General features: G+C 47.3%; 2 protein-coding genes across 2 annotated transcripts; one reads left to right on the forward strand and one right to left on the reverse strand.

Moving 5' to 3' along the window:
* Positions 1-17,839: 17,839 nt before the first annotated feature.
* LOC109757786 (NADP-dependent D-sorbitol-6-phosphate dehydrogenase) lies at positions 17,840-21,616 on the reverse strand. The gene is made up of 6 exons (XM_020316622.3): positions 21,208-21,616; positions 20,826-20,920; positions 19,873-19,990; positions 19,643-19,775; positions 18,320-18,539; positions 17,840-18,194 (listed from the first exon to the last, which is right to left on the reverse strand). The coding sequence occupies exons 1-6, from the start codon at positions 21,353-21,355 to the stop codon at positions 17,964-17,966; spliced, it is 945 nt and encodes a 314-aa protein (XP_020172211.1). The 5' UTR covers positions 21,356-21,616; the 3' UTR covers positions 17,840-17,963.
* Positions 21,617-56,085: 34,469 nt separating this feature from the next.
* On the forward strand, positions 56,086-57,948 carry LOC141025803 (uncharacterized). Its single transcript, XM_073501727.1, has 4 exons — positions 56,086-56,301; positions 56,418-56,659; positions 56,806-57,362; positions 57,560-57,948. Exons 1-4 carry the CDS (start codon positions 56,086-56,088, stop codon positions 57,946-57,948), a joined length of 1,404 nt encoding a protein of 467 aa, XP_073357828.1.
* Positions 57,949-72,089: the final 14,141 nt, after the last annotated feature.

Genomic DNA, 72,089 nt, shown 5'->3' on the forward strand with positions numbered 1-72,089 from the left:
AAAGAATTCTGGATTTTTTCTATGCACAATAAAACACTTGTACAATCCTATAGGATTCAAGACGACATTCCACTATAATCCCACGTTTTTCCTATTCCCGCGTTCTTAGCTTTTTTATAAAAACTAATTGATTTTGAATGAGATGAACTATAAGAATTAAACGAAGGGCTACATCAGGCATATATGACTCAGAGCTTACATGCTATAGTGTGGTATTTATTCATAATTTGGTTGCAAAATCTGAAGCGTGCAATGCACGTGTACCTTACTAATACTTCGAGTATGTGCAAAACACGTAAATTAGAATACCAATGGCACGCTACACAGTGCCTCTCTTACAGTTCATGAAGCCACGTGGCACATGAGGAGGCGTTGTCGCGACCTCCTTGCGTGGATTGATCACAGTGATGTGCTGCTGGTTCCAGAAGAATGTACTCGTCCTCCCTAAGCCATACTGGCGGTACATGCACGAAGCGAAGATGTGCACACACGCCACGCACGCACTCATTCCCTCGCACGCACACGCAGGTACACGGGCAGACGCAATTTTGTACCAAGATCCACCCCATGTGATAATTTGACGCGTGTAAATTCGTTCACTTCATTGATGGTCAATTAATACAGTGCATGCAAATTGAGTGGACGTGAGGGCGGAAGAAAGACATTATTACTCCACTGCGCGCATGCGAGTAGTTAAATCGTGGGTTGCTAGTAGTACTTCCATTGGTCTCCTTGGTATTTTGTGCCAATTTTTGACAGTAACATAATATTTACGCATTTGAGCAGTGTAGTACTTGAAATTTATGTTCCGCTAAACTCATCGGGAGCCGTTTCAGGCCTCGAAACCAAAACCATCAATTAATCTTTACCTTGTTACCATCACATTCGAAAGCCTGCTCACACCTACTAGTACGTACCAAACCTGAACGTGTTCCCACTATGCAGGTATTAGTACTAGTGCTAGTACTTAGGTTATAAAAAGGGGAACTACCTAACCGAAAATCACTCTACCTTTCATCCTCACAAGTGCTTCTTCTTCGTCCGTCGTTGCCATGGCCGGTGAGTAGAGCTCTAGGTCGAGAACTACTCGTAACAAGGGAGCGACAACCAAGGCTGCTGAAAAAAAGAGAGGGCTCGCCGCCACGTAGAGACCTCGAAAGATCTGTCACGGGCAGGCGATGGCTCCCAGGAGCGCCCTAGCCGCGGAGGCGAACATGCCGAGCCGGCGGAGCTGAAGTCGTTATCCCTCGACGGCATGCCCGATCAGCTTAATAAGCAGAAGGAGTTCATCCAAGGCTTGATGGAGTTGCTGAAGGAGAGCCTCGACGACATGCCCGCTGAGCTCAATCAGCAGGGGGAGTTGACCGCCGGCTTGGTGATGCTGCTGAAGAAGAGCATTGCCTCGGAGAAGAAGGCGACCGGCGAAATCCTGCGACTTCAGGAGGACAAGGCGAAGCTCTGCCACGAGATCGACCTGTTGAAGGAGAAGAACGCCGGCTGGAAGAAGCTGCATGAGAATAGTAGCTCCTCGATGAAGATGTTGCAGGCCCTCGTCATGGAACAGAAGGAGGAGTTGGCGAAGCTCCGCATCAAGCACCCGGCTGCTGTCAAGGTACGTAATGCGGCCGTGGAACAGATGATGAAGGCTCGTGTCGAGAAATCCCGCGTCATGGATAGAATGAAGAAGATGGCGGAGGAGACGCGCAAGGAGATGGAGGTCGTGGAGGCGATGAAGAAGCAGTTACGACTCCGCGGCGAATTAGATCATTTGGGGTGATAATCTTCCTTCTTCTTTTGCTCCTGTGTTTCATCTTTTGCTTTGGCTGTTTCGCCGCACGTGTCACGTTCTCTGCGAGGCATGAATAGAACAATGGTTTTTTAGGGAATGAATAGAACAATGCTAACAATGAGATGACTAGCAAATTAGATCATTTTTTATCGCCATATGGCACTGGGCTGCCGTGTTTCGTGCTCCTCCGTCGCAGTACTACTCCAGTGGAAAACTTGAGTATACCGCACGGTTCTTTGCTCCTCCTCGATCAGGTCGTCGATTTATACGAGCAGTCAAATCACAAGGCCCCGCCTTCCAGCAGTAATGAGCCGTCAAATCACAAAGGCCCTTGCCTCTCGTGAAACCGACCAAGCTAGACTGCCCCGCCCTCTAGCCTTTTAACAAATGTATACTTTTGTACAGCAGTAGTATCGATGGATTGCACCATGGAGCAAAACTTGAAATTTATAAAAAAGGTGGTACATATAGAGAGCGCTCGTCGCCAAATTATGCATATAGTACTATTAAAAAGGCTAGTCACAATAATGGTGTCCAGCACAACCCACCCCTCAAATAAAACTAAGAGGGTGCTTGGATACGTTTTAGTCCCATGACTAAAAGTAGTGGGACTAAAACATGCTAGCCTCACCCATGCTTGGATCCAAATACTAAAAAGGCTAAAATCAAGTTAATGAGCATTTATTATCCTCCAAACCCTCCAATCCAGAACTCGCCTGTGTTAAAGGAGAGGAGTTAAATGCGTAGAGAGAGGACTAATCGTTCTTATATTATAGGACACAGGGAGTAATAGTATTTATTGCATTTGCCAAGGAGTGACCTCTTCCAATGAAATGGTGCTGCTAAGTTTGCTTCATTTAATTAGCTATAGACTCAAAATTGTCTTTTCACCTAGGTACACGCGCTTAGCACCGTTTCTTCCTTGGGTCACCAAACTAGTCTCTCTCTTCTTGATTAACTTGCCACATCAGACTTTATGCCTATGTGGAAAGCTTAAGCACCTGTAGGAGCAAGTAAAAGTAAGTACAATAGTGCGCTTTACATGGCATTTTTGCATATGTGGAGGAAAGAGAGGCAAGGAAAAAGTGGAGAAGTGAGCTCTCATGCAAGAGCCAGCCTCTACTACATGGTGGAGCATTGGGAGAGGCACCTGTATGGAGGTGGTCAGGAATCAGGAGACTCACGCCGGTCGTAGCGCCGCAGTTAAAATGATAATGGCAAGTCAAATCACGGGGCCCCACCTGTCCAGCAGTAACTCGCTGTCAAATCACACAGCCCTACGTTTGCAGCAGCCTACTCCCTTGTCTTCTCGCGTCTCTGTCAAACCGACTAGGCGGAACTGCCCCGCCGCCTACCGCGTAGGAAAAGCCCCGCCCTCGACTTTTAAATAGTATACAGTATACTAATTTTGTATCCATGGATTGCGCCCGCGCCATGGAGCAAAGCGTCTAGAAAATGGCGGTACACATGTATGGAGTATACAGCACGCCCGTCGCTTTCGCGTCGCACCCAGACGGTCGGTCGGTCTGGCATGCTGCTCTCCGAATGGAACGCGCGTCATATTGCGTTTGCACACACATGTGGGATGGCAATTGAGAACCGACCATAGGCACACTCCCCGGTCCCGCAAGTCGGGTGACTTAATAGAAGAGGGAGACGAGCGATAGTACTAGAGAAGTGTTGTACTACATTGGTGCCTGGACGATCCCTGCAAGACACGGAAGATCAGTTCGTCCATGCATGTGACCAGACTCCAGCAGACACGCTTGGATTGGCTATTGTGTACATATCGTGCAGGCTGTGTTGTACATGGCTGTAGTGGTGGTGAGAAATCTAAAAAAAGGTTTCTTGTCATCTCGCACAATTAGGTGTCATGTGCTTCGGATCACTGCGAGGGTTAAACAGTGACAACTGAGTTGGGCTAGTCATTGGGGGCACATGCACGAACAGTGACTACTCGGCTGCCATCTAGGTCAAGCCAGCTATGTTAATTAGGACATCTATCAATGGACCCCTTTTCTACGAGTTTATCTTTAATTTGAGCTTTGTTCCTCGTCTAGTTTGTCCGTCGGGATTCATGTTGTCTCCTTTGGGCAGTGAGGTTATGATTTCTTGTCATGTGGCATTTTTTCGTGTTATATGTTATAATCTGGCGCTTCAGATCAAAATGACGACAACTACGCCTCCGGGCCACGTGCATGAAGACTTCTCGACAGTCATTGACGAGGTCAAGCCGGCTCCGGTAGACAAAAGAAAACTAGTACTACTCCACTATATAGGCAGGAGCCTCCACACTTGCTTGCTAGTGTTGCTCTCTTCACACTATCTCGGCCTCTCCAGATCTAAACACGACAGCGGTGGCCACACTCTCTCTCTCTGCTCACCGCTGGTCATAGATCCAGCCGGATCCTCTCCGCCGGGGAAGGTGAGAAGGTGCAACGTTCACGCGGTCGTCCTTCGCGATGGCTCTTACCCACTTGGTTCAAACAAGGAAGAAAGTGGGTGGGGGGTGGGGGAGGATTTGTTACCTGAATCTAGGACTTGGTCGAAAGAGGAAATAATGGGGGCGAAAAGTAGCAGAGACTGGCTATCCAACTGGTCTCTAGGTCTAATAGGGAAATAAAGGGAAACGCAGTACAAACTCAATATAAACCCGTTCTATTGGTTGAAAAAGGAAAGAAAGTGGGGACTGGGGGACAAGTCAACAGAGTAAGTCCGGCACTAGATTTGCTAGCCTCACACAGTATAAGGTGGCTATACCGAACAAAAATGGGACCAACCCAGATATCCTGTTCTGATGTTTGTTGCCCCGAGCCACTCTTATGTAATGCCACTGGTAAAATGTAGTAGTCGCACTGTTAAAAGTAAGGACACGTTAAACCAATGTTGTTTTCAATGTAATGCCTCCAGTAATATGAATCAATGGCACTTCTTTACATGTCCTGCTAAAATTTGCCATTAAGATAAGTTGGTTCTTTTCGTTAGAAATGCAACTGTCCTGGTCCGCCTACTCTCCCGTGCCCAAAGTAATGTCGTATTTAACGGTTGTCATAGTTAATCCTAATGCCCACACTAATATCTAGCAATGCCAGTGCTTTAGAAATTGCTACTGTCCTTGTAGGATTGCCATTCAGATAAGGAACATGCTTCTTTTCATTTGATGCATGTTTCATCACTTGTTAGTCACCCTCCTTTCCACCTTTTTTGTGCAAACAGAGATATACATTTCACGCTCGATCTTAGTTGAACTGCACAAATGATATCCAAATTATAGTTGAGCATTCCAGGAGCTTCACAACCAACCTTGATGTTGCTCAATTTTATTGCAACTAATGAAGAAGAAGCTCTGTGGGTTTCGTTTTCTGATGGAAATGGAACCGGGGCTGGAGCCTTTTCTTAAAAAAATTGAAGAAGAAGCTGCTAGCTCACGGGACATTGCTTCATTTTAGGTGAACTGCACCAAAAGGTCCCATGAATTGAATCATCCATGTTGGTGACTGAAAGAGCCAGCTTCAGCATCCCAGTCTAAGCACCCCCGGCCTCCATCCTTGCGACGCACGGTACACCTCGTTTGCCACCTGCTCGACCCTAGGGTCACTGATAAAATGAAGTAATAATACAGTTAAAATAGAGCGAGTGTCATCTCTATCATTTCATTTCCAATGTAGATAAAGAAAGTGCTTCTCTTTGTTAATGTATGTTTCATCAACTAGTCCCATTGTTAATGTTTAAGCGTTTCTGCAAACTGGGGTGCTTAATTTTAGTTGATATGTACAAAAATAGAGATTTGAATGTCTCAAGGTGCCTCCTTGTACTACCGCTGTACACTGATGTTCATCACTGGCAGAAGGTGTATCTGGGAGACTTGGGACGATGTCCAGTATGAGGCGTACCATATGAGGCGTCGCAGGGCCCATCTCGCCCTCGCAGCATGGCATACTATGATACTATCGCAATATTTTCTTCTATTTATTTTGTGTGTTTCATCAACTAGTGCCACTATAATGTAATCACGCTTTTTCATTATCTGTGCAAACAGGGTTATTCAGCTGCATTTTGGTGGAACTGCACAAATGTACGTATGGAACCGGCATATATGCAGAGTGCGAGGTGTGCCAAGTAAAAATTACCGACACAAACCATGCTGCATGCACGCATTGGCATCCACCACCACCAGTGGGATGTGTGGCGCTCTCTGTGGACGGATCTTTCTCGGCAGCAAATCATCTAACCAAATACTAGTAGCTTATATTGGCAGTTTTCTAGGGAGTACTCTTTTCTGAAAGAAGCACCAATCTATTTTTCTCTATTTGTACACTGTGTCACAACTTTGACCCAAAGGCCCAGAGCTATTTTAGGGTGATTAGCGTAGTACTCAGAGACTGATTGTAAGCATGATTTTCATTAGCTGTCACACTAATTGTAAGCATGAGCAGGTGGAAGATTAGGTTAGTGCGGAGCTTACCTTAAACCCTACCGCCGCCGTTGAAACGAGGCGAGCGTCGAGGGAACCGTGGAGAACGGCGGGGAAGCGACGTCGCGCCATCCGGCCTCCTCTTGCGGTGGGAGAACGAATACTCCTGTGGCTCCGGCTGGCTCTGCACCCTCACGAACGGCACACCATACTCGATCGATTCGTTATCCTCTGGGTGCTCGACCTTCGACCTGTACGCCCACCACCTCCGCCTGACTGTCGCCTCAGGCGAATCTGTCTGCTCCATCGCCCAGAGAAGATACTCGATGAACTCGGAGGACTACGGCGTGACTGCCGCCGAGGAGTACATGTACATCGCCGCCCTCATCGCCGCCGTCTCGCTCTTTCTCATACATTGCCACATGGCCCACACCGTCCTCGAAATCTCCCACTCATTGTCAAACCAACTAAGGATCTCCTTCAACCTGGCTAACTTTGCCTGGTCGCCGCCGGCGATCTGCCTGATTCGCTGCTGCATCCTCTCCATAGATGTCCTTCTGAGTGGTCTGGTGCTAGCGTTGGAAGATGGGAGGAGAGACGGTAGTTTCATAGGAGTATAAAAGTGCAGACAATGTAATTCTCAGAGAAGAAACTACAAGTTTCAGTTTCAGATAAGAAACTGCAAGTTCAGTTTCAGATAAGAAACTGCAACTTTCAGAGGCAGAGCATTTATATTAACACGGCCTTTTCAAACAGGGTTAACATCATGTTGGAAGTTTTATTCATGGTCGAAATGGAACTACCAGCCAGTTAACATCATGCTAATCAACATTCATGCATAGCACATCTTCATATGGTGCACAGTCAAAATGCCCACACAATGTCGAGTGTGCGAAACACAGAGAAAACGAGGGACAAAGTTTTGGCAAGTGTTGGACGTGGTTTTGGGCTGCCCCGTCTAGGCTTTCATTTTTAACATGCGCAGCCCACGACCTCGGATGGGAGGTCCATAGGCCTGTTTGTATTTTCTTAGGGCCGTCATGTATCGACTGGCCTATGGACCTCCCATCCGAGGTTTTATTTTTGGCAGCCCAATTTATGTATTTTTTTGAAGAAAACGCAGAGGTCTGTTCTATTTTTCTATATAAGAATAGGAACGCCAGGTCCAACTTATGTTTCCCTTCTAACTATATTATATATATTTAAATTATTTTATATGTTATTATATATTATTTTTATTGTCATCATATATTTAACAGATACTTACATATGTAAGAAAAAAACATTATCCCACATCTTATTAACTTATAAAAATAATTTCTTAACAAATAAAATCCTGGATTGTTTTGGCACGAAAATCCTAGTGATTGTGTACAAAAGCTTGGTAAGATTTAAGGACGAATGTAATAATATCACTTATTATTTAAATATATTTATAACAAAATGCTCAGCCCCTTTTTATTTTTTGATAACATTGCTGGCCCAACCCAACATTATAATTAGAATCAGCCCAGCAAAATCGTGTATTTCGAGAAAGTGCAAATGGCCTGTAATTTTTTAGGAAATAAAATAAATGGGCCGCATGGACGCTACATTATTTGTTCACCCAGCCCAGCTAATGGCTGTAATTCAAAAAAAGAAGATCAAATTGACTTTAAATTCTACCGCGCAAAAAAAAGGAATGTAAATTCTGAAAAAATGGGTTGAATACGTGCCACATTTTTGGAGGCTAAAATGTGGGCCAATAGGTCGAAGCCAATGCAAGTCGTTGTCAATTTAGCCAACAAATGATTCGGACATGTCAGCCGTTGGATTTACATCCAACGACCGGCATCCATCTTCAATCTCTCGTCTTCTTCCTCCAGCGCCGCCGGGACCACCTCCCGCCTCCTGCTGCTAGCAGCTCTGCTTAGCACGCTTCGCTATGAAGCGCTACTCCACCGTTGGCCAGGCCATCCCTCCACCCCTCCACACCTCCTGTTCTTCTCCACCGACTGTCGAACCACATCGCACTAGAACCAGTTAACCCTCGTACACCTCTCCGTCTGCGACTCTACTCCCGCGTCTTCCCATCTCCGGCTCGTTGCTGTCCGGGGCCTCGCCGTCGTCCACCACCTTGGATGCGCTCGGCGCGGCGTGGTCAACATGGTCAACGAACGACACCATCGGAAGTAGACTGTGCGTGGAGAGGCTGACAGCTGGGTCCACGGCCGCACACAAGGAAATGCCTCCTTATTACGCGCAAAATAATGATTCCTCCACCTGACATCTGGGACCCACCGGAAGGGCCTCTGTATTTCGCGAAAATAACGTGCCCCCCGCTAACATGTCGGACCCACCAGCTATCTTCGGACGCAAGGAAGTGCCTCCTTATTACACAAAAAAAATGAATACTCCCCCTGCCAGCTGGAACCCAGCATAGTGGGAGGCTGACTTGTGGGCCTACCAAGTTGACGGGGACGGAGGGCTTTGTCAACTTAGTCAATATGAACGATTCTAGCTCCTGTTACCGTACGATGTTCATCCAACGGCCATAGTGCTTCTTCAACCTCTGGTCTTCTTGCTCCAGCCGCCCAAACCAGCGCCGGTCGTGCCGCGTGCTCCTGCCTCCCGTGGCCGGCTGTGATGCCGCGGAGGCCTCACCGGCCCCTACTACTCCCACCGCTGGCCAGGCCATCCCTCTACTCACCCACACCCCCTGTTATTCTGCGGCGACAGCAGCCTCACACCGCAGCCGAACCAGTGAACCCTCGTACTCCTCTTCGCGTGGGCATCCACTGCCGCGTCTTCCCCGGCTCCGAGTCGTCCCCTTCCTAGTCCTCGCCGTCGTCCACCACCATGGTGCTCTCGGCGCGGCGTGGTCAACGTGGTCAAGGAACAACTTCCATCGGACGTGGACTGTACGTGGAGAGGCTGACAGCTGGGTCCACGGCCGCAGCAAGGAAGTGCCTCCTTATTACATGCAAAATAATGATTCCTCCACCTGACAGCGGGGACCCACCGGACGGGCCACTGCATTTCGTGAAAAAAATGTTTCCCCTTGACTGCTGGGACCCACCAGCTACATCTTCGCACGCAAGGAAGTGCGTCCGGGCAAAAAAAAACGATTCGCCCCCTGATTGCTGGGACCCACCAGCTACATCTTCGCACGCAAGGAAGTGCGTCCGGGCAAAAAAATGATTCGCCCCCTGACTGGTGGGACCCACCAGCTACATCTTCGCACGCAAGGAAGTCCCTAACAGTCGGGACCCACCTGGTCGAAGCGTACGTAGCGTTGTCATTCTGGTCGCGAACGTGTACGTACATATATACTGGTGGATGTAGAGGCGCGCACGTGTCGTAGTAGAGGCGCGTACGTGTCGTAGTAGAGGCGCGTACGTGTCGTAGTAGAGGCGCGCACGTAGCATGTACACGTACGTACAACGGCCAGGGTGCAAGAAAGAAAATAAGGCCACGTATGTGTACATACGGGCGGGGTCTCGAACGCCTACTCGCGCATACGTACGGCCAGGGCTCGTGTACATGGCTGGGTCGGAACGGAGAAACAACGTCGTCGTCGTGTTCATGGGGAGGCAACGGAATGCGTCATGTTCATGGGGAGGCAACGGAATGCGTCGTGTTCATCGGGAGGCAACGGAACGCGTAGGAGCCAACCGGCTGGGTCGGAATGGAATGCGTGGTCGTGTTCATTGGGAGGGCTTGGACGGAACAGGCGATGGAAGCGAGGCCTAGCGTACCGCAAAACGGAGGAAACGGACCTCCTACGTTCGGAACGGGGTCCTGTTGATCAGGAGGGTTGTGGCGTACCGCAAAACGGAGGAAACAGACCTCCTATGGTCGAAACGGGGGTCCTGTTGATCGGGAGGGGTGTGGCGTACCGCAAAACGGAGGAAACGGACCTCCTACGGTCGAAACGGGGGTCCTGTTGATCGGGAGGGGTGTGGCGTACCGCAAAACGGACAAAACGGACCTCCTACGGTCGAAACGGGGGTCCTGTTGATCGGGAGGGGTGTGGCGTACCGCAAAACGGACGAAACGGACCTCCTACGGTCGAAACGGGGGTCCTGTTGATCGGGAGGGGTGTGGCGTACCGCAAAACGGGACTCCACGAGATACTGTTCATCTCCACCGTCGACCTCCTCCAGCCTCCACGGGCTACCGTCGACCTCCTCCAGCCTCCACGGGCTCCTGTTCATCCAGCCTCCACCGCGCGCTACTCCACCGGCTACTGTTCAACCACCCCTCCACCGTCTACTGTTCATCCAGCCTTCCACACCACGGGGGGTCCTGTTCAACCACCCCTCCACGGGCACCCCTCCACCGTCTACTGTTCATCTAGCCCTCCACCACACCACAGGGTCCTGTTCATCCAGAGGCAACGCCACCGCTCAATGTTCATCCAACCCCCCCCCCCCCCCCCCCGCAACGCTCACTGTTCATCCAATCGATCGGCTTCAGTTAGCAGCAGTAGCGAAGGAATCGCTCGATCGGGTTCAGTTAACAGCCATCGATCGATCGCTCGGGTTTAGTAACGCGTAGCCTGCAGTGCAATCGCTCAGGTTCAGTTAGAGCCCAACGCCTCGCTCGGGTTCAGTTAGAGCCAACGCCTCGCACACACGCGCGTACGTGTACGAGAGAAACGCGCATCACTCGGCCCCGACCTCCCACCGTAACCGGGAACTCCCCGAAATTTTCCTCCCCCTCGCTTCTACCACGGTTTTTTCCATCATGGACGGCCCAAAGAATGTCATGCAGCTGCGTCTCCGGCCTGCCCAAGACGAAAAGCCCATTTTCTGTCATAATTTTTTTGTCATAGAAGTAGGAGCCCACCACATCTATGATGATACCGGGTTTTTTCACAATTATCGTCATAGAAGTGTCATATGTATGATAGAAAAAAAAATTGTTCGGCCCAAAATGTCACGGATGTGTCTTTTTTTTGTAGTGAAGAGACTTGCAGGTAACGAGATTGAGCTAGGTATTGAGATACCGACGATCGAATCTCGGGCAAGTAACATACCGATGACAAAGGGAACAACGTATGTTGTTATGCGGTTTGACCGATAAAGATCTTCGTAGAATATGTAGGAACCAATATGAGCATCCAGGTTCCGCTATTGGTTATTGATCGGAGACGTGTCTCGGTCATGTCTACATAGTTCTCGAACCCGTAGGGTCCGCACGCTTAAAGTTCTGTGACGACCGGTATTATGAGTTTATATGTTTTGATGTATCGAAGGTAGTTTGGAGTCTCGGATATGATCACAGACATGACGAGGAGTCTCGAAATGGTCGAGACATAAAGATCGATATATTGGACGGCTATGTTCGGACATCGGAAGTGTTTCGGGAGGTTTCAGACATATACCGGAGTACCGGGGGGTTACCGAAACCCCCCGGGGAGTGTAATGGGCCTATTGGGCCTTAGTGGAGAAGAGGAGGGGAGGCCAGGGCAGGCCGCGCGCCCCCTCCCCCTCTAGTCCGAATTGGACAAGGAGGGGGGCGGCGCCCGCCTTTCCTTCCTCCTCTCTCCTTCCCTCCCCCTTCTCCTACTCCTACTAGGAAAGAAGGAGTCCTACTCCCGGTGGGAGTAGGACCCCCCTTGGCCGGCCACCTCCCCCTAGCCCCTTTATATACGGGGGCAAGGGGGCACCCCAAGACACAACAATTGATCATTGATCTCTTAGCCGTGTGCGGTGCCCCCCTCCACCATAATCCACCTCAGTCATATCGTAGCGGTGCTTAGGCGAAGCCCTGCGTCGGTAACTTCATCAACATCGTCATCACGCCGTCGTGCTGACGAAACTCTCCCTCGAGCTCTACTGGATCGTGAGTTCGCGGGACGTCACCGAGCTGAACGTGTGCTGAACATGGAGGTGCCGTACATTCGGTACTGAGGATCGGTTGATCGTGAAGACGTACGACTACATCAACTGCGTTGTCATAACTCTTCCGCTTTCGGTCTACGAGGGTACGTGGACACACTCTCCCCTCTCGTTGCTATGCATCGCCATGATCTTGCGTGTGCGTAGGAAAATTTTGAAATTACTACGTTCCCCAACACTTTGCTACCTTACTGAAGCATAAGAGACATGAGTTTTCCGTCCCGGATCTCATTGGCACTCTTGATGTGGAAGAAAAGGCGGGAGCAAAGGACACACGTGCTCGAGGTATTGAGGGAGGATCTAGTACCAATCTGGTACAGAAGAACTTCCAGCCCCACAAGTTCAAGAACAAGGGCAAGTTTGATGGTAAAGCAAAGTTTGACGGGAAGAACAAGGTTGTGCAACACACGAACTTCAAGAAGAAGAATGACAAGAAGAAAGGTGTTTGTTATGTGTGTGGGGATCCTGATCATTGGGCTCCTAGTTCCCTAATCTCTATGACAAGCGTCATCCTGGGAAAGGCGGCAAGACCGCTAATATTGTCATTGGAGACACTGACATGAAGGATGCTGGGTATGGTATATTTCCCACTATTCTTTCAGTATGTCATTCTCCTGATTGGTTGATTGACACGGGTGCTAATGTGCATGTATGCGGTGATATTTCTATGTTTTCGTCTTATCAAACCGCAGGGACTTCAACCGTGCTCATGGGCAACGTTTCAAGTGCTTCTGTTTGTGGTGTTGGCACGGTCGATCAGAAGTTTACTTCGGGGAAGATCGTGCGGCTGAAGAACATGCAGTATGTCCCCTCCGTCAATAAAATCTTGTTAGCCGATCTCTTCTGTCTAGAGATGGCTACAAGCTTGTCTTTGAGTCGAATAAATTTGTAATATCGAAGTATGGAACCTTTGTTGGTAAAGGCTATGAGTCAGGAGGCCTGTTTCGTTTATCCTTATCAGACGTTTGTAATAAAGTTGTTAATCGTATTTGCAACAATAGTGAATCAAATGTGTGGCATTCACGTCTTTGTCATGTTAACTTTGGTTGCATGTCGCGACTAGCGAAGTTGAACTTAATCTCTAGTTTCACCACTGTCAAGGGATCCAAGTGTCAAGTGTGTGTGCAAGCTAAGCAACCTTGTAAGTCTCATGTGACCGCGGAAACGACAAATCTTGCACCACTAGAACTCATACATTTAGATCTATGTGAAATGAATGGTGTTTTGACAAAAGGTGGAAAGAAATATTTCATTACGTTAATTGACGACTCCACTAGATACTGCCGTGTGTATCTTCTGAATTCTAAGGATGAGGCTTTGAACTTTTTCAAGATCTATAGAGCTGAAGTGGAAAACCAACTTGATCGGAAAATCAAGAGGCTTAGGTCCGACCGTGGTGGAGAGTATTTTTCCAATGAATTTGATGCTTTTTGTGCGGAACATGGTATAATCCATGAGAGGACGCCTCCCTATTCACCTCAGTCAAATGGGGTGGCCGAAAGAAAGAATCGTACTCTAACAGATTTGATTAACGCCATGTTAGACACATCGGGTCTCTCCAAGGCATGGTGGGGGGAGGCGATATTGACTGCATGTCATGTCCTAAACCGAGTTCCCACAAAGAATAAAGAGATAGCTCCATTAGAGGAATGGGAGAAGAAAAGATTAAAACTCTCTTATCTACGAACCTGGGGTTGTTTGGCGAAAGTCAATGTGCCAATTCCAAAGAAGCGCAAGCTTGGACCAAAGACCATGGATTGTGTTTTCGTGGGATATGCTTTTCATAGCATTGGTTATAGATTCTTGGTTGTAAAATCTGAGGTACCTGACATGCATGTCGGTACGATCATGGAGTCGAATGATGCGACTTTCTTTGTAGATATCTTTCCAATGAAGGATATGGCTACCTCATCTAATCAGGAGATGCCTAGTTCATCGAATCAGGAACCAGTTACAAGTACCGAACCTGCCATTTCGATGGAACACTTTGAAAATCCTGTGGAGGAGAACAATAAAGTTCCTACTAGGAGCAAGAGACAGAGGACCACAAAGTCCTTTGGTGATGATTTTCTTGTGTATCTCATAGATGATACTCCCAGTTCTATTTCAGAGGCCTATGCATCTGAAGATGCTGACTACTGGAAGGAAGCGGTTCGTAGCGAGATGGATTCCATCTTGGCGAATGAAACTTGGAAGATAACAGATCGTCCTTATGGGTGCAAACCTATAGGATGCAAATGGGTATTCAAGAAGAAGCTTAGGCCTGATGGTACTATTGAAATGTACAAGGCTCGGCTCGTGGCTAAGGGTTATACCCAAAAGGAAGGTGAAGACTTCTTTGATACTTACTCACCTGTGGCTCGACTGACCACTATTCGAGTTCTACTTTCACTAGCTGCCTCACATGGTCTTCTCGTTCATCAAATGGATGTTAAGACTGCTTTCCTAAATGGAGAGTTGGACGAGGAAATTTATATGGAACAACCAGATGGGTTTGTACTAGATGGTCAGGAAGGAAAAGTGTGCAAGTTGCTGAAGTCTTTGTATGGACTCAAGCAAGCACCCAAACAGTGGCATGAGAAGTTTGAAAGAACTTTAACAGCTGCAGGCTTTGTTGTAAACGAAGCTGACAAATGTGTGTACTATCGCCATGGTGGGGGCGAGGGAGTTATCCTTTGCTTGTATGTTGATGACATACTGATTTTCGGAACAAATCTGAATGTTATTAAGGAGGTCAAGGATTTCCTATCTCGCTGTTTTGAGATGAAGGATTTAGGAGTGGCTGATGTCATTCTGAACATCAAGTTGTTGAGAGACGATGATGGTGGGATTACAATGCTTCAATCTCACTATGTGGAAAAGATCTTGAGTCGCTTTGGCTATAGTGACTGCAAGCCCTCTCCAACACCATATGATGCGAGTGTGTTACTTAGAAAGAATCGAAGAATTGCTAGAGATCAGTTGAAATATTCTCAGATTATTGGCTCACTTATGTACTTAGCCAGTGCTACAAGACCTGACATCTCTTTTGCTGTTAGCAAACTGAGTCGGTTTGTCTCAAAACCAGGAGATGTGCATTGGAAAGCTCTAGAGAGAGTTTTGCGTTATTTGAAAGGCACTGCGAATTATGGAATTCACTACACTGGGCACCCAAAGGTGCTTGAAGGGTATAGTGACTCAAACTGGATATTAGATGCTGATGAGATAAAGGCCACGAGCGGATATGTATTCACTCATGGAGGTGGCGCTGTTTCTTGGAAGTCTTGCAAGCAGACCATCTTAACGAGGTCAACAATGGAAGCAGAACTCACAACACTAGATACAGCTATGATCGAAGCAGATTGGCTTCTCCGGCTCTTGAATGACTTGCTGGTTGTTGAGAAACCTGTACTGGGTATCCTTATGAACTGCGACAATCAAACTGTGATCACGAAAGTGAGCAGTTCAAAGGATAACATGAAGTCATCAAGACACGTTCAGAGAAGGTTAAAATCTGTCAGGAAAATGAAAAACTCCAGAGTTATTGCATTGGATTATATCCAAACGTCTAAAAATCTGGCAGATCCTTTCACTAAGGGTCTATCACGTAATGTGATAGATAATGCATTGAGAGAGATGGGTATGAGACCCACAATATGAGTTGTTCACAGTGGTAACCTATTCTTTCTGATCGGAGATCCCATGAATTAGATGTGGAAGACAAGCTGTTGATCATTGTGTTCCTTACTATTAACAATACCACTCCATGAAGATGCAATACTCTCCTAAAACTGCATGGCAGGTTGATGTATATCTTAATGTGTTCTAAGTGGCTCATTTAAGCAGAGATGTTGTCCTGCAGAACATGTTTTTAAGAACACACCTATATGAGTCTGATTGTCAAACGTCGCAATCTATGAGAGTAGGGTTCTCTCTAGAAAACTCATGAAAGGTCTCGGAGTATGACGCATAAGCTCCACCCGCGGGGAAGACCCACGGTAGCCACGTATCGGTCAAGGCTTTATGTGAAGCTAGATTCGCAGAAAACTTGCAGTTCAAGGCCCAGTCCACTGCCCAAGTTGCTTACTAGTGTAGCATAGAGTTCTAGGTGGAAGTTCAACTTAACAGTCTCCACTGTAGTACCGGTATATAAAACAGTGTTTTGGAACCAAAGGCAAATTTTGTGTGCCTCTGGAATATGGTGGGGGATTGCTGGAATTTTGTCTATTTTGGGCCTAGCCCAATAGCAGTTTCAGAAATTCCTAATAAATCCTAGAGGCCCACGCAGCCCATTCGTGCAAGGCAAGAGGTGGAACTAAAGTTTAGTCCCACATTGCTAGTTTAGAGGGAGTTGGACCTCTTTATAAGGGAGGCTCTTTCTCCACATGTATGAGGATGAGAATAAGAGGAACATCAATGCGCGCTCCTCCTCCGCCGCTCGCCTTGTCACGACGCGCCGCGCCGCGGGTTGCGGGAACGAGCCGATGTCTAAATTTTTGCCACGCACGACGGCGCACCTCTTCGCCTGCTGCCTGTTCGTTTCGTTTCCCTCGTTCTCTTCAGCTCCCGGCGCAGCCTCTCGCCTCCTTCTCTTGCGTCTATAAAAGGGAGGTCGCTCCTCTCAGAGAGACGCACCAGAAACCACAAGTTCCTGAGCACTGCGCTGCTGCTACGTTCTTCCCCATCCCGGCTTGCAGCGTGCATCGCAGGTCGGGACAGTAGGCCTCCGAAACCGCACCTTTTGAGTCCTGTACGGGAGAAGGATGATAAGGTTTTTGGGGAGCGCTCAGCGCGACTACTGACTTCTTCGTCACGGACGCCCCGGACTCCAACGACTTCTTCCCCGACGTCGACAACCTCCTCGACGACATGGCTGGCGAGGACACCGACCCCAAGACCGGTGCATCTGCTCCCGTTCCGTACGTTCTCATACTCTTCCTGTTAGAAGTTTTGTCACAACTTCTTGCTCTAGTGTCTGTTCTAGATGTGTTCGGTTCTAGTTCATATATGCAGATGCTATTTACCTTCTCTCTGTCAAATTACATGACTTGTTTTATCTCTGCTATATTAGTCATGCTTTATCTAATATTTCTATTAATAAAATCATTCGCATATTTCCAACATTTAGTGCCACAGCTCACAAAACTTGGCTATCTTTGGATTAAATGGATTTATATTGGATTTTTGCGTCTATCGAACAGCCCCGGAGGCGGTCGATGTTTCTTCTATCCGCCGGCTGACACGTAGCGTCGCCCATGGTACAATGACTAATCTATGGAACTCGGGTGTTAGTTTTCACATCACCTCACTAGTCACTACTCATAGAGATTCTGAATATTTTGTTACAACTTACCACAAACTATCCTGTTAAAACCCCTGGACTTGTGGTTTTTTAATTACTCAACCATGGCCAACGCATTTTACCTTGCTCTGTTCATTTGATTCATAGAGATTCTATAGAGTAGTTTGATTTTTTGAGACAAGTGTTTATGGTTTGTTGCCAGATTTTTTCTTAGCCGTATAACTTATTTGTTGCATACTCAGGCGAAAACTTGCCCCCAAGATAGAACATTTGCCAGGACTAAATTGTTGAATGAAGCTCAACCAGATATGATGTGTTTTCACTTTTCAAGCAATGAAAGAGTTCAACCAAATACAGAGGATTAATTTGTGTGACCAATACTTTGGTAGGACTGATTTGTTGAATGGAGTTCAACCTTGTATGGTTTTCCTGAAGATACTGGGAGAATGAACCGGGCATGACTCAGCACGAATAGAATGGTGAACTGATAAATTGTGCTGCAAATACATCATCTACAACTCAAGTTCGTTTACACTAATGACAAGCTCCCATATTATTGGTTGCACTGTCCGGGAAGCAAAACATGCAGTGGAATCAAGCGTAGAGGTTGATGCCCCAGAACTTGGCCGGCTGGTTGGTGCGGTAGTTGCGATCGAGGGCCTTGATCTTCTCCATGTCCTCGGCGGAGATGTCGAAGTCGAAGACCGCAAAGTTCTCCTCCAGCCTCTCTACCTTGGAGGTCTTGGGGATGACCACCGTGTTCCTCTGGAGGCCCCACCGGAGGACCAGCTGGGCCGGCGTCTTGCCGTATTTCTCAGCCAGGGACTGCAAACACCGATACAGCAAACAGAGGTTGAGAAACCATCACAAAACCAGGCTTGCGGGGGTGTTCTTTTTCTAAATGCTGGAGTGGAATGTGATGCCACATTGTCACGATTTGTGATACTGACCTTGATGACAGGATCGTCGAGGCATGAGACCGAGCCGAACCATTCGGTGTTGGCAGTGGAGCCGCCCAGGGGTGTATGTGCAGTGACAGAGATTCCATGCTTCTGGCAGAACTTCACAAGAGAGTCGCGCTGGAAGTAAGGGTGTGTCTCGATTTGGTTCACCGCGGGCTTTATCTTAGCGTAGGCCAAGCAGTCTCTGGTGAGGAAGATGTCGTAGTTGCTGCATGAATAATTCAAGGGTTAGATTTGAGAAATAGAAATTCTCCTCCAGCATGAGAGGTAGCCATGAAAACTCGAATCGTGACGGAAGTGGACGCAACATAATGGAACTAAGGAGATGCGGTTCGATTCTGGTTAGTCTGAATATGCACAGCTCAAGGAGTCAAACTCAAAATTGGCACTTGGGAGTGCTACAACCAGAGTAGTCTAGAACTCTAAATCCTGACATTAGACCTGTAGTTGCAGCTAGTTAGAGATCACACAATGTCATAGAGAGCATGTAGAATTATCATTCTAACGGTAATGCACAAATTTACAGCTCCAATGGTCAGGAGATGCAGTTAGTATTTGTTACTAAGGGCGCTGAGTGCAAACACAACAAGATTTGCTTTGCAAAGAACAAACATTGAAGTGCATCCATCCTTGTTCTGTGCACCCTGTGGGTGCCATTCTGCTACTCATTTGGATAGTACAGTACAAACAAAAGGGTCTTTGCTTGGACAATATGCAAGGTAAAACTCACATGGAAGCTATTCAAATCTTTAAATATGTTAGGCTGCATAAATTTGAAAGTGACCTAGAGGCAATAGCATACTGTACAATTGTACAATGGAAACAAGAAGACAAGAACAACTAAACACAAATTGACATAGTATACAATCAACAATGTCAATTTATGACAATTCAGGTTCACCAGGACATCAAAGGATTACAGAATAAGATCTCACACTCTTTATTTAGAAAAGATGGAGATAAACTCTGGGCAACAAGACCAGCAACTATTTGCACAGCAACCAGTAAGCCAATAAATGGAAATATCCAGAAGGACTAAATCATTCTAAATACACAGCAGCCAAGAGATATAGATCAAACAAATTATGTACTAATAAATTAATGGAACAAGCTGAACAGTTGTAATTCTAAGTAAACTGAACTGTGGCCATGACTAGGATAAATGGGGACAACATCAACTAACTGACCCAAGTGACGCATCATAATATCTACACAGGTTAAATGAGCCAAGACCAAATGCCTCAATAATTCAAAATAGAGTTACAGACTAAGGAAAGACCAAAGAACCAATGGTAATATGATGTACTTTACCTAATTCCGATGCTACGAACAAGTCCCATGGAAACAAGATCTTCCATTGCATGCCAAGTTGTCTCCAATGTGATAGTGGTATCGATATCAAGCACACCATCATCACCAAGAGCACTGCCAGTTGTGCCAACTCCTGTACACAATTAAAATTAAGATACTCAATTATGTTAGATTGAATGGCATAAAGTGTTCTTTATCCATGTTAGGTAGGATAAAGACAAGGATCATACCAGTATGCTTAGTAGCTACAGGGAAGTGAATAAGGTAGAGATCTAGATAATCCAATCGCAGCTTCTTCAGGCTATCCTTGCAGGCTTCGACCACATGTCCGTGATCTGAGTTCCACAACTACAATCACAACAGACATGGAGCTTTGAGTAACACAATATATGTTGGAGAAAGAAGGTTGCAACATCATTTGAGTGTTTTTCTTATGTTGAGAGTGAAATGGGGTGTAAACAAAAAGACTTAGTAGCGCAACCCCATAACAACTGTAAATTAGGAAATGCAATAATTGATGAATTATCTGAAATTCAAGTGCTCACATTTGAATGTCAGTGTCGACAAACAACTGTTGATTCATTGGTGTGTGAAGCCATACAAGATAACCATGGTGTAAAAAAGATTGCTACAAGCCAGCCTTGCTGCTTTCTAAGTCTAGGAGATTAGTTTCACAATCTGCCAAGTTAGTCAAAACAATAGACGGTACTTAAGATTCCAGTACATTATACTCGCGTTCAGTGCATAACTACACAACCTTGCTCCATCTGAGTCACAGGAGCACCTTCAAGCGTTTTCAGCATTTTTTAACCAGTACTAAATAGGTCTGTCATCAGTAGGACCTGATATAGCAACAATGCAACGCCTAGCACTGACTGATGCAGAACCTTTTCTCCAATTGCTAGATCAACCGTATGATTTTGAATGCCACATCCAGCCATACCATCATAGGTGGGTTTAACCATAGATGTCTTAGAAATCCTATGTTATCGTATTCTTCTATATACAAAACGTCATCTAATCTCATAGGACACAATTGTTAATAGGCTAAGGTCCTAGGACAAAAGGGTAGTAGGCGTGTCGTATTGTATCCAACACAAAGAGAATATCGGTATATTCTTATTCCAATACCATTTTCTGCACTCAAGCTTCGAAAAAAAAAACTGTAATTATTAATAACAACCTTGGTAGTGATGAAAAGATCCTCCCTCTTGACAAGCCCAGTTTGGAATGCCTCAGCCAGTGCATCGCCAACCTCAGCCTCGTTTTTGTAGTCAGCTGCAGCACCAGACAGCAATCCCGGTTAGCACATCATCGCAGGCGACATCTCCCGAAAAACAACACTGTAAATTAAGATCTAGCACTGCTACTGAATAAAAGTAATGCAGAACTTCTTCGGTACTCGCAAATCTACTGCTTGAAGACATCAGGAACTCTGACATTTGGTTTTACGAATGTGGGATCCCCCAACGACACACGAAAGCATCTTAGATAAGACGGTCCGGGATTCATGGGGATCCAGGTGGGTGCAGACGGACGTGAAGAGGGGGGGAGGGAGGGCGTACCGGCGCAGTCGAAGTGGCGGTAGCCGGCGCGGAGGGCGGAGTGGATGAGGCCGCGGACGGCGGCGGAGTCCATCCGCCAGACGCCGAGCCCCACGGCCGGCATCTCGTGCCCGCTGCTCAGCTTCGTCGCCGTCGCCGTCGACGCCATCCCTCGCGGGGGCTCGTCGGAGTCGGGGATGAGATAAGAAGAAGAAGACCGACGAGGAGGAGGAACCGCAGCACACTAGTACAGTCGAGTCCCCTACTGCGGCATCTACTCGTAGTCTAGAGGGGGAAGAAAGATTCCGTTGGACTCTGGTGGGTGAACTGGTGGTGGAAAGGTGAACACGTGGGTTTTACGGAAATCGCGTGCTCGATGATACTCCGAATTCCTAATAAGAGCATCTCTCCCGCGGATCCGACTTCCACTAAAATAACAGCCCTTGTACGGCAAGATAATAGGAAAACGTTCAAAATCATCTTACGTTTCTCTCGCGCAAACCGCCTGGAGCGAACGACACGTGTCCCGCCCAACACACCGCTCGCAACCACCCTCCAGCCTTATCTCTTCGGCTCCGTACGTTCTCTCCCACTCGTTTCTTCTTTTTTCCCCTTCCTCTGTCGTCACAAGCGAGAAAAAGGCCTGAGGTTGGCGCTGAAGCATGAAGGAGGAGGCCGGAGGCTGGCGCCGCTCTTCGCCGGTGCCGTAGTGCAACACGGGGAGGCCGGAGGCGGGCGCCGCTCATCGCCGGAGGGAGCTGCGTCCCCGTGGATCTCTCAACGGCGGCGGAGGTGTTGTGCCGCACAAGCGGCGGCGCGGACCCCGTGGAGCTCACCGGCGTGGTGCTACAATGGAGCTCTCGCGCGGCGGCTCCTGGTGCTGCGTTGCAGCGCTCACCGGCAGGTTGTCGAGCTGCAGTGCAGCGCTCGGTGCCCGAGCTCGCCAACGCTCTAAGTGCAGCACAAGCGGTGATGCGACCCCGTGGGGCTCGCCGGGTGCGGTGCTGCAATGGAGCTCTCGCCGGCGGCTCCCGATGCTCCATTGCAACGCTCGTCGGTGGGGTCGAAGCTGCAGTGCAGCAGCTCGGTGCTCCAATGCAGTTCTTGCCGGCCGCTCCCCGTGCTCCGTTGCAGCCATCGTCGGTGGGGTCGAAGCTGCAGTGCAACACCGGAGCTCCAATGGAGCTCTCGCCGGCCGCTCCCGGAGCTCCAATGGAGCTCTCACCGGCGCTCATCGGAGCTGTGATGCAGCGGCCAGCGACTCCAGGTGCTCCAATGGAGCTCTCGCCGGCAGTTCTCGAAGCTGTGATGCAGCGGACGGCGGCGGCTCCGGTGTTGCAATGCAGTGCTTTGCCCCGGCGGCAACCATGATGCTTTTGCAGCGGCGGCCTAGACAGGGATCGGATAGGGATGGCTGATGCGGTGCGGGGAGGAGGGGACCGGGAGGAGGATGGCATGTCTACGTTGACTTTTTTTAATGGCTGAGATATAGTAGATCAGATGGCTGGCGACCCGGCTGATTTCTCTGGGAAATCAGCCGGTTGATTTGTAGCAGCCGCCGAAAATAACCCATGTTGTGCAGAATTACGCATGATTTCTGGTTTTGGCATTGCTTCATGGGATTGCCGGATTCTCTCACTGATACTTTTTCCATTTCACAATATAGTACGCCTGCGTTTTCCGAAATTCAAATTTGACCGTAAATTTAACCAATGAGACCGGTTGCGGCGGTAGCAAAAATTATATCACTAAATTCATATCAACGATACGAATTCATTGATATAATTTTTGCTCCCGCCACAGTCGATCTCGTTGGTTAAATTTACAGTCAAACTTGAATCTCGGAGAGCGCGGGCGCACTACATTGTGGAATTAATGGAGGGAGTATCGATGTATTGCAGAGATCACATCTTTTTGCTGGGCTTGCTAGTGGAGAAGCTCCAGCTTGCAACTACAACGTCAATGGACATGACTATACCACGGGATATTATCTTGTGGTTGGTACTTATCCTTCATGGTCAATATTTGTGAAGACCATCAGTGAGCCAAAAAGCTAGATGGACAATATTTTTTGCCCAAGCAAAAGAAGCATATCAAAAGGATTGAAAGGGCAATTGGTGTGTTGCAAGATCAGTTTGCCATTCGAGGTCCTGATAAAAAGTCTGTCTCAAACATCATGGCCGCATGTGTAATTCTGCACGACATGATTATCAAGGATGAGAGGAATTTAAACTTAGAGTTTTCCTATGACAATGTTGGTAGCCATGTCAAGCCTAACATGAACCAATATCAGATCAATGTATTTCTTTAGACTTACCGGCAGATTGAGGACAATGCCACACACGCCCAGCCTCGTGATGATCTCATTGAGCACCAGTGGCAGCTTTATGGGAGATAAGCTCTTATTTTATTCATTTGATCTTATTTGTATTCATGTGTGATTTGAACCATTCTATCTATTCCACCACTTGTATTGTTTTAATTATTCAAATTTAGGCATTTCTTGTAATTGAGATTATTATTGTATTATACGATGTTAAAACATTAATAAGTTTGATTTATATTGTTGTTGTGTTAAGATTATATTGTTCAAAAACATGAATTTGCCTAAAACCTCAAAACTGTTTTTGCGGTACCGCAAGGGCTCTAGCGGAACATATCCCCTAAACCCGATGCAGCAGCATCCGCCATACTACTTTGCCACCTTGTAGCTTGGTCCGTAGCAGCAGCCTGCCCTACCATTACCGCTAGCCATCAAGTGTCGTACAATGTCAACCTCAACACTGAGTTTGTCGCAGTCGTCGGTGCTTGTCCGTTCGCGGATGCTGGCCACCACACCTAGCAGTGCCTGCTCTCTGTTTGCCGGAATGTGTCAACCGGGCGCTAGTGAGGAGGACGTAATGATGAACATGATGCACGGCGGCGTTAGCCACCACAAAGACTGGCAAGTGGACTGTCCTTGAAGCATTATTCCTTGTATCGGTAGGGCTGTTAGCAAGTAGTTTGAAGCTTTAGTACTTTCAGCTTTCCTGTTTTAGCTAGGATGTAGCTGGTTCAGAGGTGTCAAGTAGAGAGGTTAGATCTTTTCTTCCTTCTCATACTGCGAGTAATATCGCTACTACACTTTCCACTTTATGTTGATCATTTGAGCATGAGCAGCTCGTTCAAGAGCAGCCGCCCGTGGAACTCTTGTTTTGAGGCAGTAGACTTTTCAACCCTTTTTGCTTGTGCTAGTGCTCCCAGAAATGAATGGATTTTTTGCAATATGAAATTGAATGCCATAACTCTGATTTGTATTTTACTTTTTATTGGCGCTGTTGGGAAATCTGCACAGATAGGGTTGCATACTTGGTTACCCGATGCAATGGAGGGTCCCACTCCAGTATCTTCTTTGATTCATGCAGCTACTATGGTCACTACTGGCATTTTCATGATAGCAAGGCCCCCCTTTATTTGAATACTCACCTATGGCTTTGATTGTTATTACTTTTGCAGGAGCTATGACGTCATTCCTTGTGGCAACCACTGGAATAGTACAGAACGATCTAAAGAGGGCCATAGTTTATTCAACTTGCAGTCAATTAGGCTATATGATCTTTGATTGCGGCATCTCTAACTATTCGGTTAACGCCTTTCACTTAATGAATCACGCGTTTTTCAAAGCATTACTCTTCCTAAGTGCGGGTTCAGTGATTCATGCCATGTCGGATGAGCAAGATATGCGGAAGATGGGGGGCTTGCCTCCTCCTTTCCTTTGACCTATGCCCTGATGTTCATGGAGTTGGAGCCGAAGGACACCCACTGGACACACACCCAGATGTCGGACACCCAACAGACACAATCCTAGACGACGCAGACCCAGCAGCCAAACAACGACCAGCTGGACGGTGATCTTGAGGACATGTGGGCGTCGGGTGTGGACTAAAAGAAGAAAAGGAGAGAACATTTCAACTTGAAAGGTGATGAACCGTTGGCTGATGCTTGGTTGGCCACAAGCACTGATCCGATTCATGGCACTGAGCAATGGGGCACTACCTTTTGAACAAATGTGCATGTTTGGTTTCATGGACACAAGCACTATGATCCGCACCGCAAGGAAGTGGCCCATGAGCGTAACCCAAAATCGCTCACTAGAACATTCGTAAGCAATAGATATAGTTTGTGTCGGGGGGATGAACCCCAGGCAGGCAACGGAACCCAGATCCTTTTCAAAACAACGGGGCCAGCAACGCCCCTCGAGCCGGCTCACGCTTGGCCGGGCCGCTCGAGCCGGCCAAACCCCCCGACCCGGCCAAATTCCTCAACCCGGCCCCGACGGCCGGCGCAAGGAAGCCGAGCCCGGCGCACCAAGACTTCCCCAACAAGCCAGTTTCCCCTTGGCGTGTTCCCCAACCCGGCCACGGGTCAGCTTCCGTCCCATCCAGGCCGTACGATGGGACGAGTCTTCATTCAGAGATGAGCAAGGCAACAGTGCCCCGCCCATGCCTCTGGTCAGCCGGGCGTGGCAATAGTGCCCCACCTACCCGCTGACCAGGGTTGGCATGGCTATAGTACATCCGTCGTCACTGCCGACGCCAGCAAGCGGCGACCTGACGGAGCGCCACTGTAGCGGACTCAACCCGGCCACTCCCTGACGATCGATAAGACAGCCAACAGTACCCCTACACCCGATGGGTCCCACGCTCGGAGAACCCGGCGAGCCCTGGCACTCGGCGGGTCCCAGCACCGGCTCCCAGGACGATGACAACCCGGCCCCACGGCCTTGTAACATTACCATTGTATCCCTGGGGGGTTGACCTATAAACCCCCCCAGGAGCCCTCATGCATACGGGCGATCACTTACCCACACACCCGTAGCAAGCAACACCCGAGGAGAGGGAGCAGCCTGAGCCTTGGCCTGCCTTCTTTCTTCCTCCATACAGCTCTAGGAGCAACTCTGTACTGTTACATATCAACCACACTCGGCAGGACTAGGGGTGTTATCTCCCCGGAGAGCCCCGAACCTGGGTATGTCTTACGTCTCGTGCTCGCTCATGCCGACCTCGCCTTTGGAGCCCACCAGTGCTCTCAAGCCTCCTCCTCTCTTCTGCCATCCCTTGGCATCTGCCGTGCGCCCACCACGACAGTTGGCGCCCACCATGGGGCAGCTCGAGGTCCTGGCCGGGAGCATGCTTCAGACGGGGCTCCTCTCCGACTCCGACGAGCCCGTCACGCTGGCGGACGACGTCATCGACGCACTCGCCGCCTCCTTCGCCGCGCTGCGCATCTCCGATGCGCCTACGGCCGACGAGTACGTACCCTAGTGAGGTACTTGACTTTTCCGACTCCCCCTTTGTTGGAAATATGCCCTAGAGGCAATAATAAATGGTTATTATTATATTTCTTTGTTCATGGTAATTGTCTATTGTTCATGCTATAATTGTGTTATCCGGAAATCGTAATACATGTGTGAACACATAGACCACAACGTGTCCCTAGTAAGCCTCTAGTTGAGTAGCTCGTTGATCAACAGATAGTCATGGTTTCCTGACTATGGACATTGGATGTCATTGATAACGGGATCACATCATTAGGAGAATGATGTGATGGACAAGACCCAATCCTAAGCATAGCTCAAAGATCGTGTAGTTCATTTGCTAGAGCTTTTCCAATGTCAAGTATCTTCTCCTTAGACCATGAGATCGTGCAACTCCCGGATACCGTAGGAGTACTTTGGGTGTGCCAAACGTCACAACGTAACTGGGTGACTATAAAGGTACACTACGGGTATCTCCGAAAGTGTCTGTTGAGTTGGCACGGATCGAGACTGGGATTTGTCACTCCGTATGACGGAGAGGTATCTCTGGGCCCACTCGATAATGCATCATCATAATGAGCTCAATGTGACTAAGGATTTAGTCGCGGGATCATGCATTGCGGTACGAGTAAAGAGACTTTCCGGTAACGAGATTGAAAAAGGTATTGGGGTACCGACGATCGAATCTCGGGCACGTAACATACCGTTTGACAAAGGGAATTGTATACGGGATTGATTGAATCCTCGACATCGTGGTTCATCCGATGAGATCATTGTGGAACATGTGGGAGCCAACATGGGTATCCAGATCCCGCTGTTGGTTATTGACCGGAGAGGCGTCTCGGTCATGTCTGCATGTCTCCCGAACCCGTAGGGTCTACACACTTAAGGTTCGGTGACGCTAGGGTTGTAGAGATATGAGTATGCGGAAACCCGAAAGTTGTTCGGAGTCCCGGATGAGATCCCGGACGTCACGAGGAGTTCCGGAATGGTCCGGAGGTGAAGAATTATATATAGGAAGTCCAGTTTCGGCCACCGGGAAAGTTTCGGGGGTTATCGGTATTGTACCGGGACCACCGGAAGGGTCCCGGGGGTCCACCGGGTGGGGCCACCTATCCCGGAGGGCCCCATGGGCTGAAAGGGTAGGGGAACCAGCCCTTAGTGGGCTGGGGCGCCCCCCTTGGGCCTCCCCCTGCGCCTAGGGTTGGAAACCTTGGGGGTGGGGGGCGCCCCACTTGACTTGGGGGGGAAGCCACCCCCCTTCCCCCTTGGCCGCCGCCCCCCCCTTGGAGATCCCATCTCCCAGGGCCGGCGCCCCCCAGGGGTCCTATAAATAGTGGGGGGGGGAGGGAGGGCAGCAGCACCACAGCCCCTGGCGCCTCCCTCTCCCCCTGCAACACCTCTCCCTCCCGCTAGTGCTTGGCGAAGCCCTGCCGGGATCCCGCTACATCCAGCACCACGCCGTCGTGCTGCTGGATCTCCATCAACCTCTCCTTCCCCCTTGCTGGATCAAGAAGGAGGAGACGTCGCTGCTCCGTACGTGTGTTGAACGCGGAGGTGCCGTCCGTTCGGCACTCGGTCATCGGTGATTTGGATCATGGCGAGTACGACTCCATCAACCCCGTTCATTGGAACGCTTCCGCTCGCGATCTACAAGGGTATGTAGATGCACTCCTTTCCCCTCGTTGCTAGTATACTACATAGATGGATCTTGGTGATGCGTAGGAAATTTTAAAATTCTGCTACGATCCCCAACAGTGGCATCATGAGCCAGGCCTATGCGTAGTTACTATGCACGAGTAGAACACAAAGCAGTTGTGGGCGTTGATGTTGCCAATTCTTCTTGCCGCTACTAGTCTTATCTTGTTTCGGCGGTATTGTGGGATGAAGCGGCCCGGACCGACCTTACACGTACGCTTACGTGAGACGGGTTCCACCGACTGACATGCACTAGTTGCATAAGGTGGCTAGCGGGTGTCTGTCTCTCCCACTTTAGTCGGAACGGATTCGATGAAAAGGGTCCTTATGAAGGGTAAATAGAAATTGGCATATCACGTTGTGGTTTTACGTAGGTAAGAAACGTTCTTGCTAGAAACCTATACAAGCCACGTTAAAACTTGCAACAACAATTAGAGGACGTCTAACTTGTTTTTGCTGCAAGTGCTATGTGATGTGATATGGCCAGAAGATGTGATGAATGATATATGTGATGTATGAGATTGATCATATTCTTGTAATAGGAATCACGACTTGCATGTCGATGAGTATGACAACCGGCAGGAGCCATAGGAGTTGTCTTTATTTTTTGTAAGACCTGCGTGTCATTGAATAACGCCATGTAAATTACTTTACTTTATTGCTAAACGCGTTAGCCATAGAAGTAGAAGTAATTGTTGGCGTGACAACTTCATGAAGACACAATGATGGAGATCATGATGATGGAGATCATGGTGTCATGCCGGTGACGAAGATGATCATGGTGCCCCGAAGATGGAGATCAAAGGAGCAAAATGATATTGGCCATATCATGTCACTATTTGATTGCATGTGATGTTTATCATGTTTTGCATCTTATTTGCTTAGAACGACGGTACTAAGTAAGATGATCCCTTATAATAATTTCAAGAAAGTGTTCCCCCTAATTGTGCACCGTTGTGAAGGTTCGTTGTTTCGAAGCACCACGTGATGATCGGGTGTGATAGATTCTAACGTTCGCATACAACGGGTGTTGACGAGCCTAGCATGTACAGACATGGCCTCGGAACACACGCAATACACTTAGGTTGACTTGACGAGCCTAGCATGTACAGACATGGCCTCGGAACACGGAGGACCGAAAGGTCGAGCATGAGTCGTATAGAAGATACGATCAACATGGAGATGTTCACCGATCTTGACTAGTCCGTCTCACGTGATGATCGGACACGGCCTAGTTAACTCGGATCATGTTTCACTTAGATGACTAGAGGGATGTCTATCTGAGTGGGAGTTCATTGAATAATTTGATTATATGAACTTAATTATCATGAACTTAGTCTAAAATCTTTACAATATGTCTTGTAGATCAAATGGCCCACGTTGTCCTCAACTTCAATGCGTTCCTAGAGAAAACCAAGCTGAAAGATGATGGCAGCAACTATACGGACTGGGTCCGGAACCTGAGGATCATCCTCATAGCTGCCAAGAAAGATTATGTCCTAGAAGCACCGCTAGGTGAAGCACCAATCCCAGAGAACCAAGACATTATGAACGCTTGGCAATCACGTGCTGATGATTACTCCCTCGTTCAGTGCGGCATGCTTTACAGCTTAGAACCGGGTCTCCAAAAGCGTTTTGAGAAACATGGAGCATATGAGATGTTCGAAGAGCTGAAAATGATTTTCCAAGCTCATGCCCGGGTCGAGAGATATGAAGTCTCCGACAAGTTCTTCAGCTGTAAAATGGAGGAAAATAGTTCTGTCAGTGAGCACATACTCAGAATGTCTGGGTTACACAACCGCTTGTCTCAGCTGGGAGTTAATCTCCCGGATGACGCGGTCATTGACAGAATCCTTCAGTCGCTTCCACCAAGCTACAAGAGCTTTGTGATGAACTTCAATATGCAAGGGATGGAAAAGACCATTCCTGAGGTATATTCAATGCTGAAATCAGCGGAGGTGGAGATCAGAAAGGAACATCAAGTGTTGATGGTGAATAAAACCACTAAGTTCAAGAAGGTAAAGGGTAAAAAGAACTTCAAGAAGGACGGCAAGGGAGTTGCCGCGCCCGGTAAGCCAGTTGCCGGGAAGAAGTCAAAGAATGGACCCAAGCCTGAGACTGAGTGCTTTTATTGCAAGGGAAGTGGTCACTAGAAGCGGAATTGCCCCAAATACTTAGCGGACAAGAAGGCCGGCAACACCAAAGGTATATGTGATATACATGTAATTGATGTGTACCTTACCAGTACTCGTAGTAGCTCCTGGGTATTTGATACCGGTGCGGTTGCTCATATTTGTAACTCAAAACAGGAACTGCGGAATAAACGGAGACTGGCCAAGGACGAGGTGACGATGCACGTCGGGAATGGTTCCAAGGTCGATGTGATCGCCGTCGGCACGCTACCTCTGCATCTACCTACGGGATTAGTTTTAAACCTCAATAATTGTTATTTAGTGCCAGCTTTGAGCATGAACATTGTATCTGGATCTCGTTTAATTCGAGATGGCTACTCATTTAAATCCGAGAATAATGGTTGTTCTATTTATTTGAGAGATATGTTTTATGGTCATGCACCGCTGGTCAATGGTTTATTCTTGATGAATCTCGAACGTGATGTTACACATATTCATAGTGTGAATACCAAAAGATGTAAAGTTGATAACGATAGTCCCACATACTTGTGGCACTGCCGCCTTGGTCACATTGGTGTCAAGCGCATGAAGAAACTCCATGCAGATGGACTTTTGGAGTCTCTTGATTACGAATCATTTGACACGTGCGAACCATGCCTCATGGGTAAGATGACCAAGACTCCGTTCTCCGGAACAATGGAGCGAGCAACCAATTTATTGGAAATCATACATACCGATGTGTGCGGTCCAATGAGTGTTGAGGCTCGCGGAGGATATCGTTATGTTCTCACTCTCACTGATGACTTAAGTAGATATGGGTATGTCTACCTAATGAAACACAAGTCTGAGACTCTTGAAAAGTTCAAGGAATTTCAGAGTGAGGTTGAGAATCAACGTGACAGGAAAATAAAATTCTTACGATCAGATCGTGGTGGAGAATATTTAAGTCACGAATTTGATGCGCACTTAAGGAAATGTGGAATCGTTTCACAACTCACGCTGCCTGGAACACCTCAGCGAAACGGTGTGTCCGACGTCGTAATCGCACTCTATTGGATATGGTGCGATCTATGATGTCTCTTACCGATTTACCGCTCTCATTTTGGGGCTATGCTTTAGAGACTGCCGCATTCACTTTAAATAGGGCTCCGTCGAAATCCGTTGAAACGACACCGTATGAATTATGGTTTGGGAAGAAACCTAAGCTGTCGTTTCTAAAAGTTTGGGGATGCGATGCTTATGTCAAGAAACTTCAACCTGAAATGCTCGAACCCAAGTCGGAAAAATGCGTCTTCATAGGATACCCCAAGGAAACTATTGGGTATACCTTCTACCTCAGATCCGAAGGCAAGATCTTTGTTGCCAAGAATGGGTCCTTTCTAGAGAAAGAGTTTCTCTCGAAAGAATTGAGTGGGAGGAAAGTGGAACTTGATGAGGTGATAGTCACCCCTTCCGAACCGGAAAGTAGCGCAGCGCGGGAAGATGTTCCTGTGGTGCCTACACCGACTGGGGAGGAAGTTAATGATGATGATCATGAAGCTTCGGATCAAGTTACTGCTGAACTTTGTAGGTCCACAAGGACACGTTCCACACCAGAGTGGTACGGCAACCCTGTCCTGGAAATCATGTTGTTAGACAACGGTGAACCTTCGAACTATGAAGAAGCGATGGCGGGCCCGGATTCCGACAAATGGCTAGAAGCCATGAAATCCGAGATAGGATCCATGTATGAAAACGAAGTATGGACTTTGACTGACTTGCCCGATGATCGGCGAGCCATAGAAAACAAATGGATCTTTAAGAAGAAGACAGACGTGGATGGTAATGTGACCATCTATAAGGCTCGACTTGTCGCTAAGGGTTATCGACAAGTTCAAGGGGTTGACTACGATGAGACTTTCTCACCCGTAGCGAAGCTGAAGTCCGTCCGAATCATGTTAGCAATTGCCGCATACTATGATTATGAGATATGGCAGATGGACGTCAAAACGACAATCCTTAATGGCTTCCTTAAGGAAGAATTGTATATGATGCAGCCGGAAGGTTTTGTCGATCCTAAGAATGCTGACAAAGTATGCAAGCTCCAGCGCGCAATCTATGGGCTGGTGCAAGCATCTCGGAGTTGGAACATTCGCTTTGATGAGATGATCAAAGCGTTTGGGTTTACACAGACTTATGGAGAAGCCTGTGTTTACAAGAAAGTGAGTGGGAGCTCTGTAGCATTTCTCATATTATATGTGGATGACATACTATTGATGGGAAATGATATAGAATTCTTGGAAAGTATAAAGGCCTATTTGAATAAGTGTTTTTAATGAAGGACCTTGGAGAAGCTGCTTATATATTAGGCATCAAGATCTATAGAGATAGATCAAGACGCCTCATAGGTCTTTCACAGAGTACGTACCTTGACAAGATATTGAAGAAGTTCAATATGGATCAGTCCAAGAAGGGGTTCTTGCCTGTATTGCAAGGTGTGCAATTGAGCACGGCTCAATGCCCGACCACGGCAGAAGATATAGAAAAGATGAGTGTCATCCCCTATGCCTCGGCCATAGGGTCTATTATGTATGCCATGCTGTGTACCAGACCTGATGTAAACCTTGCCGTAAGTTTGGTAGGAAGGTACCAAAGTAATCCCGGCATGGAACACTGGACAGCGGTCAAGAATATCCTGAAGTACCTGAAAAGGACTAAGGATATGTTTCTCGTATATGGAGGTGACGAAGAGCTCGTCGTAAAGGGTTACGTCGACGCTAGCTTCGACACAGATCTGGATGACTCTAAGTCACAAACTGGATACGTGTATATTTTGAATGGTGGGGCAGTAAGCTGGTGCAGTTGCAAGCAAAGCATCGTGGCGGGATCTACATGTGAAGCGGAGTACATGGCGGCCTCAGGGGCAGCACAAGAAGCAATCTGGATAAAGGAGTTCATTACCGACCTAGGGGTGATTCCCAATGCGTCGGGCCCGATGACTCTCTTCTGTGACAACACTGGAGCTATTGCCCTTGCCAAGGAGCCCAGGTTTCACAGGAAGACCAGGCATATCAAGCGTCGCTTCAACTCCATTCGTGAAAATGTTCAAAATGGAGACATAGATATTTGTAAAGTACATACGGACCTGAATGTAGCAGATCCGTTGACTAAACCTCTCCCTAGAGCAAAACATGATCAACACCAGAACTCTATGGGTGTTTGATTCATCACAATGTAACTAGATTATTGACTCTAGTGCAAGTGGGAGACTGTTGGAAATATGCCCTAGAGGCAATAATAAAATGGTTATTATTATATTTCTTTGTTCATGGTAATTGTCTATTGTTCATGCTATAATTGTGTTATCCGGAAATCGTAATACATGTGTGAACACATAGACCACAACGTGTCCCTAGTAAGCCTCTAGTTGACTAGCTCGTTGATCAACAGATAGTCATGGTTTCCTGACTATGGACATTGGATGTCATTGATAACGGGATCACATCATTAGGAGAATGATGTGATGGACAAGACCCAATCCTAAGCATAGCTCAAAGATCGTGTAGTTCATTTGCTAGAGCTTTTCCAATGTCAAGTATCTTCTCCTTAGACCATGAGATCGTGCAACTCCCGGATACCGTAGGAGTACTTTGGGTGTGCCAAACGTCACAACATAACTGGGTGACTATAAAGGTACACTACGGGTATCTCCGAAAGTGTCTGTTGAGTTGGCACGGATCGAGACTGGGATTTGTCACTCCGTATGACGGAGAGGTATCTCTGGGCCCACTCGGTAATGCATCATCATAATGAGCTCAATGTGACTAAGGATTTAGTCGTGGGATCATGCATTGCGGTACGAGTAAAGAGACTTGCCGGTAACGAGATTGAACAAGGTATTGGGGTACCAACGATCGAATCTCGGGCACGTAACATACCCTTTGACAAAGGGAATTGTATATGGGATTGATTGAATCCTCGATATCGTGGTTCATCCGATGAGATCATCGTGGAACATGTGGGAGCCAACATGGGTATCCAGATCCCGCTGTTGGTTATTGACCGGAGAGGCGTCTCGGTCATGTCTGCATGTCTCCCGAACCCGTAGGGTCTACACACTTAAGGTTCGGTGACGCTAGGGTTGTAGAGATATGAGTATGCAGAAACCCGAAAGTTGTTCGGAGTTCCGGATGAGATCCCGGACGTCACGAGGAGTTCCGGAATGGTCCGGAGGTGAAGAATTATATATAGGAAGTCCAGTTTCGGCCACCGGGAAAGTTTCGGGGGTTATCGGTATTGTACCGGGACCACCGGAAGGGTCCCGGGGGTCCACCGGGTGGGGCCACCTATCCCGGAGGGCCCCATGGGCTGAAAGGGGAAGGGAACCAGCCCTTAGTGGGCTGGGGCACCCCCCTTGGGCCTGCCCCTGCGCCTAGGGTTGGAAACCCTGGGGGTGGGGGGCGCCCCACTTGACTTGTGGGGGAAGCCACCCCCCCTCCCCCCTTGGCCGCCGCCCCCCTTGGAGATCCCATCTCCCAGGGCCGGCGCCCCCCAGGTGTCCTATAAATAGTGGGAGGGGGGGAGGGAGGGCAGCAGCACCACAGCCCCTGGCGCCTCCCTCTCCCCCTGCAACACCTCTCCCTCCCGCTAGTGCTTGGCGAAGCCCTGCCGGGATCCCGCTACATCCAGCACCACGCCGTCGTGCTGCTGGATCTCCATCAACCTCTCCTTCCCCCTTGCTGGATCAAGAAGGAGTAGACGTCGCTACTCCGTACATGTGTTGAACGCGGAGGTGCCGTCCGTTCGGCACTCGGTCATCGGTGATTTGGATCACGGCAAGTACGACTCCATCAACCCCGTTCATTGGAACGCTTCCGCTCGCGATCTACAAGGGTATGTAGAAGCACTCCTTTCCCCTCGTTGCTAGTATACTCCATAGATGGATCTTGGTGATGCGTAGGAAATTTTAAAATTCTGCTACGATCCCCAACACCCTTTCCCTCGGCGGCAGCGCTCCCGCCGGGGCAATGGACCTCTGCGTGGAGGTCTTCGTCACCGACACCGGCGCCTCTTCCTCGTCCAGGGCGGCGAGGAGGGCCGCCGAAGCCGAGGCTGCAGCGGAACGGGCCGCCACGCCCAACCCGCTGCGCGCCATGATGCAGAGCCTTCCATCCCCATCGGCACCGACATCGATGCCTCCAACATCGCCGAGGCCCGAACTCGGCTCGACGAGGATCGCCAGTGCCTGCTGGACCTCACCGAGACGCTCGCCGCCACGCAGCGCCGCCTCGACTCCGCTCAGTTGGAGCGCGACGCCGCCTATGGCTTCACACCTGCCGCGGCCGAGCCAAGCCGGGTCACCGACGTGCGAGCCCGGGGTGGCGCGATCGGTCGCGCCTTCGGCGCCATCCCGCCTGTCTACGAGACTCCCGTGAAGAACATGCGTGCCGCCCGGGCGGCTGCGGTCGGCCTGGATCAACTCGTGGGTGAGGAGCTGCAGGAGCGCCTCAAGCGGGTGAACGACCTCCTCGACGCGGCCAACACGCAGCAGGACCGCCTCAACCAACTCGCCAAGCCGGCCGGATCCGGCTCCGCCCGCGTCGTTGGACTCGGTGACCACCATAACACGACGTCTTTGCCGACCGGCGAGGCGCACTCCAGACGCACCGGACCCGGCGCGACCCCACCCCGACGACTGCCGGCGGCTTGGGCGACGAGCCAGCCTTGGAGGTCCGACGCCGGCTCGACCCTCTACTCCAACCCGGCTGACGTCCGACTGCAGTCGACCCGGCCCCCCGCGGCGCGGTCGCCGATCGGCTGGGCCCGCGCGCCATCGACGACACCGACGGCCGCCACCGCCTCGACCGACTCGCCCTCTCCCAGGAGCTGGAGGAGAGCGGCCCCGTCGGCCGGCGTGCTTCAGACCACGCATCCGTGATGAGCCCTTTACTAAAGGGTTCACGCTCCCCCGCGACACCCCCAAGTACAATGGCACCGTGAAGCCGGAGGACTGGCTCACCGACTACACCACCGCCATCGGCATCGTCGGTGGTAACTACCGCCTCGCCGTGCGCTACGCGCCGCTCATGCTCCAGGGGTCGGCCCGCACCTGGTTGAACAGCCTGCCGGCGGGCAGCATCAACGCATGGGTCGACTTTGAGCAGGCCTTCGTGCGCAACTTCACCGGCACCTACAAACGACCCGGCCGCCCCAGCCAGCTCGCCATGTGCGTGTAGGGACCGGCAGAAACCGGCCGCGAGTACCTCGCACGCTGGACCGAGCTCCGGAACAGCTGCGAGGGCGTCCACGAGGTCAAAGCGATCCAGTACTTCATCAATGGGTGCCGGGATGGCACCCTCCTCAAGCACAAGCTCTTACGCTCTGAGCCGGCCACTATGGCCGCGCTCATGGTGACGACAGAGAAGTACGCCAACGCCGACTTCTCCCGAGTCCTCATCGACGGCGGCAGCAGCATGAACATCCTCTACCGCGACACCATGACCAAGCTCGGCCTCGAGGCCAAAGACCTGGAGCCGACCCAGACGATCTTCCACGGCATCGTTCCTGGCCTCTCCTGCTCTCCAATCAGCCGGGTCCGGCTCGACGTCCTGTTCGGCGACAGCAGCCACTTCCGACGTGAGCCGCTCTGGTTCGAGGTGGTGGACCTGACCAGCGCGTACCACGCACTGCTGGGCCGGCCCGCGCTCGCCAAGTTCATGGCGGTTCCTCACTACGCCTACCTGAAGCTGAAGTTGCCGGGTCCGAGGGGCCTCATCACCATCACCGACGACTACCGCAAGTCCATAGAGTGCGCCCGAGATGGCGCCTGATAATCCCCAAGTGCAGGGAATCATCGTAGCAATTCCCAAAGGTGGAAGTGATAAGTATGGAGTGTCGAACCCACAAGGAGCTAAAGGTAAGATCAATATTCTCTCAAGTCCTATCTGCCACTGATACGACTCTACGTACACTAAATGTTTGCTTCCAACTAGAAACGAGAAATAAAACTACGTTGTGGGTAAGAAGAGGATAACTTTGCATGGTATCGGAGAGCTAAAATATAAAAGTAGGTGATGTTACCATAAAGTTAGAATATATTACTAAATATTATAAATAGCGAGTGTGGAATAATGATGGGTCGGTGTGCGGAATTATCCTAGGCAATCGTTAACAAGACCGGTAATCACTATTGCAATTTCATATGAGGGAGAGGCATAAGCTAACATACTTTCTCTTCTTGGATCATACACACTTATGATTGGAACTCTAGCAAGCATCCGCAACTACTAAAGATCATTAAGGTAAAACCCAACCATAGCATTAAAGGATCAAGTCCCCTTTATCCCATACGCAACAACCCCCTTACTCGGGTTCATGCTTCTGTCACTCAAGCAACCCACTATAAGCGAATCATAAACGTATTGCAACACCCTACAGCGGGAATCCCTCACGCTTGCGCGACACGGAGGGCACAATAGGACAGCACTGAAATAAAAACATACAACTCATACCAATCTATATCATCAATCAACCCAAAGACAAAGGATATCTACTCAAAACATCATAGGATGGCAACACATCATTGGATCATAATATGTGGCATAAAGCACCATGTTCAAGTAGGGATTACAGCGGGGTGCGGGAGAGTGGACCGCGTGAAATAGATGAGGATGGTGATGATGATGGTGATGTTGATGAAGACGATCACCGCGGCGATGATTCCCCTCCCGATGGCACTCTGACGCCACCGAGAGAGAGGAGGAGAGCTTCTCCCCTTGTGCTTCCTCCTCCATGGCCTACCCCCCTAGATGGGGAGAGGTTCTCCCTCTGGTCCTTAGCCTTCATGGCGATGATGGCCCCTCCGAGATCCTCCTCCATGGCCTCCGGTGATGATGCCCCCCTCCGGCAGGGTGCCAGAGAGGGCCTAGATTGATTTCTCGTGTCTACAGAGGCTTGCGGCGGCGGAACTTCCGATCCAGGTTATTTTCTGGCAGTTTCTGTATTTATAGGAATTTTTGGCGTCGGTTTCACGTCAGGGGGGTCTCTGAGTCGTCCACGAGATAGGGGCCCACGCCCAGGGGCGTAGGGCGCGCCCCCCACCCTCGTGGACAGCCCGGGACTCTTCTGGCCCAACTCTTTTACTCCGGGGCTTCTTTTGGTCCATAAAAAACCGTCAAAAATTGGCACGTCAATTGGACTCCGTTTGGTATTCCTTTTCTGTAAAACTCAAAAACAAGAAAAAAACAGAAACTGGCACTGGGCTCTAGGTTAATAGGTTAGTCCCAAAAATCATATAAAATAGCATATGAATGCATATAAAACATCTAAGATGGATAATATAATAGCATGAATACTTCATAAATTATAGATACATTGGAGACGTATCAGCATCCCCAAGCTTAATTCCCGCTCGTCCTCGAGTAGGTAAATGATAAAAGAAATAATTTATGAAGTGTGAATGCTAGCAGGTGCACAAGTTTGATCAATGGTAATTTCAATCACCTTTTCTAGCATCATTATATGTCATAACAGTAGCTCATCTCATAAAAATTTTCATGATCAAGTAACAAGCTATTCACATGTTAAAGTATAGATCATAAATTTTCTTGAAAACTAACAACCCGTGCTCTTAGTCATCAAACAATTGCAATTCATCTTATTTTCGGGAAGGGTCTATGTAAGAGCTTTGATTCAGCAAACTCCACATACTCAACTATCATTTAATCTTTCACAATTGCTAACACTCATGTGATATTTATGGGTTCAAAGTTTTAATCGGACACAGAGAAAGATAGGGGCTTATAGTTTCGCCTCCCAACCTTTTACCACAAGGGTAATGTCAACAATAATACTTTATAAAAACCTACATCCAAGTGGATGTATATATCCGGATCGCTCCAACACAAAGTTCTTGCCAAAGGAGAAGTGTAAAAAGGAAAAGTGATGATCACCATAACTCTTGTATAAGGGTAGGAGATAAAAGTAAAAGATAGGCCCTTCGCAGAGGGAAGCAGAGGTTGACATGCGCTTTTATGGTTGGATGCACAAAATCTTAATGCAAAAGAACGTCACTTTATATTGCCTCTTGTGATAAAGATCTTTATTATGTAGTCCGTCGCTTTTATTTCTTCCCTATCACAAGTTTGTATAAAGCTTATTTTCTTCGCACTAATAGATCGTACATATTTAGAGAGCAATTTTTGTTGCATGCACCGATGACAACTTACTTGAAGGATCTTACTCAATCCATAGGTAGGTATAGTAGACTCTCATGGCAAAACTGGTTTAAGGGATGTTTGGAAGCACAATTAGTATTTCTACTTGGTGCAAAGAATTTGTCTAGCATGAGAGGGAAAGGCAAGCTCAACATGTTGGATGATCCAAGACAATATAACGTTTCGGATATGGGAAAACATAACCCATTAAGTTGTCTTCCTTGTCCAACATCAACCTTTTAGTATGTCATATTTTAATGGGTGCTCACAATTACAAAAGATGTCCAAGATAGTATATTTATATGTGAAATCTCTCTTCCTTCAATATTCTTTCATGAATTGTTCAAGTGACCAATTCTGCGTTTGCTAACCTTTCAATAAGTTTACTACCTATACTTATTCTGTGTGAACTCATTACTCCCCATGGTATAAGCATATGAAACATATATAAATTCAGATTTATGATATTCAATTCATTCAACCATTTACTCATAGGATATATGTGAAGCACGTGAGTAAATGACAAACTACTCCAAAAGATATAAGTGAAGAACACTGAGTAGTCAAATAATTAACTAGCCATGGGAGGATTCTTTTTCATTCAAGATTTCAGATCCAATGATTTTATTCAAACAGCAAGTAAAATTGAAAATACGCTCCAAGCAAAACACATATCATGTGATGAATAAAAATATAGTTTCGAGTAAGGTATACCGATAGTTTTGAAGACGAAAGAGGGGATGCCTTCCGGGGCATCCGCAAGCTTAGGAGCTTGAGTCTTCCTTGAATATTACCTTGGGGTGCCTTGGGCATCCCCAAGCTTAGTGTCTTTCCACTCCTTATTCTCCTCATATCGATATCTCACCCAAAGCTTGAAAACTTCAATCACACAAAACTTAACGGAACTTCGTGAGATAGGTTAGTATGATAAAGAGTAAACCATTAACTTTGGTACTGTCAAAGACAAGGTTCATAATTGTTCTCACACAATGTTTACTGTACCATATAATTTCTACAATTTATATTGAGAAATATAATCCATAGAAACTAGAAAACAAGCAAACTATGCAATGAAAACAGAATCTGTCAGAAACAGAACAGTCTGTAATGATCTGAACAGCAACCATACTTCTGCTACTCCAAAAATTATGAAATAAATTGGTGGACGTGAGGAATTTGTCTATTAATCTTCTTCAAAAAGAATAAACTCAAAAGCACTCTTCTATAAAAAAATGGCAGTTAATCTTGTGAGCGCAAAGTTTCTGTTTTTTACAGCAAGATCACATTAACTTTCACCCAAGTCTTCCCAAAGGTCTTACGTGGCACTTTATTGAAACAAAAGGTATAAAACATGATTAATACAGTATCTTAATCATGTAAACTCACAAAAATAGTAAGGGTAAATATTGGGTTGTCTCCCAACAAGCGCTTTTCTTTAGTGCCTTTTAGCTTGGCATGATGATTTCAATGATGCTCACATAAAAGAAAAGAATTGAAACATAAAGAGAGCATCATGAAGAATATGACTAGCACATTTAAATATAACCCACTTCCTATGCCTAGGGATTTTTTGAGCACATAATTTATAGGAACAAGAATCAACTAGCATAGGAAGGCAAAACAAGTATAACTTCAAAACTTTAAGCACATAGAGAGGAGACTTGATATTATTGCAACTCCTACAAGCATATATTCCTCCCTCATAATATTTTTCAGTAGCATCATGAATGAATTCATCAATATAACCATCACATAAAGCATTATTTTCATGATCTACAAGGATAGAGAATTTTCTACTCTCCACATAAGCAAAATTCTTCTCATTCGGAATAGTGGGGTCACTAATTCCTAAAGTTGACACTCTTCCAAACCTGCTTTAGATGATAGTATTATTCATACTCCAAAAGGTATAAGTGAAGTTCATGGATCATTCTACAATTAATATAGTCTAACCAATATCCAAGCTCAAAATATATAAGTGAAGCACACGAAGCATTCTATAAAACCATACAACAAAGATTTAAGTGAAGCGCAAAGAGCATTCTATAAGGTCATACTCAAAAGATATAAGTGAAGCACATGGATCATTCTATAAATAGATGAAGGGATATCTCATACTAGCATGGTTCTTAAAGAAAAAAAACACAATGGACACAAATCATGTGAACAAAATAAAAACCGAGGTATACCGATAATTGTTGAAGAAGAAAGATGTGATGCCAACCGGGGCATCCCCAAGCTTAGATGCTTGAGTATCCTTGAAATATTTACTTGGGGTGCCTTGAGCATCCCCAAGCTTTGAACTCTTGCCTCTCTTTATTCTTCTCATATTGATAGTTCCTCGATCTTCGAACACTTCATCCACACAAAACTTTAACAGAAACTTTGTGAGATCCGTTAGTATAATAAAGCAAATCACTACCCTTAGGTACTGTTGAAAACTTATTCAAATTTCATATTAGAACTATATCTACTGTATTCCAACTTCACCATGGTTCATACCCCCCGATACTACCCATAGATTCATCAAAATAAGCGATCAACACAAAGAAAACAGAATCTGTCAAAAACAGGACAGTCTGTAGTAATCTGGAAGTTTAGTAAACTTCTGTAACTCCAAAAAAATCTTAAAAAATATGAAAATTTAAAAAAATTTGTACATAAGTAATGTGCAAAAAGTTTCAGACCCATTTGACTTTCCAGTAAAAAAATTTAAATTCATGCACTACAGCCAAAGTTTCTGTTTTTGTACTGCACACAGTAAACAAGCAATCTAATCATCCTAAAACCAAAGCTTGGCACATTATTTTTATAATACAATGGATATATACAAGGGGATAATTATTTTCAGAGAAGCTTCTTAGATTGTTTCCATGAGCATGAACACAAGTGTTTGATACGTCCATTTTGCATCATGCTTTTATATCGATATTTATTGCATTATGGGCTGTTATTACACATTATGTCATAATACTTATGCCTATTCTCTCTTATTTTACAAGGTTTACATAAGGAGGGAGAATGCCGGCAGCTGGAATTCTGGGCTGGAAAAGGAGTAAATATTGGAGACCTGTTCCGCACAACTCCAAAAGTCCTAAAACTCCACGAAAGTTATTTTTAGAAATAATAAAAAATACTGAGCGGAAGAAATACCAGAGGGGGCCCACACCCTGGCCACGAGGGTGGGGGGCGCGCCCCCTGCCTTGTGGGCCCCCTGTTGGCCCTCCTGTGCCCATCTTCTGCTATATGAAGTCTTTCATCTGAAGAAAAATCATAAGCAAGCTTTCGGGACGAGACTCCGCCGCCACGAGGTGGAACCTTAGCGGAACCAATCTTTGGCTCCGACAGAGCTGTTTTGCCGGGGACACTTCCCTCCGGGAGGGGGAAATCATCGCCATCGTCATCACCAACGCTCCTCTCATCGGGAGAGGGCAATCTCCATCAACATCTTCACCAGCACCATCTCCTCTCAAACCCTAGTTCATCTCTTGTATCCAATTCTTGTCTCAAGTCTGGGATTGGTACCTGTAGGTTGCTAGTAGTGTTGATTACTCCTTGTAGTTGATGCTAGTTGGTTTATTTGGTGGAAGATCATATGTTCAGATCCTATATGCATATTAATACCCCTCTGATTATGAACATGAATATGCTTTGTGAGTAGTTACATTTGTTCCTGAGGACATGGGAGAAGTCTTGCTATTAGTAGTCATGTGAATTTGGTATTCGTTCGATATTTTGATGAGATGTACGTTGTCTATCCTCTAGGGGTGTTATGTGAACGTCGACTACATGACACTTCACCATTATTTGGGCCTAGAGGAAGGCATTGGGAATTAATAAGTAGATGATGGGTTGCTAGAGTGACAGAAGCTTAAACCCTAGTTTATGCGTTGCTTCGTAAGGGGCTGATTTGGATCCACATGTTTCATGCTATGGTTAGGTTTACCTTAATACTTCTTTTGTAGTTGCGGATGCTCGCAATAGGGGTTAATCATAAGTGGGATGCTTGTCCAAGTAAGAGCAGCACCCAAGCACCGGTCCATCCACATATCAAATTATCAAAGTACCGAACGCGAATCATACGAACGTGATGAAAACTAGCTTGACGATAATTTCCATGTGTCCTCGGGTGCGCTTTTGTCTATATAAGAGTTTGTCCAGGCTTGTCCTTTGCTACAAAAAGGATTGGGCCACCTTGCTGCACTTTATTTACTTTTGTTACTTGTTGCTCATTACAAATTATCTTATCACAAAACTATCTGTTACCTCTAATTTCAGTGCTTGTAGAGAATACCTTGCTGAAAACCGCTTATCATTTCCTTCTGCTCCTCGTTGGGTTCGACACTCTTACTTATCGAAAGGACTATGATAGATCCCCTATACTTGTGGGTCATCAAGACTCTTTTCTGGCACCGTTGCCGGGGAGTGAAGCGCCTTTGGTAGGTGGAATTTGGTAAGGAAAAATTTATATAGTGTGCTGAAATTTACTGTCAGTTGTTACTATGGAAAGTAATCCCCTGAGGGGCTTGTTCGGGGTATCTTCACCCCGACCAGTAGAGCAAAGAGTTGCACCTCAACCTACTGAACCTACTTAAAATGAAAATGTCTATTTTGAGATTCCTTCGGGTATGATAGAAAAACTGCTAGCTAATCCTTTTGCAGGAGACGGAACAATGCATCCTGATGAGCCCCTAATATATGTGGATGAAGTTTGTGGATTATTTAAGCTTGCAGGTGTGCCCGATGATGTTATTAAGAAGAAGGTCTTCGCTTTATCTTTGAAGGGAGATGCATTGACATGGTATAGGCTATGTGATGATATCGGATCATGGAACTACAAACGATTGAAATTGGAATTTCATCAGAAGTTTTATCCTATGCATCTTGTTCATCGTGATCGCAATTACATATATAATTTTTGGCCTCGCGAAGGAGAAAGCATCGCTCAAGCTTGGGGGAGGCTTAAATCAATGTTATATTCATGCCCCAATCATGAGCTCCCAAGAGAAATAATTATTCAAAATTTTTATGCTCGGCTTTCTGATAACAATCGCACCATGCTTGATACTTCTTGTGCTGGCTCTTTTATGATGAAGACTATTGAATTCAAATGGGATTTATTGGAAAGAATTAAACGCAACTCTGAAGATTGGGATCTCGACGAAGGTAAGGAGTCATGTATGACACCTAAGTTTGATTGTGTTAAATCTTTTATGGATACCGATGTTTTCCGTAAATTTAGCACTAAATATGGACTTGACTCTGAGATAGTAGCTTCTTTCTGTGAATCTTTTGCTACTCATGCTGATCTCCCTAAGGAGAAGTGGTTTAAATATCATCCTTCCATATAAGTAAAAGTAGTTGCACCTATTAAAGTTGAAGAAAAGACTATCACTTATAATGATCCCATTGTTCCTACTGCTTATGTTGAGAAACCACCTTTTCCTGTTAGGATAAAAGATCATGCTAAAGCTTCAACTGTCGTTCGTAAAAGCAATATTAGAACCTATACACCTCCTGAGCAAGTTAAAGTTGAACCTAATATTGCTATCTTTAAGGATCTCTTGGCTAATAATATTGATGGGCATGTTATTTATTTCTGTGATGAAACTGCTAGAATTGCTAAACCCTGTGCTAAAGATAAACATAGACCTGTGGTAGGCATGCCTGTTATTTCTGTTAAAATAGGAGATCTTTGTTATCATGGCTTATGTGATATGGGTGCTAGTTCTAGTGCAATACCTCATGACTTATACAAAGAAATTATGCATGATATTGCACCTGCTGAGATAGAAGATATTGATGTTACCATTAAGCTTTCCAATAGATATACCATATCACCCATTGGAATTGTTAGAGATGTTGAAGTCCTGTTTGGGAAAACTAAATATCCTGCTGATTTTCTTGTTCTCGATTCCCCACAAGATAGCTTTTGTCCCATTATATTTGGTAGACCCTTCTTGAACACTGTTAATGCTAAGATAGACTGCGAAAAGGATGTTGTTACCATTGGTTTGGGTGATATGTCTCATGAGTTTAATTTCTCTAAATTTCATAGACAACACCGTGAAGAGGAATTGCCTAGTAAAGATGAAATTATTGGTGTTGCTTCAATTGCCGTACCTCCTAGTGATCCTTTAGAACAATATTTGCTAGATCATGAAAATGATATGTTTATGAATGAAAGAAGGGAAATAGATGAAGTATTCTTCAAACAGGAACCCATCCTGAAACACAACTTGCCTGTTGAAATCCTAGGGGATCCTCCTCCACCCAAGGGTGATCCCGTGTTTGAGCTCAAACCGTTACCTGATACCCTTAAATATGCTTATCTTGATGAGAAAAAGATATATCCTGTTATTATTAGTGCTAACCTTTCAGAGCATGAAGAAGGGAGATTATTGAAAACTCTGAAGAAGCACCGCGCTGCTATTGGATATACTCTTGATGATCTTAAGGGCATTAGTCCCACTCTATGCCAACACAAAATAAATTTGGAGAAAGATGCCAAACCAGTTCGTGATCACCAACAACGGCTTAATCCTAAAATGAAAGAGGTAGTAAGAAAGGAAATACTAAAGCTCCTTGAGGCAGGTATAATTTATCCCGTTGCTGATAGTCAGTGGGTAAGTCCTGTCCATTGTGTCCCTAAGAAGGGAGGTATTACTGTCGTTCCTAATGATAAAGATGAATTGATTCCGCAAAGAATTATTACAGGTTATAGGATGGTAACTGATTTCCGCAAATTCAATAAGGCTACTAAAAAATATCATTACCCCTTACCTTTTATTGATCAAATGCTAGAAAGATTATCCAAACATACACATTTTTGCTTTCTACTCCCTCTGTTCGGAATTACTTGTCTTAGAAATGGATGTATCTAGAACTAAAATACGTCTAGATACATCCATTTCTGCGACAAGTAATTCCGAACGGAGGGAGTAGATGGTTATTCTGGTTTCTCTCAAATACCTGTGTTAGCCGATGATCAATCAAAGACCACTTTTACTTGCCCTTTCGGTACTTTTGCTTATAGACGTATGCCTTTTGGTTTATGTAATGCACCTGCTACCTTCCAAAGATGCATGATGGCTATATTCTCTGACTTTTGTGAAAAGATATGTGAGGTTTTCATGGATGATTTCTCCGTTTATGGATCCTCTTTTGATGATTGCTTGAGCAACCTTGATCGAGTTTTGCAGAGATGTGAAGAAACTAATCTTGTCTTGAATTGGGAAAAGTGCCACTTTATGGTTAATGAAGGTATTGTCTTGGGGCATAAAATTTCTGAAAGAGGTATCGAAGTTGATAAAGCCAAGGTTGATGCTATTGAAAAGATGCCATGTCCCAAGGACATCAAAGGTATAAGAAGTTTCCTTGGGCATGCCGGTTTTTATAGGAGGTTCATTAAGGACTTCTCAAAAATTTATCAGCCTCTGACTAATTTATTACAAAAAGATACACCATTTGTCTTTGATGATGATTGTGTAGAAGCATTTGAAATACTTAAGAAAGCATTGATCTCTGCACCTATTGTTCAGCCACCTGATTGGAATTTACCTTTTGAAATCATGTGTGATGCTAGTGATTATGCTGTAGGTGCTGTTCTAGGGCAAAGAGTTGATAAGAAATTAAATGTTATTCAATATGCTAGTAAAACTCTAGACAATGCTCAGAGAAATAATGCTACTACTGAAAAAGAATTCTTAGCAGTTGTATTTGCTTGTGATAAGTTCAGACCTTATATTGTTGATTCTAAAGTAACTATTCACACTAATCATGCTGCTATTAAATATCTTATGGAAAAGAAAGATGCTAAACCTAGACTTATTAGATGGGTTCTCCTGCTGCAAGAATTTGATTTGCATATTATTGATAGAAAGGGAGCTGAGAACCCCGTTGCAGATAACTTGTCTAGGTTAGAAAATGTTCTTGATGACCCACTACCTATTGATGATAGCTTTCCTGATGAGCAATTAAATGTCATAAATGCTCATCATACTGCTCCATGGTATGCTTATTATGCTAATTACATTGTTGCCAAATTTATACCACCTAGTTTCACATACCAGCAAAAGAAAAAGTTTTTCTATGATTTGAGGCATTACTTTTGGGATGACCCACATCTTTATAAAGAAGGAGTAGATGGCGTTATTAGACGTTGTGTACCTGAGCATGAACAGGAACAGATCCTACGCAAGTGTCACTCCGAAGCTTATGGAGGACACCACGCTGGAGATATAACTGCACATAAGGTATTGCTATCCGGTTTTTATTGGCCTACTCTCTTCAAGGATGCCCGTAAGTTTGTCTTATCTTGTGATGAATGTCAAAGAATTGGTAATATTAGTAGACGTCAAGAAATGCCTATGAACTATTCACTTGTTATTGAACCATTTGATGTTTGGGGCTTTGATTATATGGGACCTCTGTTGGAAAAGGCAGTGCCTAGGAGGCGCTTAGGCACGCCTAGGCGCTAGGCAATAGCCAAACGCCTCGCCTAGGGCATAAATGGAGGTCTAGGCAGGGCGAGCAAGGAATTGCCTACCCAAGAAAGAAATCATGCCACATACTGCACTGATATGCCAAATGGGTTATATTTCAATGGCAGTAGACGATAATTAATTTATTTGTATGCCCTAAACTAATATCACCACCCACATGATAATCACAAATACACTATGAGTAAAAACTATATTACCGCCTAGGCCGCGCCTAGGGCGCTTAGGCATCGCCTAGGCACTAGGCGAAGGCCAACCGCCTCGCTTACGCCTACCGCTTTTTCCAACCTTGTATGGGACCTTTTCCTGCCTCTAATGGATACTATATTAGTTGCTGTTGATTACGTTACTAAGTGGGTAGAAGCTATTCCAACTAGTAGTGCTGATCATAACACATCTATTAAAATGCTTAAAGAAGTTATTTTTCCAAGGTTTGGAGTCCCTAGATATTTAATGACTGATGGTGGTTCACATTTTATTCATGGTGCCTTTCGTAAAATGCTTGCTAAGTATGATGTTAATCATATAATTGCATCCCCTTATCACCCACAGTCAAGTGGTCAAGTAGAATTGAGTAATAGAGAACTCAAATTAATTTTGCAAAAGACTGTTAATAGATCCAGGAATAATTGGTCCAAGAAACTTGATGATGCATTATGGGCCTATAGAACTGCATACAAAAATCTTATGGGTATGTCTCCGTATAAAATGGTTTATGGAAAAGCATGTCACTTACCTCTCGAACTAGAACATAAGGCTTATTGGGCTATTAAAGAACTCAATTATGATTTCAAACTTGCCGGTGAGAAGAGGTTATTTGACATTAGCTCACTTGATGAATGGAGAACCCAAGCCTATGAAAATGCCAAGTTGTTTAAAGAAATAGTTAAAAGATGGCATGACAAAAGAATACAAAAGCGTGAGTTTAATGTAGGTGATTATGTATTGCTATACAACTCTCGTTTAAGATTTTTTGCAGGAAAACTTCTCTCTAAATGGGAAGGACCTTACGTTATCGAGGAGGTCTATCGTTCCGGTGCCATAAAAATCAACAACTTCGAAGGCACAAATCCGAAGGTGGTGAACGGTCAAAGAATCAAACATTATATCTCAGATAATCCCATAAATGTTGAAACCAATGTCATTGAAACCGTAACCCTGGAGGAATACATAAGGGACACTTCCCGGAACGTTTCAGACTCCGAATAGGAATAGGTATGTGGTACGGTAAGTAAACCGACTCCAAAACAGTTCTAATGGCAATTTTTCTCCGTTTTGGAATATTTAGAAAAATAGAAAAATAAGAAGCAGTCCGGGAAGGACACGAGGCCTCCACGAGGGTGGAGGGCGCGACCTACCCCCTGGGCGCGTCCCCGTGCCTCGTGGGCACCTCGTGTGCTCTCCGGACTCCGTTTTCTAGCACGATACTTATTTTGGTCGGTAAAAATTCATTATATAATCTCCCGAAGGTTTTGACTCCTGTATCACGCAAATATCCTCTGTTCTTGTTTCGAGCTGTTTTTCTGACAGATCTAGATCATCATGACGTCTCCAAGTTCCCCCAAGGACAAGTTCTTCGAGAAGGTCATCAATCCCTACCTCGCCGAGGTGCTGCAACACCCTCAAACCATTGAGATGCATGAGGGGGTGCTGCACATCCGCGATGTTGAGGGACCGAGGAAGACCGGAAGCGTGGAGACAAGGCTCGAGGCAATGGAGCAACAAGTTTTCAAGTGCCAGGAGATGGTGGAGCGTGGACTGGACTCCGATCACATGATGATCACGGAGTTCACCAACAACCACAAGGTGGATGCCAAGGACATTGAGGAGGCTATCTTCAAGCTCCACGAGAAAATCGAGCACCTCCAAGCCCAAATCTATGACCTGCAAAACCAAAACTGTGAGTAAGAATATAGATTCAAGAGAATGAGTTTGGCTGCAGATTTGAGGATCCCGGAGACTCGATCATCCTTCTATGATGGTGAGCCTATGCCTTGGAAGATGTACGACAAACCTACTTCATCAACAACCCCATCACCACCACTTCTGAGGAAGGAGAAATAATCACATGGGTATGGGCACTCCCCTTGGCAACTGCCAAGCTTGGGGGAGGTGCCCCGGTATCGTATCACCACCACACTCCTATCTTTACCGTTTTTCTTAGTTCGATCCTATTAGTAGTATCTTGATCTAGTAGAATAAAGTTTTGGTATGATCTAGTTTTGAGTTTTGCTTTATGATCCCTTATGTAATCGAGTCCATGAGCTATATAATAAAGATTAGTGTTGAGTCAAGGGCTTGATTATTTTGCCATGATCTTGAGGGAATAAAAGAAAAGAAAAAGAATAAAAATAAACAAAGAGATCATATTGATCTTATGGAGAGTAATGACTTCACATAGAAAGAGCATGATGACTAAAAGTTGTTGAGAGTTGACAAACATAGTTTTGGTCATCGTTGCAATTAATAAGAAGTAATAAAGAAAGAGAGGTTTCACATATAAACATATTATCTTGGACATCTTTTATGATTGTGAGCACTCATTAAAATATGACATGCTAAAGAGTTGATGTTGGACAAGGAAGACAACGTAATGGGTTATGTTTTCTTATATCTGAGATAAAGTATATTGTCATGGATCATCCAACATGTTGAGCTTGCCTTTCCCCCTCATGCTAGCCAAATTCTTTGCACCAAGTAGAGATACTATTTGTGCTTCCAAAAACCCTCAAACCCAGTTTTGCCATGAGAGTCCACCATATCTACCTATGGATTGAGTAAGATCCTTCAAGTAAGTTGTCATCGGTGCAAGCAATAAAAAAATTGCGCTCTAATTTTGTATGATTGATTGGCGTGGAGGAAATAAGCTTTATACGATCTTGTGATGTGGAAGAAATAAAAGCGACGGACTGCATAATAAAGGTTCATATCACAAGTGGGAATATAAAGTGATGTTCTTTCGCATTAAGATTTTGTGCATCCAACCCTGAAAGCGCATGGCAACCTCTGCTTCCCTCTGCGAAGGGCCTATCTTTTATTATTATCTTCTACCTTATGCAAGAGTCATGGTGATCTTCACCTTTCCTTTTTACATTTTATCCTTTGGCAAGCACAGTGTGTTGGAAAGATCCCGATACATATATCTAATTGGATGTAAGTTAGCATGAGCTATTACTGTTGACATTACCCTTGAGGTAAAAGGTTGGGAGGCGAAACTATAAGCCCCTATCTTTCTCTGTGTCCGGTTAAAACTCCGTAACCACAAGTATTGCGTGAGTGTTAGCAATTGTGAAAGATTAAATGATAGTTGAGTATGTGGACTTGCTAAAAAGCTCTGACATAGACTCTTTCTGATGTTATGATAAATATGATAAATTGCAATTGCTTCAATGACTGAGATTATAGTTTGTTAGTTCTCAATGAAGTTTCTGATTCTTACTTTGCGTTGTGAATAGATTATTAATTGGGCATAAGAGATCATATGTCATTATCCATATATGTTGCTGTTATGAGAATAATCATGATGCCATCATGTCCGTATTTTATTTTATCGGCACCTCTACCTAAAACATGTGGACATATTTATCGTTATCGGCTTCCGCTTGAGGACAAGCGAGGTCTAAGCTTGGGGGAGTTGATACGTCCATTTTGCATCATGCTTTTATATCGATATTTATTGCATTATGGGCTGTTATTACACATCATGTCACAATACTTATGCCTATTCTCTCTTATTTTACAAGGTTTACATTAGGAGGGAGAATGCCGGCAGCTGGAATTCTGGGCTGGAAAAGGAGTAAATATTGGAGACCTATTTTGCACAACTCAAAAGTCCTGAAACTCCACGAAAGTTATTTTTGGAAATAATAAAAAATACTGAGCGGAAGAAATACCAGAGGGGGCCCACACCCTGGCCACGAGGTGGGGGCGCGCCCCCTGCCTCGTGGGCCCCCTGTTGGCCCTCCGGTGCCCATCTTCTGCTATATGAAGACTTTCGCCCGAAGAAAAATCATAAGCAAGCTTTCGGGACGAGACTCCGCCGCCACGAGGCGGAACCTTGGCGGAACCAATCTAGGGCTCCGACAGAGATGTTCTGCCGGGGACACTTCCCTCCGGGAGGGGGAAATCATCGCCATCGTCATCACCAACGCTCCTCTCATCGGGAGAGGTCAATCTCCATCAACATCTTCACCAGCACCAACTCCTCTCAAACCCTAGTTCATCTCTTGTATCCAATTCTTGTCTCTAAGTCTGGGATTGTTACCTGTAGGTTGCTAGTAATGTTGATTACTCCTTGTAGTTGATGCTAGTTGGTTTATTTGGTGGAAGATCATATGTTCAGATCCTATATGCATATTAATACCCCTCTGATTATGAACATGAATATGCTTTGTGAGTAGTTACGTTTGTTCCCGAGGACATGGGAGAAGTCTTGCTATTAGTAGTCATGTGAATTTGGTATTCGTTCGATATTTTGATGAGATGTATGTTGTCTATCCTCTAGTGGTGTTATGTGAACGTCGACTACATGACACTTCACCATTATTTGGGCCTAGAGGAAGGCATTGGGAAGTAATAAGTAGATGATGGGTTGCTAGAGTGACAGAAGCTTAAACCCTAGTTTATGCGTTGCTTCGTAAGGGGCTGTTTTGGATCCACATGTTTCATGCTATGGTTAGGTTTACCTTAATACTTCTTTTGTAGTTGCGGATGCTTGCAATAGGGGTTAATCATAAGTGGGATGCTTGTCCAAGTAAGGGCAGCACCCAAGCACCGGTCCACCCATATGTCAAATTATCAAAGTACTGAATGCGAATCATATGAACGTGATGAAAACTAGCTTGACGATAATTTCCATGTGTCCTCGGGAGCGTTTTCTCTATACAAGAGTTTGTCCAGGCTTGTCCTTTGCTACAAAAAGGATTGGGCCACCTTGCTACACTTTATTTACTTTTGTTACTTGTTGCTCGTTACAAATTATTTTATCTTAAAACTATCTGTTACCTCTAATTTCAGTGCTTGCAGAGAATACCTTGCTGAAAACCGCTTATCATTTCCTTCTGCTCCTCGTTGGGTTCGACACTCTTACTTATCGAAAGGACTACGATAGATCCCCTATACTTGTGGGTCATCAGTGTTCAAGGTCGACCCTCACTTCTCCAATGCATAACCTTCCAATCACTTCTCTTATTGAAAAAACTTTTTAGGCATGAGAGGCAAGTATTTTTTTGGTATTTTCATTCTTTTAATTTTTTGTATGTTTCACCCAGAACTAAACAGAAACAAAAAGGAAAAACAAAATCTACTTAGTGAAGAAAGCAAACAAGCACACACGAGAGTATCAACCCCACGCTATTGCTCCCCGGCAACGGCGCCAGAAAAGAGCTTGATAATCTCCAAGTGCAGGGAATCATCGTAGCAATTCCCAAAGGTGGAAGTGATAAGTATGGAGTGTCGAACCCAAAAGGAGCTAAAGGTAAGATCAATATTCTCTCAAGTCCTATCTGCCATTGATACGACTCTATGTACACCGAACATTTGCTTCCAACTAGAAATGAGAAATAAAACTACGTTGTGGGTAAGAAGAGGATAACTTTGCATGGTATCAGAGAGCTAAAATTTAAAAGTAGGTTCTGTTATCATAAAGTTAGAATATATTACTAAATATTATAAATAGCGAGTGTGGAATAATGATGGGTCGGTGTGCGGAATTATCCTAGGCAATCGTTAACAAGACCGGTAATCACTATTGCAATTTCATATGAGGGAGACGCATAAGCTAACATACTTTCTCTTCTTGGATCATATGCACTTATGATTGGTACTCTAGCAGGCATCCGCAACTACTATAGATCACTAAGGTAAAACCCAACCATAGCATTAAAGCATCAAGTCCCCTTTACCCCATACGCAACAACCCCCTTACTCGGGTTTATGCTTCTGTCACTCAAGCAACCCACTATAAGCGAATCATAAACGTATTGCAACACCCTACAGCGGGAATCCCTCACGCTTGCGCGACACGGAGGGCACAATAGGACAACACCAAAATAAAAACATACAACTGATACCAATCTATATCATCAATCTACCCAAGACAAAGGATGTCTACTCAAAACATCATAGGATGGCAACGCATAATTGGATCATAATATGTGGCATAAAGCACCATGTTCAAGTAGGGATTACAGTGGGGTGCGGGAGAGTGGACCGCGTAAAATAGATGAGGATGGTGATGATGATGGTGATGTTGATGAAGACGATCACCGCGGTGATGATTCCCCTCCCGATGGCACTCCGGCGCCACCGAGGGAGAGGAGGAGAGGTTCTCCCCCTTGTGCTTCATCCTCCATGGCCTCCCCCTAGATGGGAAGAGGTTCTCCCTCTGGTCCTTGGCCTTCATGGTGATGATGGCCCCTCCGAGATCCTCCTCCATGGCCTCCGGTGATGATGGCCCCCTCCGGCAGGGTGCCAGAGAGGGCCTATATTGATTTCTCGTGTCTACAGAGGCTTGCGGCGGCGGAACTTCCGCCCAGGTTATTTTCTGGGGGTTTCTGTATTTGTAGGAATTTTTGGCGTCGGTTTCACGTCAGGGGCGTCTCCGAGTCATCCGCGAGATAGGGGCCCACGCCCAGGGGGTAGGGCGTGCCCCCACCCTCGTCGACAGCCCGGGACTCTTCTGGCCCAACTCTTTTACTCCGGGGGCTTCTTTTGGTCCATAAAAAATCGTCAAAGATTGGCACGTCAATTGGACTCCGTTTGGTATTCCTTTTCTGTAAAACTCAAAAACAAGGAAAAAACAGAAACTGGCACTGGGCTCTAGGTTAATAAGTTAGTCCCAAAAATCATATAAAATAGCATATAAATGCATATAAAACATCTAAGATGGATAATATAATAGCATGAATACTTCATAAATTATAGATACGTTGGAGACGTATCAGCACCAAGCTGGCCGAGCCGCTGGTCGTAGCCGAGGAGCGGAGCCAACTCGCCCGGATCGTCGCCTTGGCCAACGAGACGTCGGCTGTGCCGATCCCTGCCGAGGAGCTGACTGACGAGGCCTCGTTCAAGCCCTCCAAGGAGACCAAGAAAGTGAAGCTGAACCCGGAAGACCCCAGCTGCAGCAAGTATGTTGTCGTGGGCACCCGCCTCGACAATAAATAGGAAGGCGAGCTCGTTGACTTCCTCTGCGAGAATCGGGATATTTTTGTATGGACCCCAAAGGACATGCCGGGTATCCCAAGGAAGTACGCCAAGCAAAAACTCCACGTCCGCAAGGACGCCAAGCCTGTCCGTCAACCCCTGCGACGTTTTTACGAAGAGAAGAGAAGAACCATCGGTGAAGAGGTTGCCAAGCTTTTGGCTGCCGGCTTCATCATGAAAGTGTTTCACCCCGAGTGGCTGGCCAACCCAGCCTTGTCCTGAAGAAGAATAAGACCTGGCGCATGTGTATCGACTACACCAGCCTGAACAAGGCCTGCCCCAAGGACCCGTTCGCCCTCCCGCGGATCGACCAAGTCATCGACTCCACTGCCGGGTGTGAGCTCCTGTCCTTCCTGAATGCTTACTCCAGCTATCATCAGATCAAGCTGGAACCGGCCGACGCCCTGAAGATGTCCTTCATCACGCCCTTTGGGGCATATTTCTACATCACCATGTCGTTCGGCCTGAAGAACACCGGCGCCACCTTCCAGCGCTGCATGCAGAAATGCCTGCTGCCGCAACTCGGCCGCAACATCCACGTCTATGTGGACGACATCGTGGTGAATACCAAGTAGCACCTCACACTCCTCGACGACCTGAAGGAAACCTTTGCCAACCTGCGCGAGTACAAGGTCAAGCTCAACCCGGAGAAATGCGTTTTCGGCGTCCCGGCCGGAAAGCTACTCGGCTTCCTCGTCTCGGAGCGCGGCATTGAGGCAAACCCGGAGAAGATCAAGGCCATCGAGCGCATGCGCAAGCCGGCTCGGCTGCGCGATGTCAAGAAGTTCACCGGCTGCTTGGCCTCGGTCAGTCGGTTTCTCAACCGGCTAGGCTAGAGGGCCTTGCCCCTGTATCAGCTGATGAAGAAGACGATGCCGTTCAACTGGAACGACCAGGCAGACGAGGCTTTCCAGGACCTCAAGCGCATGCACTCCACCACACCAGTCCTGGCCGCACCAGCCGAGAAGGAGCCGCTGTTGCTCTACATCGCTGTGACCTTGCAGTCGGTCGGCATGGTGATGGTGGTCGAGTGCCCAGAGAAGGGCAAGGTCCAAGCCGTCCAGCACCCTGTCTATTACCTGAGCGAGGTGCTCTCCGCCTCCAAGCAGAACTACCTGCACTACCAGAAGATGTGTTGCGGCGTGTACTTCACCGCCAAGAAATTGAAGCAGTACTTTCAAGAGCACGTTGTCACCGTGGTCAGCACGACCCCCTCGGCGAGATCATCGGGTTCCGAGACGCCTCTGGCCGGGTCGCCAAGTGGGCGCTCGAGCTAGCCGGCCACACCAACCTCTACGAGCCCCGCACTACGATCAAGTCCCAAGCTCTGGCCGATTTCCTCGTCGACTGGACCGAGACCCAGTACCTGTCGCTGCCGCCAGACTCGACACACTGGCGCATGCACTTCGACGGCTCGAAAATGTGTCTCGGCCTAGGGCCGGCATAGTGCTCTCCTCCTCGAAGGGCGACCGGCTCAAATACGCACTCTAGATCCACTTCACCGCCTCCAACAACGTCGCCGAGTACAAAGCCCTTGTGCATGGCCTCCGGCTTGCCAAGGAACTTGGCATCCAGCGCATTTTGTGCTACAGCGACTCGGATCTGGTGGTGCAGCAGTGCTCCGGCGAGTGGGACGCCTGCGACCCCAACATGGCAAGCTACCGCTTCCTCGTTCAGAAGCTGTCCGGATTCTTCGCGGGCTGCAAGTTCCTCCACGTCCCGCACGCAGAAAACGAGGTGGCCAACACGCTCGCCTCGTCCCGGCAATCCATCCCACCCGGTGTCTCCCTCGAGCACTTGCGCAAGCCGTCTGTCAAGCCGTCTCCGGACTCCGAGTCCATCTACGTCCCGGACGACCCGGCCGCGCCTCAACCCGGCCCGGGGATTGCCGAACCTGGCCCGGGGACTGCCGAACCCAGCCCAGGGACTGCCAAACCCGGCCTGGCAGCCACAGTCATCGACCCGGCCGCTGTCGTACCCAACCAGGGGGCTGCTGGACCCGGCTCGAGGGCTGCCGCCCCAGAACCCGCCATGGTGGCCGTCTTCGCCGTGGTGACGGCGCCATCATGGGCCCTGCCCATCTCAGAGTTTCTGGAGAACGGGGTCCTCCCATGGACGAGACTGAAGCCCGACAAGTGCAGCGACGGGCGTCCGCCTACAACATCATCAACAACAAGCTCGTCAAGCGCAGCTCCACCAGCGTGTTCCAGCGCTGCGTCGAGCAAGACAAGGGCATTGAGATCCTCCTCGACATACACCAGGGCGAGTGCGGGCACCACGCCGCCTCGCGGTCCCTGGTGGCCAAGGCTTTCCGCCATGGTTTCTACTGGCCCACGGCCCTCCAAGATGCCGAGTCGCTCGTCCTCAAGTGCGAGGGATGCCAGCGCTTCAGCAAGCGCAACCACCAGCCGGCGTCGGCGCTCCGAACCATCCCGATCACCTGGCCTTTTGCAGTCTGGGGACTCAACATGGTGGGGCCCTTCAAGACCGCTCGAGGCGGCATGACGCATTTGCTGGTGGCGGTGGACAAGTTCACCAAATGGACTGAAGCAAGGCCAATCAAGAAGCTGGACGGGCCGACGGCCGTCCGATTCGTCAAGGACATCGTGGTGCGCTACGGCATGCCGAACAACATCATCACAGACAACGACACCAACTTCGCGAAAGGCGCGCTCGCGCAGTACTGCTCCGTCTCCGGTATCCGCCTTGACCCGGCCTCCGTTGCACACCCGTAGTCCAACAGCCAGGTCGAGAGGGCCAACGGCCTCATCCTATCCAGCATCAAGCCGCGGCTCGTCAAGCCGCTCATCCGTTCACCCGGCAGCTGGCTTGACAAGCTGTCGGCCATCCTCTGGAGTCTCCGAACACTGCCAAACTGGTCGACCGGGTTCACCCCGTTCTTCCTCGTCTACGGAGCAGAAGCCGTCATCTCGACTGACGTCGAGTTCTACTCGCCGCGCATCACGATGTACACCGAAGCCGAAGCCAAAGAAGCCCGCGAAGACGGTGTCGACCTGCTCGAAGAAGCACGTCTCCTAGCGCATAGCCGCTCAGCCATCTACCAGCAAGGCCTGAGGCACTACCACAACAATAAGATCAAGCCCCTCGCTTTTTGGGAGGGAGACCTCGTCCTCCGACTCGTCCAAGAGCAGACCGACCAACACAAGCTGTCCTCCCCATGGGAGGGCCCCTTCATCGTTAGCAAAGCCTTGTGCGATTGCAACGCCTACTACCTCATCGATGCCTGCAAGTCAAACAAGCACAAGAGAGACACCGCCGGCGAAGAAACAACCCGGCCGTGGAACGCAGAACTCACTACAAAAAAAGACACATCCGTGACATTTTGGGCCGAACGAATTTTTTTCTGTCATACATATGACACTTCTATGACGATAATTGTGACAAAATCCGGTATCATCATAGATGTGGTGGGCTCCTACTTCTATGACAAAAAATCATGACAGAAAATGGGCTTTTCGTCCTGGGCGGGCCGGAGACGCAGCTGGATGACATTCTTTGGGCCGTCCATGACGGAAAAAACCATGCTAGAAGCGAGGGGGAGGAAAATTTCGGGGAGTTCCCGGTCACGGTGGGAGGTCGGGGGCCGAGCGATGCGCGTTTCTCTCATACATGTACGCGTGTGTGTGCGAGGCGTTGGCTCCAACTGAACCCGAGCGAGGCTTTGGGATCTAACTGAACCCGAGCGATTGCACTGCAGGCTACGCGTTACTGAACCCGAGCGATCGATCGATGGTTGTTAACTGAACCCGATCGAGCGATTCCTTTGCGGGGGGGGGGGGGGGTTGGATAAACAGTGAGTGGTGGCGTTGCCTCTGGATGAACATGACCCCGTGGTGTGGAGGGCTGGATGAACAGTAGACGGTGGAGGGGTGCCCGTGGAGGGGTGGTTGAACAGGACCCCGTGGTGTGGAGGGCTGGATGAACAGTAGACGATGGAGGGGTGGTTGAACAGTAGCCGGTGGAGTAGCGCGCGGTGGAGGCTGGATGAACAGGAGCCGGTGGAGGCTGGAGGAGGTCGACGGTAGCCCGTGGAGGCTGGAGGAGGTCGACGGTGGAGATGAACAGTATCCCGTGGAGTCCCGTTTTGCAGTACATCACACCCCTGCCGATCAACAGGACCCCCGTTTCGACCGTAGCTCTCTAACACAAGTCCGTTTCCTCCGTTTTGCGGTACGCCACACCCCTCCCGATCAACAGGACCCCCGTTTCGACCGTAGGAGGTCCGTTTCCTCCGTTTTGCGGTACGCCAGACCCCTCCCGATGAACAGGATCCCGTTTCGAACGTGGCCGGTCGAACACAAGGCCGTTTCCTCCGTTTTGCGGTACGCCAGGCCTCGTTTCCATCGCCTGTTTCGTCCAAGCCCTCCCGATGAACACGACCACACATTCCGTTCCGACCCAGCCGGTTGGCTCCCACGCATTCCGTTGCCTCTCGATGAACACGACGCATTCCGTTGCCTCCCCATGAACACGACGCATTCCGTTGCCTCCCCATGAACACGACGACGACGCTGTTTCTCCGTTCCGACCCAGCCATGTACACGAGCCCCGGCCGTACGTATGCGCGAGTAGGCGTTCGAGACCCTGCCCATATGTACCTACGTGGCCGTATTTTCTTTCTTGCACCTTGGCCGCTGTACGTACATGTACATGCTACGTGCGCGCCTGTACTACGACACATACGTGCCTCTATACGACACGTGCGCGCCTCTACATCGACCAGTATATATGTACGTACACGTTCGCGACCAGAATGACAACGCTACGTACGCTTCGACCAGGTGGGTCCCGACTGTCAGGCACTTCCTTGCCTGCGAAGATGTAGCTGGTGGGTCCCAGCAGTCAGGGGGGCGAATCGTTTTTTTGCCCGGACGCACTTCCTTGCGTGCGAAGGTGTAGCTGTTGGGTCCCAGCAGTCAGGGGGGGAATCGTTTTGTTTTTTTTGCCTGGACGCACTTCCTTGCATGCGAAGATGTAGCTGGTGGGTCCCAGCAGTCAGGGGGGGGGTGAATCTTTTTCTTTTTGGACGCACTTCCTTGCGTGCGAAGATGTAGCTGGTGGGTCCCAGCAGTCAGGGGGAAACGTTTTTTTCGCGAAATACGGTGGCCCGTCCGGTGGGTCCCCGCTGTCAGGTGGAGGAATAATTATTTTGCGCATAATAAGGAGGCACTTCCTTGCTGCGGCCGTGGACCCAGCTGTCAGCCTCTCCACGTACAGTCCACGTCCGATGGAAGCCCTTCCTTGACCACGTTGACCACGCCGCGCCGAGAGCACCAGGGTGGTGGACGACGACGAGGCCTAGGAAGGGGACGACGCGGAGCCGGGGAAGACGCGGCAGTGGATGCCCACGCGTAGAGGAGTATGAGGGTTCACTCATTCGGCTGCGGTGTGAGGCTGCCGTCGCCGCAGAATAACATGGGGTGTGGGTGCGTAGAGGGATGGCCTGGCCAGCGGTGGGAGTAGTAGGGGGCGGTGAGGCCTCCGCGGCATCACAGCCGGCCACGGGCGGCAGGAGCAGGCGGCACGACCGGCGCTACTTTGGGCGGCTGGAGCAAGAAGACCAGAGGTTGAAGAAGCACTACAGCCGTTGGATGGACATCGTACGGTCACTGGAGCTAGAATCGTTCATATATTGACTAAAGTTGACAAAGGCCTCCGTCCCAGTCAACTTAGTAGGCCCACAAGTCAGCCTCCCACCAAGGTGGGTCCCAGCTAGCAGGGGGTATTCATTTTTTGTGCGTAATAAGGAGGCACTTCCGGTGGGTCCGAGATGACAGCGGGGGGAACGTTTTTTTCACGAAATACGGTGGCCCGTCCTGTGGGTCCCAGCAGTCAGGGGGAAACAATTTTTTTTCGCGTAACTAGTGGCCCGTCCGGTGGGTCCCTGCTGTCAGGTGGAGGAATAATTATTTTCCGCGTAATAAGGAGGCACTTCCTTGCGGCTGCCGTGGACCCAGCTGCCAGCCTCTCCACGTACAGTACTCTTCCGATGGAAGTCGGTCGTTGACCACATTGACCACGCCGCGCCGAGAGCACCACGGCGGTGGACGACGACGAGGCCTAGGAAGGGGACGACGCGGAGCCGGGGAAGACGCGGTAGTGGAAGCCCGTGCGGAGAGGAGTACGAGGGTTCACCGGTTCGGCTGCGGTGTGAGCCTGCCGTCGCCGCAGAATAACAGGGGGTGTGGGTGAGTAGAGGGATGCCCTGGCCAGCGGTGGGAGTAGTAAGGGGAGCTGAGGCCTGCGCGACAGCACAGCCGGCCACGGGAGGCGGGAGTAGGCGGTCCTGCCGGTGCTGCTTTGGCGGCTGGAGCAAGAAGATCAGAGATTTAAGAAACACGACGGCCGTTGGATTGACATCCAACGGTTACGTCTGCTAGAATCGTTTGTTGACGTATATAATAACTAAACAGGCCCACAAGTCAGACCACTCCCTCTTTTTTTTAATAATTTATATATAGCTCATGGCAACTTCTTATGCAATTTATTGCAATCGTTTTTTGGTTGGCCAGGGCCAATTTCACATATTTTGGTGGGTTCCAAACTATTTTTAATACCGAAATGTTGAGCCAGATTTAAAGTACTTTGAAGATATATTTAAATTAGGTTAATGCCCAGTGAAATAGGAATCTGAAAATGTGAAAAAATTCAGAAATTATAAAGTAATTGCCAATTTGTCATCTGTTTTTATATTTACAACCCATTTCATATTACTTTCAAGATTTGCAGGCGTCTTGAAAGAGTTACAACCCGTCAGGGCGTAGAAAAATAAGTAGGCCTGGATTGGGTATTCTTCAGAAAAAATAAACTAGGCTCATTTTCACAAAGAAAAAATAGCTGGGCTAGTCACATGGTGAACATAAAATATAAGCCTGGGCTAGACGGGCCACAGCCCAGTTCAAACCCTGCTCCGTCTCAAAAATACCAAACAAAAAAAAACTGCTCGAGTAGCTACGTCCCAGGTGTCAGCCGATCTTGTGCTGTTCTCTTGTCTATTGACTATATACGCTCACAATGTCGTGGGTCCCAGATGTCAGGAAAATACTAGGAGGAAGCATTTTATTTTTCCGTACACTGACGTGGTGGGCCCCTACTGTCATCCTCTCCACGTACTTCTGCCGATTCCTGTTGTTTGTTGACCATGTTGACAACGCGAGAGGGCGGCGCCGCGGTGAGCGCACCAAACGCGCGGAGGACGTCGGCGTTAACGATTTAGGAGACGGTGGGGCGGCGATGCGTGCGCTGAGGCGCAGCCAGCCGTGGGAGGCGGAAGCAGGCGGCCCCGTCGGCGCTGGTTTGATTTTGGCGGCTGGAGGAAGACAGGACTGAAGAAACACGACAGACTGTAAAAGCAGCAGGAGTACTTAAGAACCTTACCTGAAACCAGCAGGGGCACTTAACAACCAAAGCTGAAAGCAACGTGGTCAATAAACAGGATATTCGCTTTAGAGCCATGGAAAAGCATGAACATAATCTTTTGTCCTATTCTCCAAGATGGACGGGCCTTCATTATTTGAGACCACCCATGAATAAGTATCTTTTCACGTCCAAGGGGAATCGAGTAGGTCGACATAAACATCATGTTGTGACCAAGCGCAAGTCTGACCCGACCATGGTCAGGCATCTGTATAGGAACAATAGAACTCGGCAGTTCCTGTTTCAAGAAGATCACAACTGTAAAACTATGTATAAGCAATAGTTTATGAACAACATATATAACAGAAAACAGCTCGTACCATAAGTTTCTCGACACAGTTAGACCTGTTCAACGAGTGCAGCAGTGGCACACATATCCCACGTGGCCTTCCACCATTGAAACGCCCCACAAGGACCTCAAGACGATCAATAAAGTGTAGGAACTTGTGGATGTCGATCCAGTCAACTTCAGTGCCATTAGTAACAGCCGAGTTATTACAGAGTAACAAACGAGCAGACTGCTTAACTCTGAAAAAACCTACACGTGCCACCAATTATAAGAAAATATTAGTTAGAAGTAGCATCTTCGTGAGAGATTCATTGCTACTTCTAAAGTTAAATTGTGATTAGTTAGACAGAATAGGTGGATTAAGAAGTAATCGAGGCAACAAGCAAGAACCAGATACAAAACTAACATGGATGAACAATTGGAACGACGTCGGGGTGGAAGATCGTAGTGAAGATGAGACCAGGTTCTGCTATTTCCATCAACATTCGTGCGCCAACTTTCAGTCTGTAACACTTGAGAAAGTTTATCCAAGTTCGGCCATAAAAAAGCAGCGATCTTCTTGGTTCATGAACCCAACTCAGAACTTATGTCCATGGCTTGTCTTCACTGTGACCATTAAACTAGTGTATTCAGTTATGGCAAGGCCGGGCATCTTGAGTACATGTGTTCTGGCAGAGCAAATAATACACTGTAGGAAAAATAATATGAGAACACAGCATGTTCAAAAAAACCCCACCCTCCCAGATAGAAAAGAGGATTCTAGGAACATACTGTGCACGTTTCAAAATGCTGTGTTAGGATGAGAAGGAACAAGTGTGGCGTCTTGCCGAGGGCGCAGAAACCTGTAGGGTACTCGCACTTTGGGCACTGCAAATCAAACACACTAGATTCAGTAGGAAGAAAAATGCATCAACGGCGGGGGCTGCCATCCTAGGATTACATGCGACCAAGGGACTTGGATATATCGGGGATGGATGAAGAATTCATACCTGGTTCTCCATGAGAAAACCCTATGCAATCGCTGAGAGGGGGTTTTCTCTGAACAAGCAGACGAGGGAGAAGGGGATTCAGGCCCAGTGAAATATTGCCGCTTCGTCCGTCCAGCTTACTACTAAAGCTGGAAAGGGGGGGTTGTGATTTGACAGCTCATTGGGCATTACTGCGGCGCTACGACCGGGGTGTGTCTACCGTGAAGTTGTGCACTCTAATTTGTGCATATGGCATGTGGACCCCGTTGCCGGTTGCCCCACATATCAGCGAAAGGAAGTAGAAATACAGGAGTAACTAGTTACACATAAATATTTTTTTTAACAGAGATATACTCCCTTTGTAAAGAAATATACAAATATTTTATATCACAGGCTCACCTTGCCGAGAAATATACTCCCTCTGCAACGCACGGGCATTATGGGGGTTCAGCTTTTTTATGGGGGTTCAACTGAGAATATAATACTCAGATAGGCTCACGGTTCTGGACTTTGGGCCGCAGGCCGACCCTGCATGTTTGGGGGCCCATGTGTTCTACCTCAGCGCTTTTCATATTGCAAGCGATCGGTATGGCGCTGGTTTTAGATGCTGTCGCAAGGCGAATACACAAAATTGAATAAAGCACGACAGCTGTTGGAATGAAATCGAACGACAGTTCCTAACCAGCAATCAGAGTTGCAATTCTATCAACGATATACCATGTGATAAATAATACTGTCGTACTACTTATACACACAGGACACTTGTTTCACCATGCCAGATTATTACATCAAAATCTCTCGGAGGATAGATCAGTTCGGCAGTTGCGTGCTGCTACTGAAGAATTTCAAAGTTGATTTGGACCAGCTCTCCTTGCCGAGAAAGTTCGATTTTGACATCATCCCCTACCGCAAGATATGATTTAGATTTGAACCTTGACCATCCTTTAGCATCAATCATCATGCGACCATCCTTTGTACTTACGGTATACTGAGCAGGTTCATTCACACCAAGGCTGCGCATGGTAAGAGAAACTTGGCCGCGGTCGCCCGGATTGTTGAACGACTCCCTCGTTGCTCTAGGAATTCTCTGTTTGCAAACAAGAAGACATACCCAAACAGTTAGATCAACACAGTGAATCATGTGAAACAACATGGAAAGAAAAAAGAACGAAGCACTTGGGCGGCCAATGCTTACCAAGAAGGTGGACATGTTGGTTTTTGTAAGGACTTTGGTATATGAAGTGCGAACTGCAGCCTAGTCTGTTGCCGGTGCAACTGCACGGGCCGGAGCAGATACAAGTGGAAGTGTTGGTGCAGGTGCCGAAGCCGCTGCTGCTGCCGGAGATGGTGCTCCTTGTAGAGCTGGTGCCGGTGTCGGAGCAGGTGCCGATGTCGATGCCCGATCCTCCGGTAGATCAGTCTGATCCGCTGACGCGGTTGGTGCCCAATCCTCAGCTGGATCAGACTGAGCTGCTGCCGCTGTCAGTGCTAGAGCAACTGCCGGTGCTCGATCTGTGCAAGACAGTGGCGATCGTGTCTGGTCTGCTATGATCAGCTTTCTAACTTGACTAGGATCCGTGACCGTGATCCAGTTTTTTTCTTCATTTCTTTTAAACGCGAGAAGGACAAATTGTGGCATTTTTGTTAAACCAAACTGCAGTTCATCATAGGGATTCAGCTTGTACTCAGACAACAGACTGATCCAATTTTTTCCAGTAATATAAGTGATGGACAGTGCCTTCGTTACTGACACGACATAAGAAGTGAAACCTGCAAAAATAGCCATCATAGAGCAAACCAAACGGTTTATTCTGTGATGAATGTCACATGGCAAAACCTGCATCGTAAAATTGGAGGAAAAGAAAGAAAACATGACATTAAATCAATAAGATTTACTTGACATTAAATCGTATGGACCGAACATCCATGGGACTGGAAATCCTAGTGGGTGCGATAAACCCTGCAATGCATACAGATATTGGAGTGTAACCATAATTGATAAACCATCCTCACAAAAAATATGATCTGGATACTTCAAAATATACAGACTGAATTGAGTGGACAGACATTAACATAGACCGTTCACACACCAAAAGCGACAGTACTAATAAACAATACAGGGTTCACAAACACAAATCAAGTACTGAACAATCGTACTTACTACAGACAAGCAAAGTTGCACTAACTAAACTCTGCAGACTATTTCTTCCCATCGACCTACGGGATGAACCCCGCATAACTGACTAGGCCATGGACTTCGTGTGAGATGTCTACATGCACCATCACCATCTTGTCAACCTTGGAGAACCTAACAGAGTGGTCTTTCCACTCATAAACATGATGATGAAGACAGGCCGCATCAGATTTGTTGGGAAGCTTTACAAGAACCACACCCTTCGTAATCGAAGGCACAACCAGGAAATTGTTGTGGTCAAGTACAGCCTCGAGAACACGCCTGACAACAATGCTACAGGAAAACACTAGTTCAGGACACGTGGCGACAAGGACACAACAGCTGGATAGTTCAGCAGTAGAACTCATCGTCAGGTCTTCCAGTTCACACGGCATGACTTTGAGAACTTCATCTCCACCGCGGACCTGGTTCTAATTCAAACAGAAACCATATTATATTACTACCTCCGTTCAGAAATATAAGATGATTTTCGATATTATACTCCATATATGACTACATATACGCACAGAAATGAGTGAACAAAGACACTAGAACATGTCTTCAAAGGCATGAGAGCAGAGGGATTACATGCAATATCCATAACACAAGTTACCGAGGCAAATATACCCTCTTAAAAGGTAGCATTGATGTTCATAAAGTACTCCCTCCGTCCCAAAATTCTTGTCTTAGATTTGTCTAGATACGGATGTATCAAGTCACATTGTAGTATTAGATACATCCGTATCTAGAAAAATCCAAGACAAGAAATTTGGGTCAGAGGGAGTAGTTGAAAGTAATCTATAAGAAATCAGTGTCAACCTCTCGCATGTTTTGGTCAAAAGAGGAATTTAGAACCGTTATTTGGCACACTAAAATCACATGCAAGATCACCCAGAAAGTTGTACTACCAGTACTAGTACTGAGTGTTAGATGAAAAAACACGATCAAGATCGAGAAAAAGATCGTCAACAAGAGACATTACCTGGACTTGCTTAATGAGGGATCCCGGAGAGGGGGGCTTGGACAGGGCAATTGCTTTGAGCTTGTCTGCGGTAGTCTCAGCGGGGTGCTTGCGCTTCTTCGTACCATGAGCCTCGACGGTTTTGGCCAGAGCCATAGACATCACGTTGGCCGGTGCTCCGGCGTCCATCCAAGAGAGGAAGCTGAGATAGAAGAGTGAAAGGAGGAACGAGATGAGGGAGAAGCGAAGCGAGTGGGGGTTTTCTTCAAGAGAGGAAGCTGAGAGAGAAGAGTGAAATGATGGTTGCTTCGTCCGTCCAACTTACTGCTGGAAAGGAGGGGGTTTTGTGATTTGACGGCTCATTGGGCATTACTGGGGCGGTTCGATCGGGGTAGTCTACCGTCACTCTACTACGGAGTAATTTAGTGCATGGCTGGTGGACCCAGGTGCTGGCTGTCCCACACGCCGGCGAAAGTGAGTAATTTAGTGCATGGCTGGAGGAGGATCCGCACGGTAGAGCGTGTCCACTGTTTTTTTGAAGAAAAAAATGATTACAGCAAGCGTTTCCACTCTTACGACGGAGGAGTGCGAAACACGGCAGCCACTTGAACATACACAATGCTCCTACTACTAGGCATGTGCAGTGGTTCATACGTCAGTACTACACAATCTTGTCGCTAGTGTAGTAAGATATGAGGATAACAAATGATGTTGTGCGCATGTCAACTACTCCTATATGTAACATAGTACCGCTTTTTCGACTGTCCGGTCGAGAATGAACGGTGAGATCAATGTTAACAGAATTAGGTCCATAGCGCACGGAGAGTACGGTGCTACAGTACTCCACGAAACATGAACCATATGAAGCACGAATAGTGTTAGACAGGGTGTATGAAGGGTGCACGGGATGGGTGCAAAAGTTCCCTTCTCGACCCACTTTTGGGTGTTTGGCACAATGCATGAAGGGTGCATGAGTCCACACTAGTAGGTTGACAAAAATACACGAAGAGGAAACAACTATATTGAGATGAGAATGCAACCAAACACACCCACACGCTTTGTGCTACAGTGACTGATCTGCACCATCTGAGTTTGATCCAACGGTCATGTTGCGCCGAGACATGGACATGCCCATGCAGAGGGCGCCTAAACACCACCGAAGTCCCTCTGCTTCTCGAGGCGCACGACGTTGGTGATGCAGGGTGCAACCGCCCGTAGAGCCCGCTCGTCAAAGACGGCGTCCAATGGCACAAATGGATTCCGGTGACGGAGCCCTGAAAGGATTCGCCCGGCAATGGCGACGGCAGCCCGCAACCCCTCCTTGTCCAGCTCAGCCCCCACCATCGCGCAGAGACGGCTCAGCTCCTCGAAGATATAGGTGAAGAAGGAGACCAGGTCAGGAAGCCGCAGCTCGTTGAAGTCGACCGGGTGGTCGAACGGGTTTAGCCCGACGGCCGGCATCGTCGGGCTGGCACGACGGTAGGCATCGCGCAGCCGCAACACGTGCGTGGCAACTTGGTTCACCAAGTAGCTGAGGCGATCCTGGACCTCGTCACGATCGGCCCGCTCGCGCTCCAGCCGGCTCCCCTGATGGCCTATCGTATCTCCCGCTTTCTGCAGCAATGCCGCTGACGCCTCAAGCATCTTTGTGGTGGACGCCTGCCGCTTTTGAAGCTCCGTGAACTCCCGCACATAACGGAGGAGTATGGCACTCCTCTCCTCCTTGAGCTCACGGAGCTCCACGTCCTTGGCCCTGAGCTCCGCATCCTTGACATGGAGCTCCTGTGTCAGGCGCCTCACCTCGGACTCCATGATCTGCTGCGCCGCCATGGCACTAGGTAGAAGCAATGGGGAGAGGAAGCAAAGGTTGCAAAATGGCTGAAAGGCAACGCAATCTACGGGAAGGCGGAGGGAGCGGGGAATCTTTTGGTTTTTACCACGGTAAAACACCAGTCGACGACTTCTCACATCAGGGAGCAGTGGGTCTTTACAGGCGGAGTCATCGTGACTAATTGCTGCTGTGCCTGCTCCCGTCAATCAAAAAATAAAAAATCCTGCCGCGCCTGCTCCCGTCAATCAAAAAATTAAAAATCCTGCCGCACCCAAACACCAGAGCAACGCCGCGGTGGATATTTAAATTTACTTGCAGGCAAGTAGATAAAAAAAGGGGTAAAAAAAACAAATGTGGCGGCGGCCTAGCTAATCGGTCGAACTAGCCCAACTAGCTAGCCACCGTGCTTCACTGATGTACTCGGCGGGAAAGGTGGTCTTTCGTGATTTGACGACTCATTTACTTGCTTCGGCGCTACGACCGAGGAGGACCCAGAAAACGCGCGGTAGGGCGTCCCACGTCAGGAAGAATATATGCGTGCACCACCCAGGAGGAACCCGAAACCGCGCGATAGGGTGTGCCACGTCTCGGCACGGAGGAAAAATGTGCGTGTAAAAATATACTGTATCAGACATAGTACCTATGGTTCGACCTCGGGACCTAGCCAGTCGGTCGAAAACACCCCACTAGCCACACAGCTTCATCATGCAAACGTGGCACGGAGGATAGATGTGGTTAGCTCCGTCTCGACCAGCCACAACGTCTCTTGTTCTAGGCGATTCTTCTATTTTCCAAGCTTTTTTTAGTTGTAATAACACCACGGCAAGCTAGCGCCGCTCTTCGTGTGTGCCCGTGCAAAGGTTAGACGATGGAGAGAAGAGAGATTGAGATTGCAGACCTGGGACCCACCAGTAAGTGAGACAACGGTCATGCACGTGTTGACGAGGCACTCCCTCTACTCTACTCAACGCAAGAACTGTATAAAATCAAGTTATGGGACAAAGCCAACAACCGTTCGTTTTTTCAGGCTATCGACTTACGCTTTGTAGTCCAGGTTGCCAGTTCGAATCTCGTCTTTCAGATTTGTTAGTTTTAGGTCCAAATTTGATTAATGACAAGTGGGACCCCCGTGTGTTGTTCCGATATTTCAGTGTAGGATGGTTTTTTTGAACAAACACTTTGCGCGGTTAGACAAGTAACGACACGAGTTACATGTATACGAACAAAAATGACAGCGACATAGAATATCACATCCACCCCGCAGCTTAGATACTATGGTGATACGAGTTTTTACACCGTTGGAAGTGAGATCCAATGGGTTGGGAGTAGTCTTTGTAATTATGCGCAATTTCCAAACTCTCCAAAGGTTTTTTTGCAAATAAAACATTCAGGCCTCGTGTGTGCCGCTGCATCTTCGATGCAACGGCTCCCCGGTGCTCTTATTAGGTGCTCCCCGTAGCTTAATTACCCGCTACGGTGATATGAGCATCTAGGTCGTATGATCAGTGATCAGATGGCACATGCGTAGTACTTGTACTTTCTGCGCATTTCCCAAACTCTATCAGTCGTATATTGCAAAAACATTCAAACCTCCTACTGTGGGTCGTTAGATCTCAGTGAACTCGTATCACCATAGAATCTACGGTGCGGGAGCACCTCATACTCTCCCGTGTGAGAAAACATAAGGTGCTATCGCAGCTTGGATGCTACGGTGATACGATCTTGGTGGTCGTTTGATCTGAGATCCAATGGCATCTGAGCAGTCTTTGTGCTTGTAAGTAGTGGCCGAAATCTTTTGGGGCTTTTCTGCAAAAAACCATTCGAACCACCGAGGAGGTGTTGGGTCACAAATCCAACGCCTCCGAAGAGCTTCTATCACCAAAGCATCTAAGGTGTGGTAGCACATGATATTCTTACATACAGGAGAATATGATGTCCTCCTTCATCTTAGATGCTATGGTGATACGAGCTTCGAGGTCGTTGGATATGGGATCAAAGGGCATCTAAGTAGTTTTTGTTCAAATTGTGTGCAATTCTCAAACTCATCAAGGTTTCCTGCAAAAATATTAAGACACATCATGTGAGCTGCTATATCTCAGATCTACAAGCTCCAAGCAACTCGTATCGGCATATAGCATCTAAGGTATGGGGGCACATGATATTCTCCCGGGGAGGATGGGTGGGGGGTGCACAACCAATCGGTGGTTGGGAGGGTGGGGACAAATATAATCTAAACAACCCTAAACAGAGCTCCACAATTTTATCTAAGGTCGAGGGGTTGATCCCCGACAATCATAGCTCCGCCTAAACACAACATTTGCATGTACTGTAGTACTAGACTTAATATTCATGTTTCAGTTTCATGTTCATTTTAAATATTGAACCGAGGACCATGGATGTTTTACATTTTACTCCCTTCGTTCCTAAATATTAGTCTTTTTAGAGGCTTCAAATGGACTGGCACATACGGATGTATATAGACATATTTTAGAGTCTAGATTCACTCATTTTGCTCCGTATGTAGTCACTTGTTGAACTCTCTAAAAGACTAATATTTAGGAATAGAAGGAGTATTTTTGAATTCGTGTCATACATGCATTGTTTGGAAAAATAGATGCACTATACTTATTGGATTGTTGTTGTGTTCGTGCCTGTGTGTCTCTCTCTGTGTGTGTGTGTGTGGTCATATGCTTGATACATACAAAGTTTTCTCACCTCCATATTGTTCATCTTTTAAATTTGAATTTGCATTTGAAAACTTACTAGGGATAAACTTACTAGGGATACCATGAAATGTGAAATCCACGTTGAGATCACTATATCACAAACTCACTCTAATTCAACAACTCGTCATAAATCAATTACCACGTTGAGATTAGTATTTGCAAGGAAAATACGGGTATTATAATACACATAGATTCGTTCGGCAATTTAAAAGGTTCCTTTCGTATTCTTGAATGGTAGGACCCAACGGCGTACCAGCCAGACCTTGGCTCGTGTTGATCCTAAAAAAAAACCGGGCTCGTGTCCTTCGGTGGCGTGCGTGGTACGCACATTAGGCAACCCCAACCAGTCGAGTCTCAATGTTTCAAGTCGAAATATCTGGCGGCCAGAATTCCAGCCCTAGGAAATTCCCCTCATGTCCCCGGTCCATAATGACTACCGATGAACAACGCAGGGATGCTTTAGTAACTAGACAACGTTACCTACCGTGCCG

This window comes from Aegilops tauschii, chromosome 6, assembly GCF_002575655.3.
Source record: "Aegilops tauschii subsp. strangulata cultivar AL8/78 chromosome 6, Aet v6.0, whole genome shotgun sequence".
NCBI classification, from domain to species: Eukaryota; Viridiplantae; Streptophyta; class Magnoliopsida; order Poales; family Poaceae; genus Aegilops; species Aegilops tauschii.

Coding starts and splice junctions, on each gene's coding strand:
- LOC109757786 (XM_020316622.3), bottom strand. CDS start 21,355: ATGGCGTCGACGGCGACGGCGACGAAGCTGAGCAGCGGGCACGAGATG. Junction 20,921..21,207: donor CCGCCACTTCGACTGCGCCG/GTACGCCCTCCC, acceptor CTGGTGCTGCAG/CTGACTACAAAAACGAGGCT. Junction 18,195..18,319: donor TCGACGATCCTGTCATCAAG/GTCAGTATCACA, acceptor CGGTGTTTGCAG/TCCCTGGCTGAGAAATACGG.
- LOC141025803 (XM_073501727.1), top strand. CDS start 56,086: ATGCCGTTCAACTGGAACGACCAGGCAGACGAGGCTTTCCAGGACCTC. Junction 56,660..56,805: donor CTCGGCCTAGGGCCGGCATA/GTGCTCTCCTCC, acceptor TTTGTGCTACAG/CGACTCGGATCTGGTGGTGC. Junction 57,363..57,559: donor CGACAAGTGCAGCGACGGGC/GTCCGCCTACAA, acceptor CGGCCCTCCAAG/ATGCCGAGTCGCTCGTCCTC.